General features: G+C 41.0%; 2 protein-coding genes across 6 annotated transcripts in view; one reads left to right on the forward strand and one right to left on the reverse strand.

Annotated features, from left to right (window-relative positions):
• Positions 1-530: 530 nt before the first annotated feature.
• ZNRF2 (zinc and ring finger 2) lies at positions 531-60,345 on the forward strand. The gene is made up of 5 exons (XM_039709879.1): positions 531-1,458; positions 31,881-31,976; positions 52,435-52,540; positions 53,258-53,335; positions 54,454-60,345. Exons 1-4 carry the CDS (start codon positions 1,032-1,034, stop codon positions 53,313-53,315), a joined length of 687 nt encoding a protein of 228 aa, XP_039565813.1. The 5' UTR covers positions 531-1,031; the 3' UTR covers positions 53,316-53,335; positions 54,454-60,345.
• An 8,109-nt stretch (positions 60,346-68,454) lies between these two features.
• The window catches only part of NOD1 (nucleotide binding oligomerization domain containing 1), a 25,506-nt gene continuing 22,310 nt past the window's right edge, over positions 68,455-71,650 (reverse strand). For all 5 annotated transcript variants that reach the window (XM_039710755.1, XM_039710746.1, XM_039710763.1 and 2 more), the window contains 2 exons: positions 70,329-70,412; positions 68,455-68,913 (listed from right to left, as the gene is read on the reverse strand). In XM_039710755.1, the coding sequence (XP_039566689.1) occupies positions 68,841-68,913; positions 70,329-70,412 (157 nt within the window). In that variant the 3' untranslated portion in view covers positions 68,455-68,840. The remainder of the gene's footprint in view (positions 68,914-70,328; positions 70,413-71,650) is intronic.

The raw sequence follows: 71,650 nt of genomic DNA on the forward strand, positions 1-71,650 counted from the left end.
TGAACTGAATTCCCAAGAAGCCGGGAGAGATCCCCAGGGGTGCAAGCGGCCCTTTCCCCCACTGTCCCGCCGAGCCGCGGCCCAGGCGCCGAGCTTGGGCATCCGGGCGTTTGCTGGAGCCGCAGTGGCGGAGAACCGAGCGGCGGCGCGGCGGGAGGGCACGGGAGGGCACCGCCGCTCCTCTCCTCCACCTGCCGGGGCTCGGACGGAGCGCGGACACGGGGGCACGGCCGCTCGCCTTCCGCCGGCGGCGGTCTGCCTCTCCTCTGCCGCCCGGGCGGGCGGGCAGCCCGCGGGACGCGGGCGAGGGGACAGCGAGCTGCCCTCGTGTGCTGTGCGTGCTCTGTCCCGCCGGCGGCCCCGTCGCGGGAGCTCTCCCTGCTGCCGGGCGAGCGCGGCCGGGGCCACGCGGGCCTCACCTGGCGCTGTCCCGCACCTTGCGGGAGGAGCGGCGCGGGAGGCGGGGCGAGCCTGGGCGCGGGGGGGCAGCCGAGGCGGCGGCCCCCGCCCGCCGTAACCGCTCCCCATCCCGCCCGCTGGTGCCGCCCCCAGCATGGCGACACGGTAGAGGAGCGGCTGCGCCGGGGCGACCGCCCCCTCCCGCCTCCTCGGCACGGGCACGGCGCGCCGCGGGTGAGCGAGCGGCCTCGGCGGCGCTGCTGCCGCCGGTGCCCCGCACAGGGCTCAGCGGCGGCGGACGAGCAGGAGGATGGCGCTGGCGGTCGCGGCCGAGCGGCCGCGCGGCGGGAGCCCGCACCGTCCCGAGCAGCTCATGGTGGCGCCCCAGACCCGCCGGCAGCGGCCGCGCCGGGGCCGCCAGCTGAGCCGGATCCCGGCGGGCGGCTCTCCCCTCTCCGCACCGACCCACCGAGCGACCCGTCCCCCTCCCCCGAAGCTCCCTCTCCCCACTCCCCGGCGCGACCCGCGCCTCGGATCGCCCCCGCCGGGGCCGGACTGCCACCACCCCCGGGCGCCGCGGGGAAGGCGGCGGCGGCGAAGGGCACCGGGCAGCGCCAGGCGGCGGCGGGACCATGGGCGCGAAGCAGAGCAGCCCCACCGCCGCCAATGGCCGCACCCGGGCGTACTCGGGCGGGGATCTGCCTTCCTCGAGCAGCAGCAGCAGCGGCGGCGGCGGCGCTAACGGGACCGGCGGGCGCTCGGCGGGCGGCGGCGGGCGCTACGCGCACCTGGCGGCGGCGGCGGGGAGCGCCGCGGGGTCGGCACCCCGGAGCAGGTCCTTAGGGGGAGCCACGGCCTCCGGGGCCCGGGCGGCGCAGTCCGCCTTCAACATCCCCCACAGCAGCGGCCCCTACGGCTCGCAGGACTCGGTCAGCAGCACCCCGGAGGAGGGCGGCCGGGAGCGGCCCGCGGGGGGCGGCGGCGGCGGCGGCTCCTCCGGCGGGCCCCGGCTGGTGATCGGCTCGCTGCCCGCGCACCTCTCGCCGCACCTGTTCGGAGGTAAGGGCACTGGCAGGGTGGGAGGCATTGTCCGCCTGTGCCGGTGCTGCGGGGCCGGGGTTGCGGGCGGTGGGATGGGGTGTGGAGGGTCTTTCCCCGGCTCCGAGGTGGGACGGGTAATGAATCATCACTCCGGCGAGAGCTGCGGCTCCTCCAGGCTGGCGTCCGGGTTTGTGTGAGCCCCCTCCAGGGGCTCTGGGGCCGGCGTCTCCTATTGTGCGTGAGGAGAGCTGTGAACGGGGAGGTTAAAAATGAAACGAGCCCGGCGGCGGGGAGGAAGCGGAGCCTCTTCGGCCGGCGACTTTAGACTCTAATAGCTGTAATCAGTGCCTGTGTAAATACTCTTGCCTACTACTTACATAATTAGAATTTAATTGGATCATGTGTCTCCGCCGTTTATTCTAAAATCGGACCAAACCCCTCTTTAGGCGCTGATCATTGTGTGGCTGATGGCTTGTTCCTCTTTCTAAGTTCTCGGGTTCTCTGTACAGAAAGTCGGTACGGAAAAACAGAAGTTCAAGTAAGTTTCTTTGTTGATGCACCCTCTAAGGGATGAGCAGAGCCGGATAGCTGTCCGTGCGCTGGAGTACGGGCTTGCAGCACCCTGTAGCCGTGAGGATGGGCACATTTGCTTTGAGGTAGGAGGAACACTCGGCTAGACTCTGAAATAACCAGGAAGCTGAGGCCCTTCCAGAAGCACATTAAACGGTGGAGCACGTTGTCTTTTTTTTTTTCTTTTTTTTTTTTTTGTCTGTCTTGCGCTACCGAGATTAATTGGGCTGTGACGAGCGTTTTACTGCCTGTGTTTTTTACCTTGAAGTTTACCTTGAAGGAAATCATCTTGTTAGTTGCCAGCTGCGTTCAGAGTTGCTGGCTCCTTTAAGTACTGTTCATTCTAAAGGCTGTACATATAGGTCAAACAATGCACAAATTTTATTGTTTAATGGTTATATTTTTCAACTGACATTTTTAATACACACACACACACACACACACATATATATATAAAAAAATATATATACCTACATAAACTTAATACCCCAAAGTTTGTTTGTTTGGTTTTTTTTTTTTAGGGGGGAAAACAAGAGGCTAATGTAAAATTTCTACGTTTCTTTATTCTTATTAATCCATTTGTGAATACCATTTGTAGTAGATTGGCTTTCTCGTTTTCTGTAATTCCCCGTTTTTTAGCCAAAGCAGAGTGTGTGCAGCCTGACCCTCGCAGGCTACACGAGGTTTCTGTCACATGGCCTGCTGCTTCTGCCGTGGTGACCTCAAGACAGCATAGCTGTTACTTCCTATTTCTAAAACTGTCTTGTCCCAGCGGTTGAACCTCAACAGAAAGCTGTCAAACCCTTTTATAATAAAATATTTTCCTCTAAGAAAGAAAACATAACTATTCTCATAGTACCCAGCTGGTGGACAGGAGTGCTTTGTTTCAAGGATGCTCATTACACCATGAGAGTACCTTGAGAGGGAAGAAGGTGCATGTGTTTCTTCTAGTGATGAAAGGATGTGCTCTCATGGAGTATTGCACAGCTTGTGCTAAGCACAGGGGAATCATTAGAATGTGTAGCCAATTGTTGCTCAAAAGTGAAACTTTTTTCCCCCCCTCTGTGCTTAAACACTGTACTGCAACTTGCCTTGGTGCCAGGAGGGAGTGGATTAAATGTAAATGAAGTGATGAGGATTAATAACCTAGGAAGCTGTATTCAGGTGCAGGGAGATCTCTTCAGAATAACTCTGAATTTGATCTTACTTTTCAATGGCATGTAATAATTTTTAAATTGCTGTACTACACTGTATTTTGTCCTTGGAGTGATGCAGAGCTTGTTGCATTTACCAGTGCAGGAGGAGTGCCAGCAGGGATACACTGTCTTCATCTACTCACTAATAAGTAAGGACTGCCATATGTTAGGAGTAAAACTGGCAAGTTTCAAGATACAGTAAGATTTTTAGTGAGGAAGCAAATAGATCCATGGCTATCTTGTGACCACATAAAGACAGTCTATCTTAGTGGGATGAATAACTGCTTAATCATAATACTGCAACACCTGTGAAGAAGGCCTCACTTGGAAGCATTATTCTTGCTTTCAATTTAAATATTTTGTGATGTTGATGATACATTACTGCACATCCCACTCTGTGTTGCCATCTTTTTCTAGTTGCATGCTTTGTGTTTTCTTGATTCCTTGTAATAACTACATGGTTGGAAAAAGTAGCCCAACTGGAGATCATACATTAATAGCATCAGCATTCTGAAAAATAACTTGAAGCATTGTTTTTGTCCTGATGGTAACTAGCTCAAGCATGTCTAGGTGTGGTATCTGGCATTTATCTTGTGTATCTTGAGCATGCTTGAAGTCCCCTCCCTTGTTTTGTAACTTGCAAATTAGCTGAATTATTTCATTTTATCCTGAAAACTGCCAAAATTAATAGTGAAAATTAGCATAGCAATTCTGTGAAAATTAAAATTAAAAAAAAGAAGAACAAGGATACTTTCTGTAAGTTGAACCAAATCTCCAGCTATTTATGTTTTAGGTATACTGCTTGGCTTCATCAGTCAGTGCCACGTGGGTGTTGCATTTGTTAAATTACTGTAATTAATTTGCCATCAGTGAATTACATTCTATTGTCACTTTTACTGAGCTGTTTTGCATGCTGAAGTAATGTATAAATATTAACCCTCAGATGTAACATGCTTAAATCTATACTAAGCTTGTTGAGGCACCATTTGAATGAGAATATAAAACTTATGTTAATATATTGGCAAGTTTGTTCAGTTACTGCCTGTGTTCCTTCAGTAGGAGCTGTAGTAGTGACAGCCTTTCCTGGCTGTGAAGGTCTCGTGTTCCCATCTGACCTCAGGCTAAGGCACTTTTATGAACAGCATGCAGTGCAGTAAATACTGCTGTGTAGCTTGGTCTCATCTCGGGGGGAGTTGAGTTCACTCAATAATCAGGGCCTTGATCTCACAGAAATACATATATATATATATGTATATGTGTGTTTAACTTTGTGCTGTGAGCACGCCTGCAGTAGGCTTAGGGCGTTAAGTAGAGTGAGACCCAAATTCCATAAGATCTTACGGCACTCCCAGAGAGGCCAAACCTGTGTGTGACATTCAAGAGCTTTCTTGCAACACAGTGCCAAGTTCCAGCTTCCTTTAAGGTGATAACACTTATCGGGAATTTTGACCAGTAGTTTCCCTGCTCTGTTCCTCAGTGAATGGGACTTCCCCCTCTCCTGCAGCCCCAAAGTAAATATTCTTACCTTCTGTTATGTGAAGAAGAGTTGGCCTTGAGTACCATGGGGCCAGATTGACATTAGTTTTTTCCACTGTGTTTTTAGAGATTACATACTCATCAGCCCTGCAGCAAAGCTACCACTGTAGTTACAATGTAGCTTGTTTTTGTCAGTGATGCAATTGGTTCGGCTAAAAATGGACTTTTGGGACGGCCTTTGCTTTGGATAACTGCTGATGTGTTACTTCCATCACTTAAAGTGTTGACAGCTCCTTAGAACCCTCTTCATGTTTATGTTCCTGTTTCTGGGTGGTCATAACTGGGAGAATTCTTGGCAAAAACACCTAGTGTAAGTGTCCTGGTGTTCAAATTTGGGAATTGTAAGACAACAATGTCTTTAAACTGTTTTTTCTTTTGTTCTATTTTGTTTTGTTTTGTCATTAAGATTCTATTAGTGAGTAATATATAAAAATTCAGCTGAAGGTAGCAGAAACTCAAACATACTGAGTTTTTAAAATTTTCGCATCAGTTCTTCTTTCAAGATGACTGAGCAGAGACTGTACAAATATTATACAGAATCTCAGTTTGTTGTATATGGCCATATACCATTTTATATGATGTTTTTACAGATAGCTGTATCTGACAACACTATATTTTTTTTAAATCTGTTAACAGCCTTCATACCTATGCCAAGATTGGGAGTAATGATTTGGAGATAAGGTTGCATCTGTTCAACTTTATTAGGAGAAGGAAGTTTGTTAGGTTCTTTTTAAGCCAAATAATGACCTGACTTCCTTTTTTAAATGCTTTACAGTGCAGGATTTGTCACCAGCTACTGAATGTACATAACACAGTATGGGTAGAACCTTGTAGGTATATTGTAGTAGCATCTGTTTGTGCTAATAGTACAAGTAATGAATGAATTCTTCATTCTATAAATGAAAGTTTATGACAGCCCCAGGTTATAACCTGAATTCCTAGTTGGATTGTGGGAAGCAGATAACAGTAGAACACTGATGTGAATTCTCAGAAGAGTTTTTTAGATGTCTCTCAAACTGCCTAGAAGGCCACATCTTGTTTTGTTTCCCATCAGATCTGTTTAGTTGTGTGATACATTTGGATATATTTTTGAGGTTCAACTGTCTTTTGGTCACTTCCTTGCCCTTCTCTTCCAGTATGACACAAGTACTATTGCTTTGAGAAATTATGAAACTCTGAAACACTTCAGACTTCATGCTGCTCCCATTTTGTAAGCTAAAGGGGCATTCTGAGGTCTTTGTCCCCTGAACTGGGAGAAAGGTTGGGAAGTGTGCCTTGTTACAGGGCTGGTGGGGGCTGGGAATAGATATGTTCAGCTAGATCATTGAGTTGACACCAAAGTGAGAGAGAGAACAGCCACATTTGCAGTCTCTGAAGATATGGGGGACTTGTAAATACATTAGCATCCCCTTCAATAAAACACAGGTTGAAAAATCCATTGTGCTAGGAGAGCAGTCCAAGGATAAGTCTATTGATAATGAGCTTTAGAAGGTCTGTTCTGACTGATGAGTTTGAGGAATCCAGTCCCTTTGCAGAATGTCACTGTTCCAGTGTTTAGTTGAGTTGCTCTGTTCCTGTGTACATTCAGTGGGCAATACACAGTTCCTGGTTTGGCAGCAAAGGTGTAAACCCTCCTGAGTCAGGGACAAGAAAAAGTAGCAAAAAGTCCAACACCACCAGCCGCCTGCTCCAGCTCAGTCAAGAGAGTGCTTGTAGTCTCAAATGTTAAGTGTTTTGACAAAATGAGCTAAAAGAAGAACTGTTTGAGTCTTCTGATGGCACTCACAAAGTCCCCTGGGAGTCATCTTTCATTTCCTTCAATTGGAAACAGGTCTCTCTGATGATGAGTAGCTTGGGGCAGTGAAGTAAAGGCTGAGGTGAGTGATAGGGGATCTTTGAAAGGCTCTTTTTTTTCCCCAAGTGTCGTCCCCCCTGCGTTGTTCCCCTCTTCCTGCTTGGTCAACAAAAGGGTTTAGGAGAAGCTAAATAATAAAAAATGGCAGCACTGCATTTGTGGGAGAAATGTAAATAGTTAACCATCTGAAGGAAAGGAAACAGCCTAATGTAATGGCATATATAAATATTTCTTTTGGCTATCAAGGTAGTGATAATGCCTGATTGAACCTTTGTAGTGCCAGTTCAAACAAAGGCCTTCCTCTTATTTAATGTCTTCTGAATACCTATGCAACCCTGATATTCTGACAGTGTCTCTCCTCATGGTCTGTCATATAATTGCAGGCTAGTCTCCAACAACCTCCCAAGTAATTTCTTTGTCTCATAAAGAAAGCCTTTTGTCACTGCTGGACATTCTAAACTATTTTTAAAACACATTGCCTATGCATCTGTTTGGGTAAGCTCTCCTCCCGTCCTTGCCAGCTGCTCATGGAAAACTTCATCATGCAAACATTCTTGAATTGCTCTCTTAGCCTTGCAGGAAACTTTTAAGTTTTGAATAAAGCTGTGAAATTTTTGGGGTAGGTTTTCCTTGCTATTTGCATGCAACCAATTTGAAATGACTTTCAAGATTTTTCTGCAGTGTGTCTACTGCTCATTAATGGCTTAATTAGTTTCAGGAGAGGTGTATGGTCATTCCAACAGATTGTGTTCATTTACTGTGGTAATGGAGCATGTTGTTCTTGCAGATGTTTAACCCGTGAAAAGAAAGTGAGAAATCCTTGGGTGCTCTGAGTTTCTATTTTGGAGCATCTTTAAAGACATGCATCTTTTCAATCAAAAGTATACTATTTGTATAAAACCACAACTACCTGAGTAAAACCAGAAGTGCTTATCTTAAGCATCTAGGAGAGTGGGTTTTGTTGTCTATCTAGATAGATATTTCCTAAACAAGTGCCTGTGTTCCCAAGACCATCTTTCCTTTGTAAATGATCCTTGTGACTTTCATGAGGAGGATATCTCATTGTGCATCCAGAGGCTTTTGACCTCTGTTGTTTGGTAGGCTTCAGATCCCTGGTGCTTTCAAAAACGGGAGGGTAAGCCATAGGACAAATGAGGCTGGTTCTCTCTTTCACTCAGGACACGCTTCTATTTTCTGCATGGAAATTGAATAGTATTGACCTGGAGAGATCAGGAAGCATGCAGGAAAATCTCATAGGGCTCGAGGTGTCTGTCTGCCTGCCAAACAGAACACACGAGAGTGTTGTGTGGGATTTGACTGTTACCACTCTGTTGTCTTCAGGAGCTGACCTAGCTGGCTGTTTTCTTGCTCGTCTGCTCTGTCTCAAAATCAGACCACCACAGCCTGTGCACAGTCCCCAAAGGGTGGGTGTGCTGCATACCATCGGGGATATTTTTAGTACATTCTGTTTGCTGACTGACTTAGTGTGCTATAAATACAGAGTTCTCATCTGGCATGCACTTTGCGTGTCTTCTAGTAACTTAGAATAAATTCACCTAAGAATAATGGCAAGGAGAAGCAAGCTGTTACAATTTGTTTGGCTTTCCATACAAAGTGTCATTTATATAAAACAATTTTTAGTAACATTTTAACTGTAAATGGCTTTTAAAACTAGTGGTATTCCCAAACACTTCCTAGTCAGGCTCCCATAATTAGTCTTTATGTCAGATTGTACTGCATTTTCATTATGGTTTTAAAAGTTGGAGTTTTTAGATATGGGAGGTTTCTTGAGCATCTGGAAGACTGTCAATACTAGTCAAGTACAGTATTTTTTATACCAATGAGAGCATATTCCATAAGGTTAATAATAAGGGCTGTTCTCTGGTAAAAAAATGAAGCTCAGTTATGACTCTCTTCAATTTTTTTTTCCTTGAAGTATAGGTATATATACAATTTCTAGAGTTGAAATATAGTTAAGACGCTTATAGGACTCAATGTAAAAACGGGAGGATCCCATGTCTTATTAAAATAGATGCATTTGTCTTTGAGTGTTGAATTTGACACAAAATTGAAGGATGTGTTCTTCCTGAGTTGTACCGAGTATAACCTAAATGCAGTTGTTCTATATTGCTAAAATAAAAACTGTCACAGCATGCACTAACAGATGTGCATTTTTCCATATGCAGCAAAAGAAAAGTCTGCTCAGAGGTGCTTTCTGCAGATTGCTTGAACACATAAGCAGTGCTTTGAGAATCTTTTTTTTTTTTTTAAATGAAATCTGGACCAATCTGGCAATAGTCTTTCAGAAAACTTACAAACTAGATTGTCATGCTGTCAAGAATCTTAGATAGTTCCCTGAAAATCATGTTACTTTGAGTCCCGATTTCCTGCAGCTCTCAGAAGTTTTACTTATTGTGAAATGAAGAGTATCACTCCTTTATTCTTCAGTGTGAATATGGATAAAAGTTCCAGTTTGGGAAAAAAGAATCTTGCTTTCCTTAAGAAAATGCTGTGGCTACTACCAAATAGATCAGAGCATCATCAATTAAGCAAATGTCAGAGAGATAATGGCGGACAATCTTCAGATCGTAAAGAACAATGACAGTAGTAAAATGTAGTACTCTGTGCTCATTTAACTGCTTTGCTCTCTCTATGAGGCAGTTCTCTTCCTTCTCGGTGTCTTTGCGACATAGCAAGGATGACTGAAGTAGCCTAAGAGGCCAGACTTGAGAATTTGCCGTCCATTTTCTTGTGTGTGTCCTTTGGGAAGAATGAGTTTAAAATCACACACCTGTGTTCTGAATATTGGAAGGCTTACTTTGCATGTGTATGAGTGGCTCAGGGCTCCTATAATATCTTAGATTGGATAATGATGGTTCATCTTCAGAGCTGATTGTGATGAAGTTTTCTAAAAGGTGGTATGGCTGAATTCAGGCATGAAGTGCCCAAATACAGGGTTAGCTACGCAACTTTCCTTCTGATTTTTTCAATGCTGTGATTTTTTTCAAACTCAGTTGTAGATTAGAGCTGGTTTAAGTGTTTGAGTTTTAGGGTTTTTTTCACTCTCTTAGCATGTGGGTGTAGTTGTTAGAGGCAGAGTTGTTAGAGGCGGTCAGATCAGTTTGGAAAGAAACCCGTTTTATTTTTATATTGGGAGTATTACTCAATGAATGGCAAGTAGATTGGTTGCCTGAGTACAAAGGAGAGTAAAGATGACCTGTTTTTTTTTATCAAACCTCTAGCAATCTGTTAACAAATTACAATTCCAAAATAATAAAGCAAAATTGTAAAACTATGTATATAATTTTAAAGCGCTGTGTAGAGAAATAAAATACCTGTTTTGCCCCTGCAGTAGTGCCATAAAGCTGTTGCTGGCTGAAGAGAAATGATCTACTAAAACAGCACATGAATGAAAACAGCATGAAATTTGCATATGGAAAAGGGCTGCATGCTATCAAAGAAACACCCTTTGAATATCTAATTCAGCTGTCCTAACATTTGCTTACTAGATATCTAATATTAAAATACCAGACGACAAGTGTAAAGGCATTGCCTTGCTTTTTAAAGACTGAAATACAGTTAAAATTAATTGAAGAGTAATGCATATTTGCTATAGCTTGGCTGGTGGATTAGTTTATATCCCAATGTGCCAGATCTGTGAATTTGTGTGTTTTGTAAGTGATAACGTTTTCAAAGACACAGGATACTGAGCTTCTTCATAATCATGGATGTAAAAAAATGAAGTGTTGAAAATATTATTGACATAAAATACAGTACTGAAATAGCTTCTGGTTTGGAGGAAATACAAATGCCATTGCTAGAATAATAAACCATGTACCAAAATAAACTGGTTTTCATGCACTTGATAAGATCAAGATCCAGTGACAGCACAGAACTAGGGAGTGGAGGAAATGTTCCTTGGAAATGTGGGACTAGTTTTGCTGCAAACAAAGGGATAAGAAAGCTAATGCAAATAATGTGTTTTACATTGTGCAAGGGCGGGAGTGGATGACGTGTTCAGCCCAGGTTATTCCCTTTGTGTCTCCGCTTGGCCTCTCCAGTCATAAAGCACACAATTGTGTTCAGCTGATGAAGTCAGAGCAAATTCATTTGATGAAGTTCTAATGATGAACACATTTGGAGCTGGAGGGCAAAAGTTCCTCCTAGTGGGTTGGGCTGGTACATGTGACTGCTCTAGAGGTGTGCAGGCAACCAACCTTTTACATATATTTAATGATTGTATGTTTTGCTTTAAAGCTTTGTTTAGAAGAAATGTTTGAAAGCATTGTAAGCTTAGATGATGTAATTTATTGACATTAAACCATTTAATGTGTTGGAGAAATCCATTGATTTGTGAAAAGTGAGCTGGAATTAGCCTCTCTGAAGAGAGTTTGGATGACAGCAATGTTGAGATTGTTCCTATCCACACAGATTTATGTGGTCATGGAATCTGAGGTCATGGAGGGTTGTCAAAAGCATTCTAATTTTTAATTTCTGTCCATTGTTGATTCGGTTTTAGGGATTGACTAGCCAAGGAACGAGTTGCAGGGAAAGGCTGCCATGTTACAACAAATACAAGGCAAGGCATACTTAGCATTGATAAAATTATTCAGAGTATAATTTTTGCCAGGAGTTGTAAGAAATAGCAGAAATTAATGTTAATTATTCTAAAAGCAAGGACCACAACAAAGATCCTTGAAATCTTTTGCTCTGGTGCTTAAACAAACAAGTTAAAAGGGCAAATATTTAACAAGTTTTTAAAAGAATTATTTAGCCAGTGGTCAAAACTACAGTTTGCCAATACCCTTGTATTTTCCAAAGTGCTGGAAAATACTGGTTATAAGATGCACCTCTAGGGACTCCTGTTTGTCATCATTGTTCTATCATGGATTTGCACTATCTCTGGGCTGTTAAATAGCTGTGTCCCATGGCAGCCTAAAAGTGTGTTAGCTGTAGCATGCAAGCATTCTTTGAAATATGTTTATAAACAAATGTTTGTATTCAACATGTTCCTGGCCCAGCACTATTCACAAATATGCAGAATTAAAACAAGTGAAAAATGTAAGCACCTCAGGAAATGTTAACCTCAAAAGAAATCATCTGGCAAGGATGCCAAACTTGTAAGCAAGAGAGAAGGAAAGGTCTGTATGGAATGGTGGTGTTTGTTGCATTCTTACTTAGAGGGAATTGGGATGCGGGGATATGGATACTGATACAGTTGTTTTCTATTCTCTTACACTATGGTCCTGTGACACTAAAGCTCTGGGTCATTATTGAGAGTCTCTCCTTTTTCCTTCCTTTTCCCTGCCCTTTTGCTGTTTTCTGTGTGTGTGGATGAGTCATCTTACTTGCAATACCTTTATTAATAACTGTAGTGCTATTGAAAACAAAAATAAATATGCAGAAATACTAACTTAGCTGGATCCTAAAAATTCTCACATTTAAAAAGATCAGTGTTTGAGTTTAGGACTTGTTTATTTGCTTTTCTTAAAAGACATAATTTAGGGTATTATGTATAATTTGGATTTTAACTATCATATCCTACGTTTATCTAGCAATTGTATCTCAGTATTATTAAGGGAGGAATAACCCTGAAGAGAAACCTTCTGAAATAGATAATTAGTTCTGTATCAAAGAGAAGAGGCCATTTTGATTATATTATTTGTTTTAGGGTATCTATTAATAGGTATTTTCTTGAATTCAAATTTTTCTAATTTGCGTTTCCCCAAACTTGAAAATTGTGATGTAAATTTTGCTTTTTGTTAGCAGTGTTTTGAACCACATATGAGTTAAAACTGATTAAACTTGCTCCCTCAAAGAGCTAACCATGTAAATAGGTTGTAGAGCTAGCACAAGGCACTATAGCCTGGAATTTAAATGTCAACATATTGAATTCTAATCCTATTGGTTTTCTGTTTATGCCTTAAGGATTTGTAAATTTATGAAATTACACACTTGTGATTTGATTTCAGACATGTGAAATTTCAGATAGAAACAGGAAAGGAAGAAAAGCCTCAAGACAGGACCTTATTTTTCTTTTATTTTCCCTCCTGTAGTTTCTCTCTGACACACTAAGCCTCATGCTCCTTCAGGCAATGATGATAAATGTACTAGGTACAATGTGTTTAAGCTATTGGTACAGCTAAAACACTTTGAGGACAGCTTTACTTCAGTCAGTGAGTCTTGCTGCTGCAGAACTTCTTGTTTGCTCACAAATCTACCTTGAAGGGCATAATCCCATTTGTCAGGAATTGTCGTCTATAACTGACAAGGATTTCTTCCTCTGCTGAAGGGGAAGGAGTTCTTTCTGCAGTCTCAGTATTCGTGTTCTTAAATTGTTAGATTTGTAGGCCTCTGCAGAAACTCATAAATTGTAAGTAAATTTTAATGGTGCTTTCCTAACCCTGGAAGTCAGTGAATACTATGGCAATTGACCCCTCTGACTGAGGATTACAAATATCACAAGTACTTGTACACAGAGAAGTAAGTATAGAGGAAAGATACTTTGCCAGCTGTTTCAGTCAGTTGTAGTTGTAAGCAATAATTAAACATTGCTTTTTCCTTTTTCACAGTGTGTTTTGGAAAATAATTCATCATTTAAAAAATCATTATTATATTTAGATTATTATACATACAATGACTTTTCTCCAAAAACTTTATGCAAAAGGGCTTGTAAGGACAGATTTAATTTTAATGTGTGATGTGTGGGCTAAAGTCTCTCTCATGTTCATAGCACATGAAGAGACCTTGGGGTTCCTACCAGCACTGGAATATGGGATCAGCTGGGTTTAGTCCATGCTGAGCAGATGATGTTTATTCTTTCTTAATTTCTTAGTGGAAAACCATCTCATTTCTTTGGTATTTTATTTTGACAACTAATTTTACCGTTGGAAAAATTCCTAATAAGAAAATTACTCTTACTGTTTTGCAACTGATTTCCCATTTTGAATGCAAAAATTTGCAATTGTTGCATTTTTTCTAACAGATAGTTCTTTTCTCATTACAGTCATGAAGAGATCTTTTTTTCCTTTCTAATTGTACTTGACTCTTGCTAGCTATTAGCTACAATTTCAATGATGCATATGGCCTTGAAATGTAACTGAAAGGACATTTATTGCACTAAGTACCTCTCGATTTTTATAGCCTCTTACATTGAATTTGGCTTGTAGAAAGCTCTAATTTGCTAGGTGTCTGACAAAAAAAGACCAGGGTGGTAATGAAGATAAAGTAACTGTCTTTAAAAATATACGTTGTTTGTTTCTGTCAGTGGCTGCCTGCCTAGTGAGATTCAGGAGGATAGACTGATAAGGGAATTCATTGAAAACAGGCTTGTGTATAGAGTTATCTGGTGTTACTGTTTGTGTTAGCTAGTAAACTTGAAGCTGCTGCTTCTTGTGTAAACAAGAAAGCCAGCAGCAATTATTCTTTAAAACTAAAAGCAGCTGTTTGGGCTGTAAAAGAGCTGTTTCCATAACACAGATGAAAGTTACCATTGTGACTGTTTATACAAATTGGCACTCGTGCTGTATAAATAGAGGAGGATTTCAGGGGTTTTTCTTACACTTGCATGTAAGTAAGTAACCTCATCATCCTGGTTAAAAAAAAAAAAAAAAAAAAAAAAAAAGAAGTTTTTATCTTTGTGCTTTAAGCCATGAATCTCGGCCTAAGGCTGAGAGTAAAAACTTAAAGGGCTTGACCGTGGCCTGGCTGCAGAAGGCAGACCTCATGTATGAATATGTTCGTGTCATTCTTGTGGTATTTGGCTAACTGCACTTAATAACAGGATTAACAAAAGACTGGTCATCGGGGATAAATCGTGTGGGGTTAATAGCCGCCGTGTGGAGGCCGAGGAGAGGAGGAGGAGGCGGCGGCCCAGGCGAGTCGCGGCCGGGCCGGGCCCGTTCAGCACCCGCGCCCTGGACAGCTCAGGGCGAGCCGGGGCCGTGTGCGGCCCGCAGGGGAGCCGGAGCTCACCGCAGGGACTGCTCCTGCCCCCCGGCACAGAGAGCCCGGGCTGGGACACTGAATCCTGCCGAAAAGAGCAGGAGTTGGTGACAGGCTCTCATTTGCCCCAGTTGCCCTGTGCTGCAGAAAGCAGCCTTGACAGCCTCGAGGGTAGAGCAGGAACCCTCGTGTACCCCGGGTACACTTCCCTGGAAGGCTCTTAGTCATTCTTTCCAAGTTTGGCTCACAGCCTGCAGTTATTTTCTTTCTTTTTTTTTTTTTCTTATTTTTTTTTTAATCAGAAGTTTATCTACTTGTTCACTTTTATTTTAGAAAATAGGTTTCTTGTCACAGCTTTCCAAAACATTGCTAAACCAGCAGCTTCCTTGTTCTTAGTTTCATCTCTGTTGCTTGTTTTTCACGTGGTTTAAGGGCTTTCTGGACCCAGTTCTCATTTTCTGCTGAAAGTTTTGTTAGGCTTGTGGTTTCAACTGGACTTCCCTGCTTGGTTCCTCACAGTATGTGGAAGTAAAAAAGAAAAAGCAAATTATGCAGATCCTTGCTGTTCTCACATTGTTTGACGCTCTGTGACAACAATGTTTTAAAAAGAGAGAATTAAAGTATTTGAACTTAAACATTTAAAAACCTGGAGAAACCTCTGATATGTTTTGAGTTAGTGCCTTGAGCAGTAGGAGGCTCACTGAAAGATTAACCTTTAGAAATAATATTAGTTCTTCTTGACAAGAAGATAAAATCTACAAGGTGGTATTATGAAATGTTTACTTTTGAAAAGGGATAGCTTTGTATTCAGTATTGCTGAGGTAACAAGACAAGATCTATCTTGTGTTTGGAAGAAAAAGAACAAAATGTGAATAATTAATTTCACTTAATGGCTTTCAAAGCCCAGATGGAAAACACAGTAATACTTTGATTCCTGTGTGAAAACAAGTTTTGTAAATACTTTAGTGACCTTTCTTCGTTCTTTTTACGACCCCTCTGAAGAGAGCTGTGTGGTTTGAATATTTTTAAAAATATTAAGTGCAGTTTATTTAAGACAGTATGTGCTTTTTTCTCCTACTTGCTGTCATCTTTTTAGCAGTGTCTTGCAGGATTTACCTTAGGGGTGGAAATCTTAAGTAAATATGAATTTCTTTTTATGCTGAAGACCTATTGGTATACTGCTATATCATTACACCAGGTTCTATAAGAACATTGGCAGCTTTATTCAGTTTGCTACTAAACAAATAAAAAAGGAACGCACATGCATTTCTTGTGCTCCCTACTGGAAGAGATAAGGTGAATTTCAGGAAGAAAAGAAAATCAACTGGTTTTGCTATTTCAGTTGTTGGAGTGTATTTTCTAACTGAAAAATGGAAATCCATCACTAAACAAAATGAATACTAGAGTTTTATTAGTGCCTTGGAAAAGATGTATTTCCAAATCACTTGTCCCTAAGTTATGGGTAACTTAGCTTTGTTTAGGTTGGGTCAGGGTTAGGTTGTTTAGGTTGGACCCCTGCCATATATCTGGGAACTGTGGCAAGTTTTTGCGTTATTTCCAGGGCTGCATTCTAACTTTCAATGTTATTTTTTCCCCCTCCTTTTAATCCTGCTTCATTTGAGACATGATATAGAACATGATTTTATTTATAAGTCCTGGGGTTTTATTGAAGTCGCACTCTGGAATTTATTTCCCTGGTATTCTAATTTCTTAGGTTTGGCATGAGAACAGGTTTTATTTTGTGTATAGTTACAGGAACATACAGAGATTGGACAATGAATGAAATGCTATTTGTATTTTCTTGGTTGGGGATGGAACCCACCATGTACATATACATTAAATAAATTTCAAACCTTTTTTAACAGATAGCCTGTGCAAGACAAAAACTAGTAGTTTTATAAGGGTTTTTCTTTCCTTGATTAAGTTTCAGTTTCTTTCTATAAAACTGTCCCTGAGGGAATAGGAGTTGATAATACAAGTTGTCATAACTGGCACTTTAGAAGATGTTCCTGTATCTTGTAAATTGCTTGTGTACAAGCCATTTGCCTATGAAAAATCAGGCAGCTTTGTAGCTGTCCATATTAATACATCTGAGATCAGGATTTTTGTCTAAATTGGTTTTTAAAGACTCTGATTTGTGTATGTGTGTTCTTGCCAGAATGCTAATAGATTACAATACTGTATTATTCTTTTAATATTTGGAACTGATTCCAGAAGGCTTGCTGTGTTATTTTGTGGATAGCACTGCCCTCAACTTGATGACAAACCAGACCAGGCCAAGAAAAACAATGAGGTACTGCAGGAGTTGCAATCCCACTTGTGTTGTAGGTTAGTAACATGGTGAATTGACACACGTTTGATTTTGTTTTTCTGAGCCTAGATCATCTGTTTCCCCTTGAAGCTGTCACTGAAGCTCTAGAGTAACTAGGTGACAGTGTAACAAGATCAGTCTGTCTCAAGATTTAGTGCAACCCATATGAATTTTATTGCAGGTAGACACCTGGTAAATGAGTTTTTATTTTTCTTCTGGAAGTTATTGTGTAGATGTTAAGTGCTGTGAACATCCTTCCTTAATTAAGATTTTAATTTGCAATGTTGTTTTGAATATCTCTGATATCAAAAAATAGTCCTATTTACACAATACTGAAGTAGGGCAATTTTCTTGGTTTTGACTTCTACTCAAAAATGTATTCTCATGTATAAAAGAATTCTATTCCCATATATATGACATAACCCTGCCAGCTGCATCTATTTTTTCCTCTAAGGCCAGTTTCTGGACAATTCTGATGCAGTTTTAACTAAGCACCAGTTTTATACCAGGAGCAGAATTTCAGTCCGTCCTACCGTGTTCTCGCAAAGTACCTGACAGAGAGTGTACCAGGCTGAGGTCTTCTGTTCACAGAACAAGTTCAGCATTCACTCATTTTGTAACCTGGAGCTGGAGAAACTCCCCGAAGGATTAGAGAGATGTTAGTTTTCTGTGGCATGCCCACTGCCCTGCAGAGATCTCTTCCAGACCAGAAACTGCTGTTGTAGGCTGCAGGATTAATAGAATAAATGGTATAGTGTCTGCACAGTTCTGGAAAGAAGAATCATAATTTCAGTGGTTTAAGTGGCATTTGCACTGCCCAAAGCCAGGAATCATATTGAGTATTGCTTCATTTCAAGGGACAAATCCAATAAAAATAGGTTTCTCTTAGTGGCACATCTCTTGGTTTACTGATCTCTGATTTGATACAAATGCTGTAAAAGACAGGTATGGCAAGACCTTCTCTAGAGAGAAGAGTATGTTTTTATGGTGACTGGCAGGAATGCCAAGCTTCCCTTAGGAGCTTTTAGTAAGTGTTCCCAAAAATGGCAGTTAAAGTGACATTTTAAACAAAGTTACTTGATAACCCACAAAGCCTGGAGGCAGAGACTGTCCTTTACGTGCCTATGACTTATTTCTCAGAACTCTTAAATACAGATAGAATTTGCTATGGAAGAACTGGAACAAGTCTGTCTTTTCACCAGAGCTCATGACTTACACCTAGCTTAATCTCACTATTCTGTGTGTGGCTGTACTGTGAAATTTATCACAGCTGCTCTTACACTCACCTGTGTGCAGTGGACTTCCTTGCCTTCTGAGGGCTTCTTCCATAATGAAAGGAGTGGATTTAAACTTGCATCCATGTGGGAAACAGCTCTTTTGACCTCTCCTAAAATCCAGAATAAGAAAGCCTTTTATAAAACTGTGGTAATAGTTTCAGAAATTCATACTTCAAGATTATCATGGGGATTTTATTTCATAAGACATCTCCTGTCTACTGAAACAGAAGTATTTTTGAGGTACTAATGCTCCTCTTAGATAAAGGAGAAGATTTAATTTGAAAGAGAAAAGTGCCTATAAATTATGTTAAGTGTTAGAATTAACAATGTGACAAATCAGTGCCTGAACACTTAACAGTGTGAAATCTTTCTTGCTTGGGCAATGGTTTGATTAGGTAAAAGTGCCTTTTGAGAACTATTGTTTCTTTCACAGACTATTTTGGAAAGTTGCAAATTTCAACCTAGAATGAAAGGCTACTATGGGAAAACAGATGTAAATCTGTGTCTCTAATTGTTTTGACATTGGGGTAGTAGTTGTCCTAAATAGTCTACCTCAGGACTTTAGATGTCTATTGTGTGAGAGGCACTAAAAAATAATTTATGAGTGCCTCTCTGAAGAGAATTACATCCCAGGTGTTAGGTTATTTGGTGTGTATTATGGAAGGTTTTTATTCTGTAAGTAAGTTGTTTGCTGGTAAAGTATGTGTACAGTACACATTTTGGGCACTTCTTTCATTAGCTTGTCTCTTGTAGCATGGGGTTTTTTTTTAACTGTTTCTTTGGAGTTATGTCATGCAAGGGTTTCTTTGGAGGCCCCTTATTGGTCTTTGCCCTCTAGCTTCTCTTTTGATCTTCTCAGTCTTGGCTAATACAGAGAAGGAAGGTGAAGGGATGAACGTGTAAATAAGTTGGGAGGAGTGCAGGCTCAAGCTCAGGCATAAAAAACTCAGCATTTTTTATGCTGCCATCAACAACTGTTCTAAAGGGTTTTTTAATTCTTTCAAAGCATGAAATGTTTTTCAATGAACACTTTATTATTTATGTTTAAACTACGCAGTCACTACGCAGATTTAGGGATCTGTGGTAAAGGCTTGCTAACTCATTAGGTAAGATGCTGGTTAAGAAGGCATTGCTATATAGAAAGGCAGAGCAAATTTATGTCACTGATTTACTTTTTTTGTGACCCTTGTCTCAATGTCATTGTGGGCAAATAGGCATTTTTATATAAGGTGACAACTAGAGACTTAGGGGATTTGTTTGACTTTCTGTGTAAGGTAGGGCTAGTTCCTTACTGCCTTTCTCAAGTGTAAAATGGAGACATTGCTCCCACTGTAACCACTGCTTGTTCTTGTCTATTTTGGAGTGTAAGCTCTTTAGAGGAGGGACTAATACATATATGTGAACAAATATATTTTTAACACTTGGCGTGCTGTGATTCTGATCTAATACAGACACTCCTGAAACAGGAATACTAGCTACGATTGCTCCTTAACCTCTTGTAAGAAAAAACAAAACCAACAAAACAAAGAACACAAACCTCAACAACCTTTCTTATTAAAGTATAATTCATTAGCATGTTGCAGTTGAGTTTTCAAACTCAAGACAGTGTCTCTTTTTTTTTAATGAGTATTTCTGATATATCTGAGTATATCAGAGGACAAGTCATGATTTGCTTTGAACAGTGAAGAAAAAAAACTTGTATCTCTTAAGTAGGTGTAGGTTCTTTTACCTTCAGCAGCCTTATGGATGAGTAAAGCAATGAAAACATGTAACACCCCATGTGAAAGGCGTAATTAGATAAGTAAAAACATTTGAGTTATTGTGTCATTTTTTCAAACTGCTGAGAAGTCAAACTATCATTCAATCTATTTTTATCCAACTGCAGATCCCTGTTAAAATTTATTTAGAGTCTGTGCTCTGTGTGTGTGTATGCATGCATATGTGCATCTTATTAGCATGATCTGGTTAATGTAAACAAGATGTTTCTCTTCCACTCGCAGATGTTTAAAATGTGTAACTAATCAACTTTCTCAACAGTTTGACTGACAGACCAATGCAGCAGTTGTAAACAGCAAAAAAAAAAAAAAATAGGAAATGCTCAGTAGCATTCCTTACTAGGGATATTTAAAATATGAGTGATACAAAAAATATGAACAGTTTGTTCAAATGGTGTTGTCTTAGCCGTGAAGAAGCAAGAATTACATTTTCTGTCTTAGTTACTGTGATAGCAGTGGTATAACATGATTTGGAAGCTTTGTTGGTTTGGGATTTATGGATGTTCTTACAGATTTTGTAGAATATGCTATGGGTGCTGTGTACTCTCATAATAGAGGTGCAAGACTAAATATAGACAAATCTCTCATTGAGATATTTAAAGCATGGAACTCAATAGCTTTTCTTTACTTTTTACTGACAATAAATACTTGGGGGGTTATATCTTTTTGACTTCAGCTCTGTCTTTTTCTGAACTAATAATGCATCTTCTTTACTGTTCCTCTTACTAGGCATTTTGGATGCTTTCTTCACAATGGTACATCCTCAAATGCTCTTAAAATGTTCTGTCTTAGACATAGGAACTTTTGCAAAACTAGGTGTAATGCAACACATTTTCCCAAAATTTGTATGCTGCTCATGTTAAACACTTAAATTATGTTAGTACTGAGGAATTTAATGGTCTCATTCCAGTGTACACTTTTGAAATTAACGTGTTTTGTAACCAACCCTTGGACATCTCTGTCTTTTGTAATATTCTCTTTAATTATTTTAAATGCATGGCTTCTTATGATCCAACACCCCAGTCTGGTCAATAGTCCATACATTAAGGTAAATATTCTCCAAGTTGGAAGAATAGATGGGTCAAGGTAGAGTGAATTTCTCTTAGCTGAATTTTCCATTTAAAAATAAAAGGCTGTTTTATGATAAGCAGTGAATGTCCATACTTTTAAATAAAAAGTCAATCCTTAAAGAAAATTCCTTTGTTCTGACAATTAATAGCATTTTTAAGCCAGACTTTCCTAATAAGTTCTGTTCTTATTCATAAGCCATGCTTCTACTCTGGAAAAAAATCAAGCCAAACAAACAAAAGACCATCCTCAAAACCCAAAACAACCTCCCCCTAACAAATTCAAATAACCAACCAACCAGCCCTTCTTACTCAACTCTCACCAGTTTCAAGTGAATGAAAGTAAATGAGCACAATGGTTAGATATTTCCCTGCTGAATTGATAAATTATGTCATCTATGGAGGAGTGCTATTGTGGAGAGATAAGGGGGGAAAATACAGACTATAATAATACAGGAAAATCTGCTGTTGTGCTTAAGTAATAAAAATTATTGTTGTGTGATGAAAAAATAGATGAAAAGCACAAGAATACAAGTATGCTTTGAAACCTTGGTTCCTGACTTTCTTGAAACTGTAATGGGTAAAATTTTCCTGTTATACTGAGTAATAAATGTAATAATAAGTACTTTGCGTATATAATTTAATGTTGCTGTCAAAAAATGAATCATTATTCTGTTTAGAATTAATATATAAACTCCTGGGAACATCCCACATAATAATGTAACATTTTACTTACGTATATTCTTCCCAGATGTAATCTTTTTATTTTGTACTCTGACTTTTTTGTCATTGATTGGTTTTCCCCTTTTTTTTTGTTTTTGTCACTGCTACCTCTATTTCTGCAGGAACAAGTAGGTTATTGGTAAGTATTTCGACTAAATCAGACTTTACAAAGTTTTGCCTTAGTGAGGACCTCTTTTTTTTTTTTTTACCCTCACTTACTTTGGTAAAAACTTTGTAGACAACAGACTAATTGTCTGTAAATGCTGTGCTTTCTCAGGTCTCCATTATCGCCTTGTTTGTGTAGTAGAATAATAGTTCTCAGATTCTCCGAGAGACTTTGTCTTCTGCATGCTTTCAAGCAGCATCATTATCTGTGCTGTCTTCCAAGATGCTGCCTTCTCCTGGGGCTTGCTCCTTTGTTCCTGTCTGCTGCGTTTCAAGTGCAGTGTTTACTTTGTCTCTCCCATTTCTTTTTTCGTAAGACCTCGTATGCATTTTGGCCAGTTTGCTCAGAAGACTTCTCTGCATCCAACAAGATGCTCTGTTTCACGTGTTCGGTTTAGTCATCCTTGTCAACCATTATTCAGCCATTTTCACATCATACCTCTTCCCTTTTAGCTATCATTAAATATATTCTCAGCATGGTGTAGCCACCCTCTCCTCTCTTGTTATCGTGCTTCATGTAGTTTGATCAGATTTGTTGTGCTGTACAGTACAAGTTTGGAAGATATTTACATCTGTGCATTTTGGAAAACTAGGGCTTGATTCTTCTGATCTTGGAGCAGCTCTTCCTACACTCTCTTTCCAATGATGTGATTTCTAATGGAAAATTTTCTTTAATCCTGGTATGTTTTTGAATGTAGTGACTTTATTGACAGTGTGAAGTAGGGCAGGGGAGTGTAGAAAAACTGGTTCCCTGCACTTAAAAATTTGCAGTTGTCCTGCCAAATTACTCAGTTGTCGAAGAAATGCCTTCTGATAGCACAACACAGTTGTCCTGTCTGTCTTCCTCCACTTGTATTGCGAAATTATGAGTGGAAAGAACTTTTTTTGGGTGTTTGAGAAAAATGTTGCTCCAGGCAGTAAGAGAAAATTGAGAGTAGCAAAATTCAAGAAGAAAGAAAAAACCAAATGTATAGGTTCAGGAGAGACTGGGAATGAGAGAGAATTCTTCCTCTTTGAACTGATGTTGACGAGTTAAGAAGAAAAAAGCAATGGGAATATGGGGTATCTCTGAAGTAAGAGTTTTCAGGCATTTCATTTGCTTAAAAGTTTTCAGACTTCCAAGCTGGCCTGCAGTGAGTTTTTTGTCATCATAACTGAGCTAGATGAACATCGCCAGGATGATCTTTCCTGCTGAGTGTCAAAAAAATACATTTGTGCTCTGAACCATTGACTGTGCTTTCTGGCTACTTGCTTTCTGAAGAAGGTAGTCAGCTGGGCTCAAAAATGTGTCCACCCTGGCTGAACTTCATACTCAGACAACAGCTCAGCTCCACAAGGTTTCACCTGACTAGCAAGTGGCCCCACTTGTGTACAGAAGCCTCTGAAATGGTGATAAGGTTAGTTTCTTCCCATACTCCTTATGCTACCCTGCTGTTGAGGCTAGAGTGGGACCTTGCTCTTGTCTCTGTTGCTAAAGATCTGATGATGGAGAGACAAAAGAGAGAAGAGTCTTTCCTGTCTGGTTCTTCAGTCAGATTTTGGAAGGGAGTCATCACACCTACATGAAAAAGAGAAGTGTGCTTCCTTGGGTTCTCTCCCCTTCCCCTTCCCTTGGGGAAATACAATGGAAGTGAAAGACATTCTTCTGGGCAAAGTCTCATTATTAAGGAGAGTTTTTGGTTGCTAGATGAAAATGCTTCTCAAGCACTGTAAGCCAAAAGCTAAAGTCTTCTGGGTTTAGCGTGTTGGTGGAGCCTTTTTTATATGAAAACCAAGGCTTGCTCCCAACCAAAGTTTACATTCACACTTGTCAGTCTTCAGCTACTTCAGCTCCATTGAGAGACTTGTGGTGTGGATCTGTGATGGGAAGGGTGTGATGTGTTTCAAATGCAGGGTAATGAAGTAGTAAGTTAAAGACTGAATTAATGGCTTACAAGTCACTTGAAGAACTGTTCCTGTTTATGTGCTTGTCAGTTTGAAAGTGCAGGTACTGTGGGACTTTGGATAACAGAGACTTGAGCAATCTCTCATTTAGCTTGACCACAGATCCCTATCGATGATGGGACTGGGGGGATAACATTCACCCTGCAAAACAGGTGGAGCCAAAAAGGTCTTTCCTTCTCCCTTTGTTGGGTGCTCGCATCAATCTGAAATGTCACTCTTAAAAGGCTGTTCCTCTAATAGCAGCTGTTCTTATGTCTATTTAAAGTTAATATCAATCTTTCCACAGGTCTTTCCTGCCTGTAAATTCATCTTCTGGTTTGCAAGATAGATTAAAATTGGACTTTTTTCCTCTCTCTTAATGGTTGTGTTCATTCAGTTTCTAAAACTGTACAGCTGTCAATTATAATAATCATCACATGATACTTTTACACTGATATTAGACACCTGAAATTGTGTAGTTGATAAAGGCTTTGTTTATGAGCCAGAAAGTGTCTTATTCTATTTATCTTCTTCATTCTGTACTGCATTATTTTTCAGTGATTGCTACTGAAGATCTAACTATCCCACTTACCAAGATGAAGGGAGCTGAAGAAGTTATGTAATAAGATTCTGTCTTTCATAACTTTTTGCTTAGGAGATGGAGTATTATCCAAACATATATTTTCTTATTATTCTGTGGACTCCTAAACTAAAATAGTTCAGATTTGTTTTTATTCCTCACTTTATATATCACCTTTCCCACTGAGTTCTGTGGGACATTTAAATCAGAAAACACAAGAGAAAATCCCTTGTTTCCCTTAAGGAATTCACAGATTTGTTTACTTCAGTGTTATGGCACTAAAGTGGGGAAGAAAACCCCCCTAGATTATGCACCTGAAATCAGCAAGTGCTTATTTGTTCTTACTGTGGCTCAGTTTTCTGGAAAAGACAGAGCTTAGAATGTTTGTACGGTATTCCTTATTTCTGTTTGATTTCATATTCTCTCCCAAAGTGGGGGGAGTATTTATTTATTTATTTTCATCTCTAGAAGTCTTTCCAGATGGTGCTGTGTTCTTCTGGCTTAGACAATTGACAACAGAAGGAAGGATGAAAGGTAGAGAACTAGATGTCATTTTTCACTGAGACATTTTCTTCCTTAAAAAACTTATGTCCATAAAATGGCAAACTATCTCTGAGTAGCCATTTCTATTGCCAGCTACAGCACCTAGAAATTTTCCTGTAGAAGGCACCCTGGGAATTGGTAATGCTCTTTTTTCTTTCGCTTTCTAAATTAAAGACTTTAAAAATGTTCATTCTTTGTTCTTGAATTTAGTGTGAAATAATTTTCATATTCTCTTTGATGGCTAGGCTAAACTTGCCAGGCAAGATCTTAGCTGTGTTAAAGCAATATGCTTTAGTGTACAAAGCTTTGTGATTTTGAGCTTACAGAATTACTCATTCTCTTTTTCCATTTCAGCTGTCTGAGGAGAAGAGAGAATTGTGACCATATAGTTCTGATAGACCTTGTGGCCTTTATGCCTTTACTGGACAGCTTCTTTTTTTTTTTTTTTTAAACTTCTTCAAGTTTTACAAATTAGTTTACAGAGGAAGGGAGTAATAGAATTTTATCCTGACCAGGACTGTTACTTCACTGAGAAGCTGAATTATTTCCATTTATTTTTCTGCTGTCCTTAAAATTTTATGTCATCATTTTCTCCACAATTGAACTGAAAAGGAAGAAGTGGAATAAGCAGAGGCATTATGCTTTAAAATACTTACGCTGTTTTGATGTATATTCTTATAAGCCAACTTCGAGAATTTGGTCTAGGTGAAAAACTAGGTGGATGCTGAAGTAGTTGGGGAAAAAAGATGCTACATCTGTTTTAGGAAAGCAATTCAAATCAAATACCACAGTCGTCTGCTTTGGGTTTGTTTTCAGTCAGCTTCTTTTTTGGAGGCTGGGCATTTGAAAAAACTAAATAAAATGCTAAACTTAAAAGCACTATGCAAAATTTGCATTCATAATTTTTTAACAAGTTTAAAAAGTGCCAATAATGGATTAAAAAAAGACAGATAAGAGTTAATGAATGTGAGCAGAAATATAACACTAAAAATGGACCTGGCTAGCTACAGTTCTGCTGAAGATTTAGGGGTTGTTGTGAGATATGAGAGGAATGAGCCAATCATATCTTGATTTGTTTAAAATATAGCTACCTATATATACACCCATAAAAGAGATCTCACTGTGCTTAGATAGATCTATATATACTAACACCTAGCGTAATGGAACAATGTAATAGGTAAGTATTAATTTCTGCTTAGAACTTATGAAGTCTTAGCCTGAAATCTCTGCCCAGTTCTTGGCAGTGCACCATGGTAAGATTGGAGAGAGGCCAGAGGACAAGAAGAGCAATAAAAGGTTTAGGCATCAGGGCCTGTGAGGAAACATTAGAGTAACCTGTTTGTTTTCAGACTAGGGGAAAAAGATAAAGTGTGCACACTTGCCAGTGTCTACATGCGTTTTATACTGAGCAGAGTTACTGACTGTTCTCCATGTCTACTGAACACATAAGAAGTAACCAACTCTTTTTTTGTGTTGTATTGTTTCCTTTTTAGCATAATGATGCATTATTAGGCTTTCTTTGTGTGATAGTGATTTTGCATACCACCCTCCTACCATCACATTTACTGTATGCTGTGTTTCCAGATTGTCTGTACTTCTTTTTTGAAGTACCAAAGGACTTATGTGTGAATATGTAAGTAACATTTGTCCGGTTTCTTATTCTCAAATACACCTTAGAAAAAGTGTGTGGGTGCAAGGATTTCTTTTACGACTTCTTTAGCTGCAAAATAAGGTAGATTTATCCATCTTATTTGAAAACAAAAGCATACAAAGACTTAAAATAGTAATATGCTGCATACTTTAAAAGAGCAGCTGCTCCCATTCTACTTTTAGTTTGTCTTTGGCAGTGTTCCAGTTGATGTTTTCTGCTGAGAAGTTACTCTGATCAGGCTGATTTGGTCTTTTGTGTTGGTGCAGGTTTTATTTGTGCTTACTTCTTTCTACAACTGTTTAATATTGACTGAAAGGATCACCCAGCCTTCTGTGCAAGTCTAACATGTTTCTTGACGTGCAATTCTGTGACACTCTTCACTGTGTTGTCTGGAAGCTCTTAGCAGTTTTTTTTCCTTTTGTACCACAAAGTAGATATTCCAGAATAAATGACGGCTAAGATTTTGTAAAAAATCTTAGCAATCCAGGAGTTTGTTTTTCGTTGGATGTTTATGTTTGCTCTGCTGTGCACTGAAATGCAAGCATAAGCAGTCTGATGTTTGCAAAGCAAGGCAAACACAAGTAGGCATCACTTAGAGGTTGAAATTGGTGCCAATAGAATGAGTGGCCGCCCATCAACCTGTCCCTGTGGGTAGTTCCCAAGTCTGCCAGAGAGAAAAAGTGTGAGTTTGGTAGATGGATGTGAGAGAAGATGGGATTTCTTGGCTAACTGGAGTTCACTTGCAAAAGATGGCAGAGCTTGAAGAAAGTGATACATTCAAGAGAGAATGAGACAGAATTCACCTCTGATATAAGTCCTGATACTTAAACAGGTTTAGTTATTTCAGATTTTCTCTGTCACCTTGGGATTTTCTAGTAGCTGTACTGCAACTTTCTGTTCTGTCTCCGTTTCTTGTAATTGTGTTTTTTTTCCCAGGATTTTGGTTTTGTTTTAAGTAATGTGTTACTTTCAGTATTGTAGTCAGGGTTGTGAAACTAGATGGTGGGAGCTTGTAAGAATTTGGCTCCCTGCCCTCCTAAGGATGCAGTTGCAAAAGTCAGCTAGAGGTGTGTGCTTGCTTGGTTTTGGTGCTCAGTTCTTTAGTGCTGTGCTTCTGTATGTAGGAAATGGGGTGAGAGGTGGTCCTTCAGTTGATTTAGGGTGTGTCACAGCCTGAGTTCTCTGCTATGGGAGAAGGAAGGACTTTGCAGTCATGTGCTGACAGTGACAACGCTAATACAAAGCTGATAGTTGTTATCTGGGACAAAAATAAGGGATACTGTGAAATCAACGCCTTCCTAAGAGCTGGGTTTTTACCTAGAACCATATGTTATCTGTTGTGCTCCCCTTGTAAAGAGAGTGAGAAAGTAGTTGATTGAGTTTCATAGGTTTTTGGAAGACACTTCATGTGATGTTACCTCATCTGATAACTGCTTCCACCTTTTTGTCCAAATGTCTGTGAATTATCTACAAAACCTAGTAAAACAAGTCATGTAGAGAGGAAGTTATTTATGACCTGTTGCTGATTGTTAAAGCCATGTGAAATTTTCTTTAAGTTATTGGAGTTGTTCCTTGAGAAGATGGTAAAAACAAACATAGGCTATAAATGTTGTTAGCCTGCTGGGCAAGGGTACAATAGAGTCTTTGTACTTTCCCAGTACTTAATTGTAAATTGGGTCATGAAACTATTGCCTTCTGATTTGAGGAAAGATAGGAAAATATGAGCTTTTTTAAGGACCTTCAACTGGCTTGTGGACAGTGTAGATTGTTTGCTTATTTATATTTTTCAAATACAGTTAGAATAAAGTAAATATTTTGTCTGTAGTCAATTGTTCTTTGCGGTTGCTAAAAGAATTTAGAAATGGTAATTTCCTTCACACAAAATTTACACTTTGCATCTCTTGGGGAAGATGGCTAAATCCAGGAGCTGGATTGCAGCAGAACATTGTGAAGGAATGAGAAATCTGATTTCACTTGTATTTAAAGAATGTTTCAGCAAGTGTTGTGAGCCCAAGGCTCTTTTTCTGCTGTTATGCTAGTCTGGCATACAGCTGACTGTGGTCACTGGAAAACCTTATTTTCCACAAACACACCTTTTACTCCAGTCAGCTGAGTTGTTTCTTAGATCTTAGTTAAGTGTGTTGTCCTCTCTTCTTTGGGTTCTTCAGTTCTGCACACGGAGCAGAGCTACAGCAGTCAGGTATCGCAGACTTGCTGTGTCAGGAGGATGTTTGTAGTTGTTTAACCATTACCTTCACATCCCCTCTGACACAGGACAAGCCACAATAAAATGTATTGCTAAAGTACTTAGTATATTGCTAGAACACAGATTATTTACTAGTTTTAAGGGCAGGTGCATGGTGTTAAAAGCATATTCATCTGAATACTCTAGGTGGGTAACCCGAAAGATTTTTCACAGCTGTCTGTCTTCAAGCATGGTTTTAAGTAAAAATAGTATTATTATTAAATTATCATTATTGTTCACTCAGGTTCTCCCCAATATTTTATTTGGATTGAAATATTTCTTTCAAGAATTCCTGGGATACATACCTTCTTAACACTGTTAACTTTAACAATAGTTCTAAGGGCCTGTTGGTGGTTGTCTCTGCTCCCTGTCACTCCCAATTCTTGTGCTCATGACTCTAGGGAATAAGCTAGAAGAGTTCTGTCCAGAAAGCAGAGAGAACTTGTTAATGACTGTCTCAGTGCTTAACTAGCCATGAATATAAAAGTTAACTTGCTGTCATGCAAACACCCCCTTCTGTCACAGTAGGACTCAGTCTGAAGCACATAAGGAAGTTAGAGGCTTTTTCACATCAAACTGTGTTGTCAATTATGCCTTATAGAAGCATATAAATGAGAATAATGCGTGGGTCCTAAGTCTAGTCAAAACCTAGTAATCAGCAGCAGTAGGGTGATAAAGATTGAGAGAAAATTTACCCTCAGTTTTTGAAGAAACTTGTAACAGAACAGTAATGGGTGGTGGGTTTGGGTGTTGGGAAGACTGAGATACTAATTTGGTTTTAGTCATGTTGAGGTGTAGCCTACTGTCCTGGTTTAGGGCACATTTGGGAGAAAACCTCTAAGGGGGTTCCTGTAGAAAGCAGATTCAAGCGGCCTCTCTCCCAGCTGGTTTGGGAGAATATTTACTTGGAGAAAAGTGGAAAAAAACCTGTTTATTTAACAGGCAAAGCATTCACCAACACAAAAAATTGAACAATACTAAACAACTAAACGTCTTGCTGCTCTGAAGAGATGATAAATTCAGAATGTCCTCTTTGTGGGCTATAGCTCAGCTCACTCAGTCTGTTATCAGTCCTTCTGGTGCTGGAATGTAGCACCCTGGGCCTTGTGGGACACAGGTGTGAGTGAGTTCCTGGTGTTTTTCTGGTTCTTCAGTCCAGAGGAGATTTGAACAGTTCCAAGAAAAAACACAGTCCGGGGAACTTCACTGCTTCAGCTAGCCAAAAACTAAATAAAAGCAAAGGAGAGCTCTCTCTTGCTGTCTGTTGTGTAGACAGCACAGTCCAGGAGCAGGAATGTGGAGGAGTGAATGAAGTTTCTGAAAACAAGCTCTGCGCTTCTTCTCTCACCACCTTTGCTCTCAGAACCAGTCTTAAATATGCAAAACTTATTTCTGGGCTAAACAGACAAATGGGTATACAATTCAGCATCATAAAGTCAGCCCAGGACAACTGTGTGAAGGAGGGTACACGCAGTGGCTGAAAGGTCACTGATAAAGCTTTCAACAAGTAAATTAATGCTTTCAGCTAGTTTTTTGCAAAAGACATGTTTGGCTTTGCTGTGCTTAGTGAGCTGTTGTTTGTAAAAATGTGGGTTGGGGGAGGAGGAATAAAATCAAGGAGAGAAGAGCAATGTTTAAACTGAAGTGTAAGATTGACGCAAAGAAGAAATAGATATGACTAAAATTGAAAATTGGAAGAAGCAGAACTGTACTTTATCTCAGGAAGTGGTTTCTAGCACATGTTCAGCTGCTGCCCTGAGTTCCTTATGGCTGTTACTTGCTGTCCTCTTTGACTTGCTTCCTATGAGCATTCCATAAGAAATACATTATTTTCTTGATAAGAAAAGTGCAGTACTTGTATCAAGTGCTAATGCTTCAGGTTAGTTGCTTGATCTACATCTGGATAATAATTAACAGTAAAGATGAAAATTGTCAGGCATCAGTTATTTGAAAGTGCAGCATCAAGTTGCTTGTCATCCTTGACTGACTCGGTTTATTGTGGACTCCCAAGGTTAGAAGTACAAAAGCAAGAGGCAATAACTTAAAACATGTGGGAGCAGGCCCAGATGGGAATGCTGGTGGAAGGTGCAGTGACCTTTTATACAGGCCTGCATCATTACTCTTCACAGCATCAGAGAAAAAGTTGTGCCTTTGTGCTGAGAGTGGATGTAGATTAGGTATTTTTGCTGGATGTTGTCCTGTTGGACAATCTGCCTGCAGGTGTACCCTTTAACAGCTACTATGCATCAGGATCCATGTCGGTGGTTTTTTTTTGTCTCTCACTTGTGTGTTAATTATTTAGCAGACCAAAATCAATCAGGCTCTTCTGTGGATTGTTATAGTTGTCCAGCTGATCTTGTCCTTTAACTGGAAGATTGCTGTCTTTGGCAGTGATATAAATTAAGGTATTAAGCACTTTTGTCATAGGCTGTGATGCAGTTGCATCACAATCCAGACTGTCTTAATTATTCTTTACCCCATGTTGCCTGAGGCAGTGACCTCAAAAGCTAAACAAGGTCGTGTTTGGCTGGGATGAGAGCAGTCAAACAAATTCAGTGCTACAGGAAGTATTAGTGATTCAGTAGGTGAGGCAACACCCCTGAGTTAATATTTTCCCAGGGCCCCAGACTGGTAGAAGATGCTGCAGTTTGTATGACGAGATGTAAAATCAAGATCCTTGGTTAAAGTTTCAGTACAATTCCCAGTAAAAATGAACATGTTAATTCAGGATTTCTGCTCAAGTTCAAATTTTAACGGCTCTCTCATCTACACATTTGTAATTTCTGTTTTAGTAGAGTCATATGATCCTCTTGCTCCTGCCCTAAACTGTTCTTAAGTTGTTGAGAAGCTTGTGTTCCAGAGGTGCTGACAATGTTTGCAATTGTTAATAGAATGATTTCCAGAAACAATGGTCCATTTTGAAATCAAGGGAATCTTATTTAAGAAATGTCAGGTCAAGACTGAAAAGCCTCCAGGATTTCTTTTTTCTTTATATGTGCAGAATAGCTTTTTGGCTTGAGTATCTATATTTGCTGCATAGTTAAGTATGCTCACACTTACATATTTTTATTTTCCATAGGATTCAAGTGCCCTGTATGTTCAAAATTTGTATCTTCTGACGAAATGGATTTACATCTTGTGATGTGCTTGACAAAACCAAGGATAACCTACAATGGTAAGAAAGAAGTAAGCTGATAATTATTTATTCATTTTCAACATTGATGTGATAATAGTCCTTTACTTAATAGGATGTTCTGGTGACTAGTTTGGCGGACTCATAAATTATGTTTTTGTTTTTTGTTTTTTTTTCTTGCGGTTTGTTTTCTAACTAATTCCTAAGAACTTGGTCTTTTTATATCTTTAGTGATAATTATTTATTCATTTTAAACATTGGTGTGATAATAGTTCTTTACTTAATAGGATATTCTGGTGACTAGTTTGGCAGACTCATAAACTGTTTGGTTTTTTTTCTTTGCTTACAGTTTGTTTTCTAACTAATTCCTAAGAACTTGATCTTTTTATATCTTTATATACTGCATGCCAATATAATTTTCCCTGTGTCCTGCAAACATAAAATTATTCTTATTTGAATGTCTTTATTCAATTTTTTGGCCACTGGTCAGTGTGTGTTCATTGTCCAGTTGAGATATGTGTAGCTTACACATCCTTTCATCTAATGATATCAAGTAGTGAGGTGGGTTGATCGAGTCTCCTGAGGACTTTAATAAAGACTGTTACTTGATATGCTGTGCATTTGCACGTTATTCAAGAAAATTACATTTTCTGGTAGGAACTAAAGCGTAGGAACTTTTTCACTTGATTCCATATGTGATACTTCATAAAGGCTGGTTATGTTTTTGTTACTTTAATCAAACTGGCTAATATTAAATGAATCACCTGTAGTAGCACTCGTTTTTTCCCCCTACTACTGACCTCTCCTTCTAGGCAAGCTTTAATGCAAGGCAAACAGGACTTTTGCCTCTGAGATCAAACCTTTCTATCACTGTGACTTAGGCTGACAGATCTATGGTGAGCACACAAAAAGGCTTGAGGAAACAAGGAATTAGAAAGTCTTACTGAAATTTTAGTGCCTGCTTTGGCAGAAATTCTTACAATGCATCTTCAATGAGATTATTGTTCACCAGTCAACACATGTCAGAATAGAATGCAGTTAGAAAGAAATTGTAGAGAGGAGAGGGAGCTGGACATTTTTTGCAGGTGAACAGCAGGCTGAAAGCTGGTGCTCACAAGTTACATCGGGGAAAAATCTGATTCAGTGTTAAGTAGAAGTGTAACATAATGGGGGGGAGTCAAAGCACTTGAAGAGGTTGTGCAACCTCCATCCTTGAACAATTTAGTCTAACTTGGTCATGCTTTGAATGAGGGGCTGGACCAGAAGACCGCCAAAGGTCCTTTCCAACATAGGTTATTTACTACATGAATAACCTGCAATGTCATGGGCCCTTTGACCCTCCAGGTACCTTGCTGTTAGGGTATTCTACAGGACCATTTTATTGAAACAAGTATTGAAGAATGGTTGGGCCCATCTTATTTTTTGGGTAGCATAATGCTATCCAATATTACTGGCCCTTAATTGCAAAAATAATTTGAAATCATATGCTTAGAGTTGTGAAATCCATTGGAAAGCACAGTACTTAGGAAAAGTAAATATTTCTTTTTTCTTCCTGGTGTTACCACACATATATTTGAGAAGGTTGACTTCATCTAACAAAAAGGGCTTTTTTTCTCTTTATTTTTCCTTCTTAAATTCAGGTCTGAGCATTTTCCAAGATCAGGTGTGTACTGAGGGATGTTGGGCATTGGAGAGAAGAGAAGCACGCTAGTCACCCCAGTCAGGGCAGGAAAATGCACTTGGGATCAGTTAGGGTGGAGCAGGGGAGGCAGACTGACAAGAGAACAAGCTCTGGCACTAATCCATCTGATGGGGTGTGCACAAATTTGACTGACATCCTTTTCCCCAGCTGCTTCCTACATGTACATATGAGTGCACTCAGCTGACCAACTTTTGTTTGAAGATATGGCAATTACATACTGTAACATCTCAGTATCATTTATGACGTTTGAATCACAGTGGTGACATATTCAGACTCCTTTTTCCTTCTTGCATTGTTTCAGCTTACACACTGCTGGCTGGAGCTCCTTTGGGCCATCTTGTTACCTTTGTACAGTTTTTTAAGTCAGCAAATGAGCAGAAGTAAAACCTGTGAGTGGCACCTGAAGCCCCTCTGGATAATCTGCAGTATGACAAAAACGGTTGTGGGCAATGCAACATGAGTTAACAGCAGCATGTCACCTCTTGGCTTTGGAGTGTGTCTGCTGTACAGTGAGCCTCAGAAACTGATTCTAGGAAATGGTTATGCAAGTGTGAAATAAGGAAACTATCAAATTAGGTAGGCTGGTTTGGGAGAGATACTTAGAAGTATGGTCTCATTTTCATAAACCGTTCAGAGAAGCGTGCATTGATCCTTGTGGCTCCAGTTGGTTAGCTCCTGGAGTCACAGACTAAGTCTGAAATTATAGCCTGTAGCTGGTTATTTAAATTACTGCAGCATGAAGAAATTGAGGATATGGCTTCTGAGTTGTGCAGTGCTCAGTTGTTACTTTGTGTTATAATTGTGGTCCCTTTAATGAGGCTAATGAAAAAAATTAACTAACAGATTGATAACTTAATGCTGCCGCCATGATTTCAGGCCCAGACTTGCATATAAATGTCTATATGTATGCATTTTTTTCTTGTCTGTTTTGCTATTTGTCATCATGAGATCAGTGATGAATTGGTCTTTTTGCCGCTAACAGTTTGGTAACTTAATGCTGCCATGATTTCAGGCCCAGACTTGCATATGAATGTCTATATGCATGCATTTTTTTCTTGTCTGTTTTGCTATTTGTCATCATGAGATCAGTGATGAATTGGTCTTTTTGCCACATGCCAAGGGCATCTCAAGTTTTGTTTGAGAGAAGAAAAGATGCTGTCAACTTTTGATACCTGCTTCCAAAATGGAAGGCATCTCTTTATGCTTTACTTTCTCATGCTATATATACTAGTATAGAGCCAACCAGGCATCATTTGCTTGCTGGTCACTGATATTTCCCAGTCTTAAAATCAATAGAAGGGAAAATATCTTTTTTTGTTTCTTCCTTTTTTTCTACTCACATTCTTTTGTCTCTGAGTTTTGTGTTGCAAGTAGTTGAAAGGGAGCCTTAGACTTTGCAGGTGCAGAAATATTTAGAGGCTGAGCAGTTGGATTGAACTGTCTAGTTCTGTTCTAGATGTCTTTCCTCGTGGTACTGTAAATGTATTAGCTGTTCTTTCTAAGAAACACCAGGGAGCAAATTGTATGTATTGTATTTTGTCATTCTGAGAAGACAAACCTTTCTTTTTAAATATGAATCTGAGGCATAGAGTCTCCCCCAGAAAAATGTTACAAGACTGCTTAGCTGTGATTTGAAGTTTAAATAAATTAATGAGTCCTCCCAGCCAATCTCTAATTGCTCTCTGAGCTACCTTTGTGCATTGCATTTGGCAGTTGAAAGGGTCAGTGAACTGCAAACTTGGGCAGCTGTCTGATTTACATGTGTTTTCTGAAAGAGTGGTCACAAAATTGTCTCAGTTCTATGCTGGAAGTTGTGCTGATTTTCATATAAATATATCAGTACATTTTATTAGCCTTATTCTTTCAAAATCATGTGACTTGCCTGCAACAGAGATCTCATTGCTGACTGAATTAGGCATTTTAAAAGAGCTCTTTCTTTTTTTCTGTGGAACTTTGTTCCACATTCCTTCAACTACTTGTGGTGTTCACACATGAACCAATATCTAGGCATTTTTATACAAAAGCTGGTTAAATGAATGGTATTGTGCAGAAAACATCGTGGTGTTTGGTGATGTTGTCTTTAAAAACCTTTCCTAGCAATTAGCAAATGCTGTTTCTTGCTGAGTTGCTGAGGAGGCAGAGTAGGTCCCATGCACTGGTTAACCACAGGTTGCCAAAAGCCAGTTTTTGAAGAAAGTGGGTTACTTGTTAGTTGACAGGGTCTTTTTATTTTTATTTTTTTTTAAAGACTGCTAAAATGTTGTGTAGCCCTACTGATTCCTTTGAGCTTCTCCAGAGTGTTAAATGAGGCCCCTTGCACCATCTTGTTCAAATTTGTCATAGTGACAAGCAGGGAGCCCACTTAGGAACTGCTCTGTGAAAGGTGTTGCTTAAATTGTAGCCCTGTGTTTTGGTCAGGTACAGGCATTTATGTCAATTTCCTCAGTGCTTTGGAAGCAACTTACCTTAAACTCCTTGCTGATGATTACAGGTGCCTGGTAAAGTTTAGATCTTGAATACAATTATTGCTTCTGTTTTTGCATTATTGACACAGCTTTTTTCACTGGAAGATATTTTATAAAAAATTGAGGAGACTCAAGAGAGACTCGTGACTTTAGATCCTTTGCAATAAACATACCCAATATCCTCTGATGAAACCCTGCAGTTGGTTCTGAAATAATTCTGGTTCTCATTTTTAAATTCTTTTGTTTGTTTCTCAGCACACTTTGTAAGACTCCATTAGTTTTATTATCATTAGAGGGCCCCTCAGAGGGCAGGGAGAGCAGGCTGGCACATGGCCAGCTGGGGCAGCCAGTGACCCTGGAGGGCTGGGGAGAGCCAGTCAGCTCACTAGACTGGTTGGCTGGCCTGGCGAGCCGGCCTGTCCTCTTTCAAAAGTTTTGATTGAATTAGCACATTCCTGTGGAATATTTTGGGTTTCATCAAGTCAGCACTTTCTGTTGGAATGGTGTTCTACTGGAAACTTTCTAAGCCCATCTCCTCAAAGCCGCTCGCTCAGGGGTGGTTCTGCTTTGACATCAGTGCTGCTCTTGCTCTGACTACTCTGCATTTAATTCACATGTGGCAGCGGGTCTGACTGTTGGCCAACGTATTTACTCAGGTTCATTTTAAGGGGAAAAGTTTGCACTAGTGTAATTCAGACAGGAACAATGTTGAGACATCCCGTGCATGAACTGCTGAAGTTTTTTTCCTTATTTGAAATAAGGACTTAGTAATTTTTCTATTAAGTTACAATAAGTGAATTTTTTAGACTTATTATATTAAAAAACAGCAGGAGATCCGATATCACAGATAGCAGGGATTACAGATATGGTTTTATATTAAGAGTTTATCCAATTTCTTTGAAATGGAGAATTACTATGTGGAAAACTGTTATAGACAGAATATTAAAAATGAAGGTATGTGTACCAGAAGGAAAAACAGGAGTGGAACTCAATGTGCTCGTCCTCTCTGGCAATGTACTTTGTTTTCTGGGGTGTTTGCATCACCAGGCACAAATAGTGGAATGTTCCCATGCCGTCTAACCAAATTCACAGAATCACAGGATATTCTGAGTTGGAAGGCACACACAAGGATCATTGAGTCCAGCTCCTAAGTGCATGAATCACACAGGGATAGAAGCCACAACCTTGGTGCTATTAGCACCATGCTCTGACCAGCTGAGCTGATCTCAAACTGACTTGGGCCACAACACTGCAATTGATTCAGATGGGCAAGGATGCAAAGCAGGGTTTTGTTGTGATTTAAACACACTGATTTTTGTTCTAAATTGGTTTGAGGTGTTGTGTTAAGTTTTGTCTTGAGAGGAAAGCATTTCTTGCTGGGACTGTCGTATGCTGAGGTCTGCAGGCGAGCAGAATCTTGAGCTGGAATCTGTGTAAGCAATAATCCTTCTAGAGGAGTTGTCAGCATTGAAATGATGGCCATAACATGCATTTTGATCAAGAGCAGAGACTTTAATACTGGCATGAGTCACCTAAAGGATTAAATAAAAATATTTTGGAAACGTTCTTTGTAAATGGGTTTGACTTAATTTTTAGGTCAATTAAATTATTAAATTAGTTACTAACTTTGTTGATTGCTGCCTGTTTCAGTGTCTTTGGAGCAAGATACTTATGCCAGAACTTGTTGAGTTCATATTGCTCAGTAGAAGAAAAGAAAAGCAGTGCACCTTAACCTAATGTTTGAAGCACCAAAATGCATGATTCTGGTAGTCCTGCCCGTTGCAGTGACTTGATTTGTGCACCAAGGGAGAGGATTCAGCAGGGCTGATGCTCTCAACTATTTTGACACTGCAGTGACTTGATTTGCGTGGTCACTTCTGTGCACCAAGGGAGAGGATTCAGCAGGGCTGATGCTCTCAACTATTTTGACTGATGCACTCAAAACTTCAGGAATGAAAAGGATTATTAACTTCAAGTTAATTTCTCTGCCAGAGTTCCTGAGATCATACCTTGAAAGACCTTGCAAAAGGGCATCTTGCCAGTCTGCCTGGAAAAGCTTAAGCCTTCCTCCTTGTCCTCATCCTTTAATAGGACTAGACTTCTAGCAGAGCAGTACAAAATAATGCTAAGGCAGATCAGTTATTTCATTCCACTTTATCCAAGGTGTAAAATTCTCCATAGAATTTCTTGATTCTGTAATTTTTAAAGTTTAACAAGATTCCTGGCTAAAGGTTTCTAGTTTCTTACTCTGCCCTAGGTGGTTCTGTGCTCTGTCCTCAGGGATGCTGGGGAGGCAGAAGAGCATACTTTAAAAGGTAATTTAACAGAACGTGTAAAAAGACACTTATCCCCTGCTTGCAGTTAAAATAGTGGTATTTACTCTTCCTTTTGATCTTGTGTTCTCATGAACATCCTCCAGAGTATGTAGGAGGTTCATTCAGTTTCCCCAATGCTTTAAAACTGTTTTCTTCAGCAGTTCTTGAAAATATAAAGAACTGTTTAACGTCAAGATTTTTTTAATGTGGTGACAGTAGAACATTATTATAGTAAATAAAATTTTCATCTCAGACATTTGCACAGATGTTCTTCTGAGAATTAATATAATGCTGGCCCAGACTTCTCATAACTTGTCTTTCAAATCATTGTTAAATTTGAGGAGGGCAGAGAAATTGTGTATTAAGTAGTGTTTGATTAAAATATATTGACTGGTTTGTACTTTCTGCCTTTAAGAATTGCTGATAATGTTTGAACAAGAGCAGACTTTTACTGATGTTCACCAGTGTAGGCCAAAGATAGCTACTTGTTCAAACCAGAGTGCCAAGAGGAACACAACAAACTTAATTTCTTCCTCCCTTTGTTCAATAAAGCTGTATTTCCTTCCCACTGTCCCAAACCTCTCCTTCAACAGTTTTTGGTACCTCACGGAAGAGCATCACTGCAAAAGAGCCTGTTACATTTCGAGTTTGTTGGGAAGGGAGGTTGTTCATCTTGAAGAGTAATGCTGATAAATATCACTAAATAAGACCACACTCTAGTTCAACTTGTGCAACCTGTGCCTGCCTCTAAAGGGAGGAGGTGGGACCTGCTTCAGTGACTCCATTCCAGACTCAGTCACTGGATGAACTGGGTCAGTCTCTTACAGTGTGGAGTTGCAGCACTTTTAGAAGCTGCAGTCTCTTATCTTTCCTCCACACCCACAAACTGTCAACCCTTTGCCATGGAGCCAGAAAAGTAAGCTGTGTGTTTGTATTGGTGTGGCTGTGAAGAAAGCTCATCAAATGGGAACACAGTGTAACTGACAGGGAAGTACTTTGAATGTCTGGAGCAACAATTCCCAGAACTGCACATTGCCCCATTTATCTCTGCAAGATATACTCATGGAGAGGTAGTGGCGGTGGTTGAAGTATCAATATTGCTTACTGTTTTACTTTTCATGCAAGAGAAATGTGGGATATAGATTTGTAAAGCTCACTTTCGTGGTTCAGGTTGGAGATGCTCAATAGATGATGCTGGATTTTCTTTCTACTGTAATGAACTAAAGTGGACATGCTTGGATCCTGCTGAGAAGGACATACTGCAGAGATCACGCCTATTAATATCTTAATTTGTTGTGCATGTGACTTACTCTTTTAACATACCTTTGGGGAGAAGTATTTTCTGCATACTTTCCCTTCAGCCAGACCTACATTTGCTAGACTGAACTTCCTGTGACAAAGCCATGGCAAAATAGCTTCAATGTCACCTCATACTTAATTCAGTTCTTGAGAGCAGGACAACATTTTTTTCTCGATACAGTGGAATTGCCTTTCTTTAAATGCATACCTGTGCCATGGGAATATTTTATATGCGGCAGTGGATAAATACAGTAAAGCTTTTGACAGCTATAGAACAAGCCTGCTTGTTTCTGGAAGAAACAGAGAAAATGGGATCATTCATGTGCTGAATAGCTCGAGTGATTTCTTTTGCTTACATGCCACTCCTTAACCTCAGACACCTCTGTTGCCTCGCTGTTGCACTGGCAGCGCTGCTGAAATCAAATGACAGTTCTTGTCCTAGAAAAGGACAGACACACCTGCGAGCCGGTGCCGCAGGGAGCACCGGCGGGTGCCGCGGGAGGGGCCCCGCGGGCTGCGCTGCCGTGTGTCGCGGTGCCCCGCTTACATAAGGGCAGCGCGGGGCTGCGGGCAGCAGCGCCCGGGACAGCTCTGCCCGCTGCTGCCGCGCTGTGGGACACACCTGCGAGCCGGTGCCGCAAGGAGCAGCGGCGGGTGCCGCGGGAGGGGACCCGCGGGCTGCGCTGCCGTGTGTCGCCGTGCCCCGCTTACATAATGGGGCTGCGGGCAGCAGCGCCCGGGACAGCTCTGCCCGCTGCTGCCGCGCTGTGACTCCGCGCCATGTGATGCCGGCAGACAGGAGCTACCTTCCCTGCCTTGCACTTAATCAGTCTTTAGCTCCCAGAGGTCATTCAGAGGATGTCATAAATCGCGTCTGCAACTGCTGCAGTCTTGTGACTGCTGGGAACTTCGCTCCAGGGGGAAATAATGTTCCTAGTTTTGCTAGTTTTCTGTGGTAATTCCGCAGTCTTTAAAGCTGATACCTCTAAAACCTTAAGATTTCACTCATTTGCTAGCAGCAGTCTGCCTTTTTTTTTTTTTTTTTTTTTTCTCTCCTTAGTTGCCTGCCCTGTGGAGACAAAACCTTGCAAATATCCCTTTTCTAATCATAGAAAATGGATTTCATTTGCTGGATTTTGAAATAATACTACTTGAAATTATTCAGTCTTAAAAAATAAATACCGGAGTACGTCTTGCTGAGATTGAGTGATCTGTGTAGGAATTTCATGGTATTTCCCTCCCTGAATTTCTCACTGTTTTGATCTAATACAGATTATTTGCAGATCAGGACTTTCTCCCTTTTTTTTCTTTTTCTTTTTCTTTTCTCTCTAAAGAAGTATGAAAGAATAAGAGCTACTCCTTCTGGCTCAGAAACTGACCCAAGGACAGATCAATTTGAAACTATTGCCTGAAATGTCATTTGTAATTTTTTTTTTTTTTCTTTTCTCTCTAAAGCAGTATGAAATAAGAGCTACTCCTTCTGACTCAGAAACTGACCCAAGGGCAGATCAATTTGAAACTATTGCCTGAAATGTCATTTGTAATTTATTTTTTTTCTTCAGATTAAAATCTTACTTTAAAATCTGCTGCCCTTTGATTACTTAGTCTGTTGCTTCTGAGCTGCAGACTCAGCCCTTCAATGCACAAAAGAAGTCAGTCCAGCTTTTGTAGGGGATTCCAGTGGTAAAACAAGCCAAACTCTTCAGAAACAAGCTGGGTGAAAACACTGCTAGTGTGATAAGAGTACTCTCACTTCTAAACTGGAGATTCTTATCACTGCTTACACAGGGGAAAGATTACCGTCTTCAGAAACAAGCTGGGTGAGAACACTGCTAGTGTGATAGAGTACTTTCACTTCTAAACTGGGGATTCTTATCACTGCTTACACAGGGGAAAGATTACCAGTTTCTAGTATTTTTAACAAAATCCAGTGATTCTAGAACAGGATGTAAAACACCTACTGACATAAGGACAAAATACTAGACTTGCCTCTTCTATCCTCCCTGGGGAACCTCTTTGCTCCCCAAAGTTTGTGTAACTTTGCTCAGCTTCAGAAATAAGGTCAAGTTCTAACACACAACTCAAACATGAGAAACTTCACTGGTGTTTAGTGATTAATTCTATTAACACTCATGAAACCTTGTTAAAACTTCCTCATAAAAACCTCAACTTCCATTTTAACCCTGCACTACCAGCTATCTGTAATTTGAAGCCTTACCAGATTTCCATAATTTTGACCATGTTCCTCATGCCCTCCTTCCATGTGTGAAGTTTAATTAGGTACTATTAATGTGTATTGTTAGGTATTTGATAGCCCCTGTGTAGCTAAGCAAGAGTGTAGTATTCACTGTTAATTTTTAGCCCATAAATAATGTTTATTTGTTTGGAATGAAGACGTAGAGGAAGGAATTGTTTGGTTAACACTTACCTTTTTCTTCTCCCAGTTCCAAGGAAGTCTCTTTTAATATATGGCTTTATTAGCTGAAATTATGTCATAATTGTGTTCAGTAGTTTTGGTAGCCTCTAAATTGAAAAAAACAAGGAGAAAAATAAAACTTTAAATGACTGAAGAAATATACTGCCAGATTATGGGCATATAACTTGGAACAAATACTGGAGAAGTGTCTTTGGGGACATTTGGTTTTTTAAACACATCTTCCACGTTAATCTTTTTGTGTTATTGTTCATGAATGATCATGGTTGCTGAGTACTGTTGGAATTTTGCTTGGTTTTTATTTCACTTACTTTAAAATTTAAAGGAAGGTTTATTGATGGTTTGTTTTTTTGTTGTTTCGGTTTTTGTTTTGTTTTGGTTTTTTAATCCTCTTGCAATTCAATACATACTCAGTATCTCTCTGGGATAGTAAAAACCTGTAGGTACCTGTTAGCACCAGAAATACTGTATCTCTATGCTTGCTGCAATAAATTATAATACTGGTTAATGGGTTAGTGTAGAGTAGAAAAACTGAGATAACTTTGAAAACTCTGACTCAATATCTGATGTTATCAGAACGTTTGCATTCAGACATGTTTTGCATTCCATCTATATCACAAAGATAATTGCATTTAAAATAGGAATAGCTTGTAAAAAGCAGTCTGCTGCAAACAGAAAAGACAGACAAGTAAAAATTATGCAGTGATTTATATCCTTATCCTGTGTATGCATATTAACACCAGACATTGTGTTCATCTGGAGAAGGCTGATCTGGAGCCTGCTGTGAAAAGTACCTTCTAGGCCTAGCACCTGGCACTGGGGTTAATAAGCCAGACTTCATGCACCCTGGGTTTTGGCACCAGTGCCTTCATTGTGTGTTGCTTGGTAATGCATCCTATCTTCCCTAAGAATAGTGTCTTAGTCACACACACCTGCTTTTTCTCCCCCCATCCTGTTTTACCTTAGGCTCATAATTTCATCTTTCATGCCATCTCCCTGTGCGCTCATTTTGCATCAGATCAAACCAAACTCCTCTGCTTGCAATGAGTCAGTTACTTGGCCAATGTTAAAAGACTGGAAAAAAGATTTGGCAAAACTCATTGTGCTTCGGGCACCTATAGGAAGCCTGGAATAGGAACCTGAAAAAGCACAAAGTGAACAAAACATGGAATCAAATCCTTCATCCAACTTCAAAACAAGTCACCATGAAAGTAACCCATATTGCCCAGACTAATAGGATAGATAACTTCATCTAAGCTGCTTCTCTTCATTCCCTCTCTCTGCTTCTGTTGTTCAGGGACACTTACTGCCCTACCCTTTCCTTCTGTGAAGTGTTCTAATGTGCTTGTTTTGTCTGCCTTCTGTCATGTGAGAGTTCTCTCACACATTTCATTAGGTCAGTGTGTCCCCGTCACACTCCTAGTTCATTGCAGACCACAAAGAATGAAACATCTTGTTTGAAAATCTTTGCAAAGCCATTTCTCTGGCTTCTGGCTGTAGTTTCAGTGGTGGTGAACGGTTGAAGACTCGCCATTTGGAAAACTCTTCTCTGCAATCTTTTAGGTCTTCTGTTGCATTGGGGAGAAAAGAAATTTAGTCACTTAAAAAAGCTGACAAAGCAAAAGGGATTTCCTAAACTCAGTGGGGATCTTTTTGAATGGCCACATCAACATCCTGCACTTGTGAGATCTTATCCAACTTAGATCTTTCCTTCAGCTCGATCAGACAGACATCTTCTGTTGTTTCCTCTGCCACATCCGTGCTCTGCCTTACCTGCTAAGTTTTTAAGAACATTGTTGGTGATAGCATCCAGTCTCAATTTGCAAAAGTTGCTCATTTTAACAGACTTACTGCATCTGAGTGAAATCTTCCTTCTGACTGTGAAGTTATGGGAAGAGACTGTTTCTACACAGTATTTTGAAGGAGTTCTTCACTCTTCCCCTGACCACAGTGGTAGCTTTTCTTCATGAAATCATTAACTCAGATACCCAAGTGATTTACTACGAGAAGAAGCTTTTATAGATAAATATTCTTGGGGTTATATGCCTTGGTGGGGTTGGGGTTTTTTTGTTGTTTGGGTTAGTTGGTAGAGTGGTTGGGGTTTTTTTGTGTGTTTGGGTTTACATACGTTTGGTTTTGGGTTTTGGTGGTTTTTTATCTTTGGTAAAGAAGTTATCTGCTATGCAAAGCAAGCTGGAATTCAGGTCTCTCATTTTTCTTGAGTGTACCTTGCATGGTAACCCTGTCTGTTTCTTAAGCAGAAACTGTATGGTTCACCCACCTTTGAACTGGGTTTCTGGACTGCAGTCCCAAGTTTTCAATAGACCTAAGCTGATTTTTTTGTCTGTCATAGCAGTTTCTTAGTACTGGTATAAATTGGTGGATATGCATAAGCAGCACTTAATATTTTGCTTTGTTTTACTCCTGAACAAACAAAAATGATAAAATATCTGCATATGTGGATCCCACACTTCAGTTCTTTCTTGCCTGCTTCTTTCAAGTTACTTTCATCCCAGCTCTATTCTATCTCCAGCTCCCCGTAAAAAAGGATCCTCTCTAAATGCAGCAGACTCTGTCAGCAATACAATCTGGTTGCCTCTGGCCATTTAATCAACCACTCCTCCTTTTGTAGCATACTTGTGGTGTAAGATCCTTTTTGATGGTAAACTCAGCCTTGAGAAGTGTAAATCATTCTTCCCTGATGGAGCCGAGGAGGATGTGTTCCCCAAGTGATCCTTTCTTTATGCTGTTTCCTAAGGTATCTTGTTTTGCTGCAGTTTTGTTTCTTGTGGGTTTGCCCCTTTACATGCTGCTTTTAACTCCTGACATTCAAGATTAACACTCGATAACCTGAGAGGTCATGTAATGCTGGTGAAAACCCAAGAAAACAGCCTGAAGGCAGCTTCCTTATTTCATGTGCTGCAAGGAGCAGCTTTGTTTCAGCCAGCATGTGCTAGGGTACACCATTCGTGGTGGGATTTCACACGGGGCACAAGTTTGCTATGGCTGCATTCAAGACTTTTTTACCCAATCACCTTCTGAGAAGACAATATTTAGAAGTATTGTCTCCCAGAAGCAAATGTTTCTGACAGGAGCGGGTAAGCCTCAGGATAAAATACATCATGCTACAGAAGACTCTTCAAAAACAAGGTACCCCTTGGGTCATTCAAAAAACAAATATATGTCAGTTTACTTGAAGTGGAGACTTAGTACAAGATGGGTGAGGCTGGCAAAAAGTCTTTCTACATTATGTTCTGGAGGACACAACTGTTTATTTGTGGTTCATTTGTGAACAGGTGCAGCTCTTTGGCCCAAACCTAGACTAAAATTTCATGGTACTTACAAATGTGATGAATGGAACTTATCTTTGTAGTCAGTGCAACAGGAGAATTTAACTATCTTGAGATTACTTAATGTCCAAAGGCATCTTAAACTGCAAGCAGACTGATTAAACAGTGGACAGACATTGGAAAGACTTAAGCATAAATTTTAGAGTCAAAATCAGATAATTGTATTGAGAGCAAATCTTGAATTACTGTGGAAAGGCATAGTCACTAGCAATTAATCTTATGATGGGAGGACAAGACATTTCATGGCCAGTTGGGCTAATGGAATTGGTCTAGTATGAATACCTATTTCACCCCAACACTTTCTGTCAGCAATGTAAATATAGACTGAGAAAGCTGGTACACTGATATAGCACAGGAATGGCCGTGGATGTGGATGCTTGGAAGTGAGGAGCTTTATTTCTCTGACTACTTGGCCTTTTTTGCAATGCGTAGCTTTTCACTGAGAGCCCTGAGGTGCAAACTTGACTTTGTCTGCAAGCAAGATACCTTAATTGCACATTGTATCAAACCTGTGTTATTTATACTTGGGATTTAATTTTTGGGTTTTTTTCAGAACCATAACTTGTATTGGCACCCTGTGTCATATAGCTCCAGCTAGGTTTCCCCTGTGGTCACTGAAGCTAAATCTCTCTACAAAAGAGCTCAGTTTTCTTCTGTGTGCAAATCCTTCTGCCTTCTCTATTAATTAGCTACCTGGATACAATTCTATTTAGGTAAACTTATGACTACACAACACAGACTTTTTTACTCCTGCTCACTTAAATGTATTTCTATCACTACTGTTTCAGTTTTTGTCTTTATCTCACCAGAAGTATTTTTTCTCTACCATAGACCCGATGATTATCTGTCTGAACAGGAAGCATCTAGCTATTTCTCAGAATTTACTAAGCTCAGAACGTCCCACAAAAATTTAAATCCAGTTCTTCAAATGTGGGTTAACTAAGAACCAATGAAACTTCTGCAGCCATCTCCTTCCATCTCAGCCTGTGTTGCTACACAAGTATTGCCACTTAGGCTGATTCTGCAAATATTTTTCTTGATTGACTTTCCCTTTGTTTTGCAAGCTCTCTCCCCTTTACTTTTGTGTTTTAAGAAGAGGGAGCACCAAAGATCGTAGACAATGTGTATACAGGAAGTCTTTCATGATGGATATCTGTTTGTACATAACTATCTCAGTCCTGGACCAACACTGAGCAATGTGAGAGGGATGGGGAAAGCAAAGATAACACCTGGACTTTGAGTAGGAAATTGTAATGGGCTGCCATATTGCAAGGGCTGAAGAGTGAGATGCTGAAAAATATCACCACACCACCCAACCCAGCAATTCATCAAGCACTTTGTCAGTATCTGATGAAGTGTCACATTTGTTGTAGCTTGCTAGCTTGCTTTGGAGAGGTTTAGTTTTTGTATATTGTGGCTGGGAAGGTATTTGTGGCTTGCTTAAGTTCTAGGTATTACCACATGCACAAAGGGTTACCACCTGTGCTTGTTTGATTAGCACAAGGGTATTGGGTTTTTTCAGCAGCATAGAAGGGAATTTGGATTTAAGTTATTCACATGCTCAACTTTGTGGTGTTGTGAATCCTGAAAACTGCTTAGCTGTGGTACAAGTTAAAATATTCTATGTTAAGTATCTTCCATTTTAAATTTGATCCAGAGGAGGTGGCTTATACTAGCACAAAAAGAAATCTTTCTAGTTAGGATCTCACTGCTTCTCCACTACACTGTTGAGGGTAGTGAAGTTCCACTTCTGGCTGTGAAGGCACAATCTTCATAGGTGAACTAAGCTAATGGCTCCAGCTCTGCCTTGCTCAGTCTGCTGACTGACCCTGTAGCTGTGAAAGCTGAGTGGCAAAATAAGCATCTGCAGTGATGACTGATGATGTTCCTCCTTCTGTTGGGAGCTCTGAGCACTTAAGAATCATCTTTCCCTCAGAGTGTCTTTCTGCCTCAACTTTTGAGCAGCAGTGGATGGCTGACCTGGTCATCCAAGAATGATCCCTAGAGAATCAAGTGTATTTCTCTTGTGGCAGCCAGAATACTGAAAACCAGCTGTAATGTCAAAGGATCTGCTGGCTCTCCTAGTGCTTAGGATGGACTGGGAAAGACAGGTTTTGCTTGCAGCCAATACCAGTTTGCAAAGCTCAGTCACTGAGCTACATGAGAGAACCACTTCCTGTGCATGATGGTTTTATTTCCATTCTAGTGTCCACTTCACCCAAGGACATTAACCCCATATAAAAAGGCTGTCCATATTATTTTTATCAGATAGTTAAAAATATTTCTCTCTTCCTCCTTCATCCAGTGCCTGCTGTGCAGGAGAAAATGAAATGAGATGATGGAGGGCAGAAGGAGTGGTAGAAAATCCAGGTCTAGAAAGAACACATTTTAGGGAAAAGGAGTGTGAAGAGGAGGAAAGCATAGTAAGAAATGGCCAGAAAGAAACAGAGAGGGAGAAAACCAGATGTGACAGAAGCCATAAAGATTTAGTAAATGAAGTCAGTAACATTAAATAAGTGTGTAATCACATACATGCATGCTTCCTGGCTGCTGAATAGTAAGGTACGTGTGGAAACATGTAGGCCCTCCTTGACTCTTTGTGGTATCAGCGAAGGTGATAGCAGTAAAAATGTAAATTCTGCAATATGGATGAATTTATGCTCTACATGTGAATAAATATATTGGTTTCTAGATGTATAGAGCTCTGCATACTCCATTTAAAAACAAGCAGCGACAGTCTCTAGTACTTTACTAAGACAATTTTTAGTCATCAGCTTCAAAACAAATACATGGTAATATGTACTATTTAATAAAGTTTCATCAGTATTTTTTAATGGCTGTTGTTTTACCAATTTTAGTTCAAATACTGTCCAAAAGATGTGTTTCAATTAAGTTTCAGCTGTGTTCCTGAAAGGGTTGACCTTTGTGGTGTCCTACACTAGTAAGCTATCTGTGATGGCAGCTTCCATGGACATTTAAGGTTTTAAATTTTAGAAAAAATACAGACATTTTGAAATGTTGTCAATCTGAATTGGGTCAAGGTGTTTCTAACTTAGTGTTCTGTTTCAAGTGAATGCCCAGAGAGAAGTAAAATAATGCAGCTATAAATTGATAGCTCCCAAAATATATTGACATCTCCATGATTTGTGACTTCAAGTTTCTTGAGCCTGGGGCTATATCTGCCTGTGTTTTAAAAGGCAAAGCCAAACGCATCAGCACAGATTTTAATTACCTTATCCAGAAGGTATGCATGCATACGGTTTTGCAGTCCTCAGTTTAAAGACACTTTAATCACAGATATTGCCTATAATCCTAATCATGGCTGAGTTAGTGGCTTTCATAATTATTAGATGTCTTTTCAAAAGTTCTAAGAAAAGTTATTAATTAGTAAAGTATGTGCAAAATTGCCAGAATGCCTGTTTTTTAATCCTCTACTACTTATTTTGCTATAAATGCAGAAATGCTATAGAATTTATTATCCAGTAAAGATAAAAGCAGAAGTTTAGGAGGAAAAATTTCTGACAATCCAGAGTTAAAATAGTAGTAACCAGGGATACAGGAGAAGAGGAAGAAGCATTAAAGCAGACTCAGGAGGGAAATACTAAGCTCTTTTGCAGGATTTCATCTTTGACACCAGTCTTTGGCTAGTGAGTACTTGTTCAAGTAGCTGGGAAGGTGGAGGACTGTTTACCTCCTGTTGGGGGCAGTGCACTTGGATGTGGGGGTGAGGTATTTGTGTATGTGCCCACATGTGGGTGAAATGGAAAAATGTGGCTTATTTCCTCTTCCCACTTCCGTTTAGGTAATACACTGATATAAATGTTTTAATCATAACATTGATGAAGTTTTAAGCTGCTTTGCTCCTTCTTTTAGTTTGTGTGTTTTGTTGTTGGTTTAGGTTTTTTAAGGGAAAAATTTGAAAATAAAATGTATCTGCTGAATCACTCTGCTGCAAGAAAAGATCAAAACAAAAAACCTCTTCAGACTGCAGTGGTTCTGTGCAAAATGATATACAGATTTTCTGTAACAGATATGTTTAAAAGTCATTGTTAAATGGCCCTTAAACTGACTTCTATCTGATACAAGCCAGTGTTGGTGTAGGAGAATGCTGTGTAAAACAAGCACAGAACAAATTCTGACCAGATGCAGGTCTAACCAGATTATTCCCTCCTTTTTCTTTGATTGATGACCTGAATCACCTAAAATGGTCTAAAGGCCCAGATTATTCCCTCCTTTTTCTTTGTCTGAGATTGATGACCTGAATCACCTAAAATGGTCTAAAGGTAGTCATATCTAAGGTGTCATAATTCTGTGAAGGATTGGTTTTGCTGTCATCACTCTATGTGTGCAATTAGTAATAAGGTAATTATATGGGTTTGGAGTATGGTAACGTGCAAGTTACACATGCGCATTTACAGCAGTTGGTTTTTTGCACTCATACCTTCAGTATTTATGCACAAGAGCATTAGGTAGGATTCATGAGGTTTAGACAAGCAGGGAATGCTGATTCCTCATTATTCCAGAGGAAGAGGAGCATTGAGACTTGTTAACATAACCTCTCCTGCAGGGATGGCAGAGCTGTTCCATGTTTCTGAGGTCCAGTCTGTGCCAGCTGTCATTCACACCAGCTCCCTCTGGCATGACTGGGCAAAGCCCAGTGTGTGCCTGGTGCCTCATCCCAGCTGGAAAGCCTGGGGTGAAGCCAGGCAGGGCAGCAATCTGTTTGCCAGGGACTTGTGCAGTAGGGCCAGTACTGGCAAGAGGGAGAGTACAGGAATACTAGAGGGAAAATAAAAGGAGTGTCAGACACTTACGCCAGGGCTAGTGGGAGGTACAAATGTTTGAATTGGCATCATGCCCTAACGTTAGCCAAAAGGTGCAGAACCTTGTTAAATTGCTCAGTGGGAGTTCAGACCCAAGCATTGAGCAGTCTGGGGAGCGCAGGATAAGCCAGACATGTACAATAGAGAACGATGGAAAAGCTGTTCACAGGAATGCTTTCTTTTATGAACTGTGTTTTTATCGGACAGCTTTTCAATTTCTCTTATCAAAGCTTGACTAAATGCTTCCCTCTTGAGAGTGCTTGAGGGAGTGAGGCTGGGATTTAATTCACTAGAGGTATCTTAGTCCCATTTTGGTTTGGGTAGCAGCTGCTGATCTGATAAAGGGACTCTGTGAAAAAAGTTACTTTTTAAAATATGCTCTCTATGTATGATACATGCTTGAATTATTAATGGTGCTGCTTCCTACCACCTAACTGTGAGAAGAGAACTGCTCACAGGAGTTCTTGTGAAGTTGTGCAAAGAGGTGGTCTAGGAGGATGAAGTCTGACAGCATCAGAAAAAGATTGATATCTTTCTATCCAGACAGTGTCTGGAGAGTCTTTGCCTCCTGGTCAGATATTAGAATACCTTTGTATTAAAAAAACCCCAAACAACCAAATACCAAAATCCAACCTCAAGGAAGTATTTATCCTTAGCACCCTCTTCTGGGCAAGTTGACAGGTAAGAGTTCTTAAAATATTTTCTATTGTTTTAAATTACCTTGTCTCCCTAGTATCTCTAATGTTCTGAGAAGTTTACAGTTTCTGATTGAACAACAGAAGTTTTTCTGTGCATAAAATGTTTTAAAACATTTTAAAATTTTCTTTGTTGTTGTGGATGTATATTTTTATATTTTTGTTTTTAATATTTTTCTTTATAATAGTTCACTGCATGCTAGATATTTTGCACATCTCCATGAAGGTGCTACACACGTGGCATTATACAGGATTTTTAGCATATCCAGTGAATGTAGTGGAGACTGAAATAACCACTGCTTTAGAAACCCAAGCCCTTGCAAGACAGCTGACTGTCATTTAATGGAAACAATGTAGACCTAATTTCCTTTTACTTTCTTGCTGCCATGATAGCTTTCTAGTAGTCTGTCATTCTTTGTGTTCGGAACGCCAGTGGTGATGGAGCCACAGGAGAGAACAGTATAGAGCTGCTGGTTTCTCAGTCATAGCTGCAAAAAGTACTCTCCATAAGCAATCACTTGAGGTGCTTTTTGGCAATGAAAAGGAAGCTTTTCCCATGAAACCATGGAAACTTGAACATGTGGACTTACTTTGCCAAGAGTGCACCTTTCTGATCTGCCGGTTGGTTTGCTGCGTGGTCTCTAGCTGGGAGTGCCCTGTGGAGTGTGAGGTTGTGTCTAACAGGGACTTCTAATCTGCAAAGAAGGCCTTGTGTGATCTTCTGTTTGTGCTGACTGAATTCTGCATTCCACATTCTGGCTAATAGAAGTGTCCAAGAGAGAAGGTTTTTATTAAAAATAATATGTTTTCCCAGAAACTTCTTAGTGAAACCCAACTCTTTTGCATTCCTAGTAATTTACTTTTTCCTGCTTTGTTCTCGGACTTGGTAATGCTGCAAAAAATTTAGTGTCTCCAGGACTCATTGGAGCTATACAGCAATGACCTTTCCTTCATGGAAATCTCACATTCCTACAGTTGGCAGTTTCATACTTTACACTGAGAAAAAGGTGGATGGGATGTAGAACATGCTAGTGTGGTGAGAAGTTGAAGGTGTGAAATATGAGTTACTAGCAAGGCTGGTGGAAGAAAGCCAGATGTATAGAAGAGAGATGAGTAGGAGAGTAGACAAATCAAATGACAGGCTAAGTGTTTAGAAGCTAGGAAGAACTTCACCTAGTTTTTTACCTACAGTGCCTTGTCAGAGAAATGTTACATTCAGGCTTGAACTTGACTTCCACGTTGAAAACTGAGCATGGGTTTTCATCGTGAATCTTCAGTCAGCTGGTGTATCACTGATCCTTACCTTTCTGCAGGACAAAATACCTTCTTCCAGAGCTGTCCTTGATGTTCTGAATAAAGAACATTTTGCTTGTAGTATTCTGGTTCTTAACCATTTCACTTTGTGCTCTTTCCTCAGAGGATGTGCTGAGTAAAGACGCTGGGGAGTGTGCAATATGCCTGGAAGAGCTGCAGCAAGGAGATACTATAGCACGGCTGCCTTGCCTCTGCATATATCATAAAGGGCAAGTATTCCTTAGGATGGATGTAGAATTCCACAAGGTTGCATTTATGGGGTAACTCTTCTTAAAGGGTGCTTAAAGAAGTGCTTAAACTTAGTTGCTTTTTTTGCATTTAAAAGTAACAAAGAAACAGCAGTAGCAGTCTTAAAGATATTTTTCAAATGACATCTTTCTCCATCTCTACCAAGTGTATTTGAAGTTAATTTTCCCTGCTACAGGCTTCTCATTCTTGTAAAATCATCTGGATGGGGAAGGAATGTGTATGATGGCTGAGGATCTTAGGTCATGTGGGCTTAAGTTTTGTCAAATGCTAATAGGGTTGGGCAGGGAGAGGAGGGAATGGTTTTTTAACCTGTTTCATTTTTTTTCATAAGTGTCTGTACTTTACAGAAAGTAAAATGTCAGTGAATGACATAAGCAAGATGATAATGTTAGTAGCTAATTAACCTGCATATAAAATCTGTAATTTGTAAAATGCTTCCTTAGAAAATTGTAACACTTAAGAAATTTAGGTTTTCAACAGTGCTTAATGCCCAAATATTACTGTGGTTTGGGGTTACTAATTTTTCCAGTGATGTGTGTATATGCATATACTTCTTTGTATAATATAAAATTCTACTAGTCATTGAAATGGAGAAACCAATTTATATTCATATCCTACTGCTAAATATTACTGGTATTCATGTCAATTGTTCCCATTTTTTGTCTTGCATCCAACAGCTGCATAGATGAATGGTTTGAAGTAAATAGATCTTGCCCTGAACATCCATCAGATTAAGACAAGATTCATATTTTTAGGTAATGTTTATTTATGTTCCAACAATAAATATCTTGATTACCTGAAATAACTGTACTATTTCTTTTTAATTGTGAATTTACTACTGTGTCTCAGAACTACAATATTAATCAGTAAGGATTGATGTATATTGCAGTATAAAAGCTTAAGGATTCTACATCCTTGCATGGCGTGCTCTTTCCAGGTTTAGTACTGCAAAGTGACAAGTCAGTGTCAAGAAACCTTTAGCATTACCTTTCTAAGAGTATTTTTCTATAGAAATGAAACAAAATAATACAATTGTGTCATTTTGGATTGTTCCATGAGTACTGGCATGTATTTCTGACAGAAGGCTTCTGGAATCATATGAAAAGATTGAAGCTAGGTATTTTCAAAACTATCTTAATGTTAATGCATTCCAGAATGTTTAAAGCATACAAATAAATAAAAAATGTGGACATGTTTCTATCCCATCTCACAGAAGTTCACATTTTTCCAGATTATGTTTTGTGTTAATGGTTGCAGATCTGCAATCTGTGTTAAAAGTTTAAAGGATAGTTTTATTCTTTAGTTGACTGACTCGGAAATTTTATCTTACATTAAATAATTGCCCCTATGCATTGCGAAGCACACCAACAATCATAATTCTTAGAGAAACAGAGATATCTGAAATTCTGTCTGGTAGCTGAGAGTTTGGTTTTGTTGTTCTGATGGAAGTTTAAAAAAACAACTGAAATATTCATGACTAGCATTTATTTGTGCATTTGTTTCATGTTGCTTCATGTGTCTGTGTTGTAGGGGTAGCAAAGAAAACCTCAAGGAAGAGCTCCTCCTACTGAGATAATTGTTTTAATCTCAGGGCAGTGTTAGCCAAAATTAATAACCAAACACATTTCCTATATTGCCCCCAGTCTCTGGTTGTGGCAGAAGGCTGCATGCTGTTTGTGAAGACCTCTGTCTTTGTACATGATGCTCATGGCTGTCCAGCCTCATGTTAAATTCTATTTGCTTTTTCCACAGCAGGGATGGTGATAACTGGGGACTTAGGAAAAAAAGAGGAAGGAAAACTCAGTTGTGCTGATGCTGTTTGAATGGTTTCTGTACTGAAATAATGGTATTTTGTGCTCTGCTTTTCCAACAGCTGCTTCCACTGATCAGAAAACATAGGAGATGTGAGGTTCTCTTGCTGAACACAGCGTGCCTGGCTTGAGACTTAGTTCTTTGTGGCTGAAAAAGGCAAAGATGGACAGTGACATGGAGAAAGCATTGCAGACACCGTTACTTGACAGTAGTGCTCAGTATACCAAACACTCATGCAAAGGACACACAGGGATTTTGAAAATGCTGCACATCCTGTAACAATCGACTCCCCAGAGACATTACTGACACTGTTTTGTATCGAAGGCCAAAGTTCCAAACTTCAGCCTAACTTCTGGTTCTGTGAAGAAGCGAGTTATTGGACATGTTTCCTACTGCCTCCAGTGGAAGCGGAGACGGTTCGATACGTGCTATCTGAGACCCTTGCAGGGGGACGGCCCCAGATTGAAGTGGGAACGTTGTCACCTTCTCATTGGCTGAAGGACAGTGAATGGCAAACTAAATAAAATCTAACAGTGTGACCTTAATTTACTGAATTCACACCCTGTTTTACGTTCTTCACTTTTTTCAAGAACAGAAAACATAACCCGCTCTGTGTAGGAATACTGTATTTCAACGTTTTGTAACTAAACCTTTGTCACAATGCAGTCCAAAGAGTAAAACCAAGACAGGTAACTAATTTATATTGATCAAGCTATAGAGATTGTTGAAATCTGCACATTGTATTGCTATTTAAGTAACTAAAACGTCTCTTTTATTGCTCATGAGTCAAAACTACAGAAAGAAATGCAGCAAAGCAAAATCTTACAGCTATGCAACTTTTTTTAAAATAGGAAAAAGAAAAGAATTACCAATTTTAAGTGCTGCCAGTTAAGGTAATTTGTTTAACGGGTATTTTTTTAAAGATGTTTCAGGTAATTATTTTATTGTACTACTCTCATCTCCAGGCTGCCTCCTGAGGTGTAAATGAATAACTGCAAGTGTGGGCATAGGGAGAGGTTTTTATAGGCATGGGCGAGATTACATCGAGGTGGGATTTGTGTTTATTTTTCGAACATGCGCAAGTTCACGTTTCCTTGTTTGAATGTGTTTTTTGGTCGCAGGATCTGTAGTACATTGCATCTAAACCCTTGGTGTCTTCATGTGGAGACCAGCATTTGACAGTGTGGTTTTTTATTTAGTTTGGGTTTTTTCTTTCTTTCTTTCTTTCTTTTTTTTTAAATTCATCTGCATTTGTTTAATTTATTATTATTTTACTGTATTATATTGGTATTTCAGAGCTCCACATAATATAGGATGTCTCTGGGTGGGTACACTGAGTAAAACTGTGGATATGTATTAGTTCCCACAAAGTATCACAGTTAAAATAAATGATTTTTTTTTTAAAGACAATGAACTGGAACAGATATCAGGGTTTAGAAGCATACTTTTTATATCGAGAATTAATTGTAGTAGTTTCTGAATTTCACAACACAGGGAAGAGTTTATGAATATTTATTAGCAACAGTATTCTTAGTGAGTTTCGATAGTTAAAATAAGTTGCACAACACGTCAGACTTTTTTTCTTGTACATAAATAATTCTGGTTGGGTTTTTGGGTTTTTTCTTTGTTCTGTTTGTTTCTTCTGTTTAAGTACACATTTCTCTCTGTTGCTGCTGTGATTTATATCAAAAAGGGCAAAGAATAGGAGCAACTACTGCTATCTGGAGAAGAAGTGCACTTCATGTTCCTAAACTCTCCCATCATGCTTGAAGAGCAGTTCTTCCCTGGATAACATTTTCTCCTGAATGTTGCTCTGTAAAATGCCTTTATTACGCTGCAAATCTAAAGGAGTCCAAATGAGATAATTGTCACAACTGACAGTGCAGTTTCTATACTTTTGGGCTTGCATCACTGGTTTCAGCTGAACCTGTAAGCTATGGGGCCCTGTTGAGTTCTCTTTTTCAGTGGGAGCAGAATCATTTTGTCACACGCTCAATTCTGTAGTCACATCAAATGTACAGTCATTTCCTGTACAGAGTCCTTTTTCAATGAGAATATTTGTGTTGCCTTGTATTATCTTGGGGGAGGGAGGGAGGGGATGAGGAGTTACAGCACCTGTGATACTCAAATAGTGGTGTTGCCTGCAGGCCCATTTTCCCAATGTTTTAAACTCCTGATATCTCCTGAAAGTAAAACTTTTCCATTTGCGTTGATTTAATGTTTACTGTCGGCTTCATGCCTGCAGAAACTCACCTGTAGTCATGTAAAGGGGGTAGGTCAGTGTTTTGATGTCCTGTGCTCTGAGGTCATAGATAGTCTTTGGCTTGAGGGTTAAGTACAAAAATACAAGAAACATAAATCTGTGTACAACTTGAGTTTGTAGTTCATACTTGTAGTTCACTTACTGTTTCCTCAAAACCTTTCATCTTCTGTATTCAGATGGAAGTAGCTGATTTAAAGACCCAGCAGTTAGGGCTATTGTCCCATGTTTAGGAACAGTGTTGGAAAATGAGGTCACCAGCCATCGCACTGGCGATGCTTTTGCAGGCAAGATCCATTGCTGCTTCTATCAGCACAGTAGAGGAGCAATTCCTTGGATTATTTGAGGAACTGATACAAGCTTTAGTTTGATGTTCTTGGCATCCACAAATCTCTTCTGAAAGACAATGGGAGGTTTTCTTGAATCAAAGCCTGTAACATAGACCAAGCCTGGAATGACCCTGGAAGCATGAGAGTGATGCTTGGGTTTGAAAACACCAGTGGAAACTCACCTAGATAAGCTTTCTGTCACCATCAGCTGGTGATGACCATGCAGTATGCACAGCTTTAGTCACAGACAACACCTTCATTTTGAAAATGTCCTCACAGGGGTGTCAACTCATTGTGCTTCAGAAGGGAAAAATAAACACCAAACAAGTCCTGTGTCTCAAACAAGGAACACCACACTTGTCCACAAGAAGCAATAACTTCAATTTCGGTGCGATATGCTTCTTTGCCTATTTGTAAATATCTTGAGATTGCCAATTCTGTGCTGTTTCAGAGTATTTTCTGTCATCTGGCCTGTATCTTCCCTAAATATGTAAGGGTGTGAAATAATTCCCATACTCAGGTCTGCCATAAACATGCTGCTTGCCAGCAGGGGAAGAGTAGATTTGACACTGTCTTGAAATGTGCGATTTTTCTGAACTTGTAACATACCCATGTCTCTTCAGTAGCAGCTCGTGTTTTGGAGTTCATAGTGGAGGTGGCTGTGAGTTGGTTTGTGTTTAACCACACCCCGTACTATAACAAGGGAGTCAAGATTGCTGTCAGCACAGGACACCCTTTGTTCTGGCTCTTACAAGTCAGTATATCTATAATAATGCTTCCCTTTGGAAGGAGGTAGCTCATTTTCTTTCAGTGTGTACATTCAGCAATTAATTGAGTGGGATGTAAAAGCAAAAATACCAAGCACACCACAAATTATTGGTATTTTATTTTTGGGAGGGATAAAGCCAAAACCAGATGGTCTTATTTGTAGTCAGGTTAGCTATCATAATCAAGGGTAAATGTACTGGGGTATTTTGGAATGGAAAATGTGTAGGCAATGTACAAAAATGTAGGTGGATACTTGTGACCTTGGTTTTTTTCCTGCATCTCCACTAGGGGATTTACGACTGAATCTCAAGATTTATACATTTATCCTACTTCTTAATTTTAGGAGCACTGGGTTTTTAATTAAGCCTTGCTGAAAGACTAGAGAGCTGGTAGAAGAGACTCCCAGGACACTAAAATCTCAGTAAATATGGGAAAGATAATTTCTATTCAGAAATGTGGATCCTTGGTGTTTCTGGAGGGATATGTCTAATATGCGAGATGTGCTTAAGAACGCCTTTAGTGCGCTGCCTTTTCTGCGTGAGGGCTTTAGAAACTTGCTCCATTTCTTCTGTGTTCCACCAAAAGCAAGGAACTTGGCACTTGAATGTTACTATTCTCTCTTTGTAAATGGTGGCAAAACATGTTGGTTTTGATACAGGCAGTGATCCCTCTGAGTTTCTTGTGGCTTTTAGCCGCTTTCCTGTATTGAAGGAGTATTTGTGTGCAAATTTGGTACTAATTCTGCTGTGCAGTTGGGATTTTCCTGCTGAGAGACTACCACACGCCTGGGAGTGCAGAAGTGCTACTATGGGATCTTCCAGCTCACCTTTACTAGTGGAGGATTATCTCTTTTTTTGATGAGTGCTATATTTGATGATTCACTTTCCACCCTTCCAAGCTTACAAGTCCTTTTAGTATCAATTTCTTCTCTGCCTAGCTGAAGACGAGATATGTTAGGCCATATTCCCATATCAATAGGCTTTCTATTGGCATCAGCAGAAGTGATGTAAGAGGTTGTAACTGTAAGAGAAGGCTTCTTATGGATTTCCTACAATCCAGCCAAATGTGGGGTTTTTTCATGCAGCTCCTTCCACTTAAATTTTTGTCATTCAAAATGCTCTGTGTGAGAAATTCATAACAGAACTATGTCCAGGATTTGTTTCCTGAAGGAAAAATCTATCATGTTTCTGTTTCTCCACATAAGTAACCTGCTTGTAAAAATCAGGTTGGAGATGGTTTAACCTGATGGGGGTCAGAAAAACCAACCCAGTCCATACTCTCAAATTACATTTGGTTATCTTACTCCACAACTACAGGCTGGCTTTCCAAGCTGCTTGTGTTCTGTAAAGTCATGTTTCAATTTTTACATCAGAGCTGATGATGGAATAAGCTGTAAAATGACCTCACTGTGGGGCATTATTAGTTGTTGAAGACTTGCTCAGGTAAACCATCATAGGAATATCCTGCACCTGAAAAAGGAATATCCTGCACCATAGGAATATCCTGCACCTGAAAAAGGGTGGACTTGGTTTTGTCTTGGATCTAATAAGTTGCCAGTGTACAAGAATTAGAAGGCAGCCAGCCCACTCACGGATCTTTCTGGCAGCTTTTAATCTATGCGTGTTTGTTTGAGAGACTTTTGCCCTTGGGTGTGCTTTGGCAAAGATTTTGCAATGATAAATAGGATTTGCTCGATTTTGGCAGAGTTTCAAGTGTAACCCGACGTTGCAAGAACATAATCTGTTGCTGAATCCTGTTCCTCTTGTTTTCCCTCAAATCTGTCCCTTTTAATGGTGATATGTTATATTTCATAGTAAACACTTCTCAGCACGACTGGTCACAAGCTCTCAAGGTGTGAAATTCTAAGAGGAAGAGACATCAAAGCTTGATTCTATGCTCTTGTATATATTAAGATGGAGCTGGAATATTCGTTACCATACAGTGAAGAATTCTCCCCTAGCTGATATTGCCAAAGCACTATAACTTTCAAGGAAGAAGGGAGGTGGCTTAGCTGTAGAGGGGATGCTTTAGTGAATTACTTAAAAACTACTTGTAACAAATTTTAAGAGCTGCAGTGTGGCACTGAATGAGTGGTGATCCAGCGTTAACCTTTATCCCTTGATTACAAATCTCATTCTGGCTCTTCCCATCCTTTGGCAGATACCTGCTGGTAGGGAGCAGAGTGTGTGCTCTCTTTTTTTTATATGCCTCTTCCTACAGAGCCAACCTTGCCCACAGTGAGTTAGAGGGAGGTCCATGCTAGCTTCTGAAATGCCACCTGTATGTGCAGTGGTAATGGACACAATACCTTCCTTCATTACCCGGAGCAGAAATCGGAATGTAATTTGCAATGTCTAATGTAAATGTAAAATATATTTGTTTGGTTTGTTGTTTTGTTTGTTTTTTTTTAATTGAGCAGTATGATTGCAAGTTGACTTAAGTTGTTCTAAGGTACTCTTTTCAGTGGTTTGCCAGTACATAATCACGAATGAAAATATTTTTTTATTGATTTTTAGGTTGTATGTTTAACATTCCATTCATGTAAAATATGTACAAATATATGTAATAAATCTTTTGAAGCACAGTTTTCCTCACATTTCCAGGTGCTTTTTTTTTTTCTTTAAGTATTGGTGAAAGAGGCATTACTGTGGGACAGAACTTCTGTGTGTCTGTGCTGCAGTCTGAGCTGGAGCAGAGGAAGGAAAAGCAGTGCATGGTTTAGTCACAGCCAGAAAAGCAGCTTGGCATCTCACCTGTCTGCAGTCCGCAGGTGGGAGTGCAACCCTCCGGGCCAGCCTCTGGCCCCTCTGAGTCCCTCTCACTCCTCACCTGTCCCACAAGCAGTGATGTGACAAGCTTGTATCCCTCTGGCCAGGGAAGGTCTCGGCAGACAAGAGCTGATGCAGCTGCTCTTTTGTGGGGGTGGCTGGAAGCTGGAGGTAAGATGTCTCTGGTTAATGCATCCTCTGTAGAACTTCAGCAGACATGATGGTCTTCAAGGTTAGCATAAATTAGAGCTGCCAGGTCAGCAGGTAGGGAAACCCATAGGGGGTTTCCAAAGGAAAAAAAAAGGAATATGGGGCCAAGATGGTAGCAAACAGTCCTTTCTCATCACTTGGAGTCTGGAAACCCCCATCAGATGATCAAGGTAACTTAATAGCTGTTCTTTCCTTCAGTCTCCTCAAACGCAAATACCACTTTAGCTTCCTTCCAAAACACTTCATGGTTGCCTCTTTAAAACTGATTCCCTGACAGCATACCTGTGGCTGGGCAGTGCATGGATTTCTTTGTCCCGGATTGTTCCCAGCCCCTCTGGTCTGTCCCTAAACAGCTGGAAGGAGGCTACTGTAACAGGCTCCTGCAGAGACATGTTGCTGGAGGAGGGAATTTCTGCCCAGAGCCACTAAATTGTTCTCCAGTGGAGCATCCTGACAAGGACAGAGCACTGTGATGCTGGCTGCCTGGAAACTTTCTCCTGGGGCAGTGGCTGCAGCTCTGCAAGGCAGGTCACCTGCAGCAGGTAGCTGTGCATGTGAGAGACCTGGCTGGCTGTGTTACCTCTCCAAAACTTCCTGCCTGGCCTGGCAGCAGCTGGGGAGCTGTAGCCCTTGTGTTGAATGTAAAGTGAGATGAGGACAGGAGCGCAGATGAGCCGTGTGGTTTTGGATAGTGTACAGGGTAAGTCTGCTGCGGGGAAGGTGTGATTTTACACCTCTCCCCCTACACCAGTTGGGAGTGGAGCTGTGGGTGCTCTGAGTAAAACCAAGTGCATTTCACCAAGGTTATGTGGAGGATGTAGGGGAAAACGAAAGGCGTTCACTCTCCAGGCAGGAGATGCTTCTTGGGTGCTGCTCCCAGCCAGGGTGTTTTGTGCAGGCTGATGGAATGCGATCCACAGATTTATGGCACAGATTCGCCCATGGCTGTGCTCACATCCTTGCTCCACTTTTGCAATAAGCCTTTTGGTGTGGCTGGGAGCAGCTGAACCCATTGCTGAAGCACAGTGACAATTGGACTATCACAATTCTCTCTGTGGGAGATGATAGTTCTAATGCATGAATTATTCAAGTCTGTACCCAAAAACAGTTGGATGCAATAAGTGAGGAACATGTTCCCATCATTTGTTAGAGTAACTCTCTTTCCACCACCCCTCCCCACTTCCCCAGCGACTCCTCCCAGTCGCCTTCTGGAAAGCCTGAATTCCTTAACTGCCAGTCATTGCTGTGTTTTCCTCCTCAGTCCTGAGCTGTGTTATGGAAGCAATTGATAACTAGTTAGAGCAGAGTTTGGCTTTGCATCAGAAAAATCTGCTGAAAACCATTCCAGTTCAGTAGGTACAGGATTTAATGTGTGAAATATAAATTAGTGGCATCTGTTGGTATCACATCCTACTTTCCTTCCTATGGCTGGGACATGGGATGTGCCACCTCTGCCCCAAGTTGCTTGTCCTGTAGGGTGAACTGGGATGCTGTGCTGGCCCCAGGGTGTTCCTGGGAACTGCCAGCAATAGATGGTGATGCTGTACATGTGTGTGTGTCTGGCGCTGCTACCGCACACTGTTGTTTGGTACAGCCAGTGGTCCATGTCCACTTCTGGATGCTGTGTTGTTTTTAGCAGAAAGGAGGGAACAACACACACCTGGCAGCAAAGAGAGCAGAAAGGAGGGAAGAGTCCCCTGCAGCAGCAGGAGCTAGGCAGGGAAATTCCTCCCCTGGCTTTTGAGTGCCTTGTTCTGGAAGGCCTCATTCTCCTTCTGAGGCTATGACACCTGAGCAATGTCTGTGCCTGGGGGCGTGCAGGCTGGAGCCTGCTGGTGTCTGCAAACATCCCCCGGCATGTTTGTTCACTAGAGGAGGCCCCCAGCTCCATCCCACCCTGCAGGGAGAGGAGTGCTGCTGTCCAAAAAGCAAAACAAGCAGAGCATGCTGCCTGTGAGGTGCGGTGCAGCTCATTCCTGCTGTCTCCTTGCCAGCCAGCCACTGGGAAACAAGGAGCCTCAGCAAAAGCCAAGTGAGATGGAGTTTTCCAGCCCTCATGTAATAAAGCATCTGTTTTCTGAGGGGGATGAGATCAGGGATGCATGGTGGCAGGGAGGAGGGTTGGACATAAATAAATAATTGCATAAAGCCCATCCTCAGCTGACACAAGATGACTCACTCCTCGGAAAGGAGGAGGCCGATCAGAGGCCGCTGGAAATGGCAGGTGCTGCGCGCCTCCGCATTCGGCCCGCTGGCTTCGGAGTCATGCTTTGTGTCGAGCTTCTGCCCTGCTTTCCTTTCTTCCTGTTTACGGATTGCTTTGTTTGAACACGCGTTTACATTTTAACAAAACCTCCCCCCTCCCTTCCCTCCTAGTTGCTTCTTTAAGCCGGCTTCAAACAGAAGGAAGAGGAAGCTGCCAGGCCTCTCCCCGAGCGCCACCGGGCTCTGGCGCTGAGGGGAATGGGCACCGTGCGGCTGCTCCCACCCTGCTCCCTTCCCCTGCGGACCCGGCTGCCTTCCCAAGGGAGCAGCTTTCCTCCTCACAAGTCACCCGGGCCGGGATTAACATCTGCTAAACTCAGGATTAAAGTGTCTGGCAAGTAAGTGAATTCCCAAGGGAGCAGCTTTTTCCTCCTCACAAGTCACCCGGGCCGGGATTAACATCTGCTAAACTCAGGATTAAAGTGTCTGGCAGGTAATGGGAGCATGAAAGCGTGACAGCTTCATTCGCTCCAGTCCGTGAGGTCCAAGTCTCCCAGCTTGCGAGGCTTCAGCAGCTGATGAAGCTGCTGCCTTCAGTGTACAAGGGGAATCCCCAGACAGGAGAGGCTGGGCATAATCCAGTTGTTTGCAAGGGCTTGGCTGCAGCTGGAGCCCTGGCTCCCTGCCCCGCGGGAGCAAGGGGGACACTTCTGCACCCGGGCTGCAGCCATGGCAGTGGCCCTTCAGCCGTGCCACCAGCAGCCACCTCCTGGGCCAGCTGCCTGCGTGGGGCTGGGATGGGCTAGCATGGCACCTTTCTCACACCAGCATGGCACAATGGGCAGCCTCCTGGGGCTCTTGGGAGCCCCCCTGCCAGCAGCAGCTGCAGGCCCTGCGTGTGGCAGGAATTTATATACTGCCACTCTAAAGGGTTGCTTGAGCCCTGCAGGTGCTGGCCTCGAGTGGGTGAGGTGGCATCAGCACTGCCTGAAACCTGCTGTTTTCCAGTGCATCACCCAGAGACTCCCTGTCTGCAAAAGGCACAGGACATTTCCTGCTTTCCCAGTATAAAGCAATGACTGTAGTTTTTGCCCCTGGCTGAGTAAGGCCAGTTTTTATTCCTTAACCCATCTGCTGTGACCTCTCATGCCTTGATGCTCCTGAAGATGAAGCTGCTGTTTTCTCTGAAGCATCATCCCTGTTTTCACGTCCCCCTGTGGTACCTGAAGGCAGCTATTTCAAACTCTGCAGCTTGTGTCATCAGCTCTCATTTACCTCTGGAACTAAGAATGAATACTGGCTGACCTCAGCCCTGTCGAGATTCACAGGGGATTCCATCAGCAATTTCCCAGGATGGAAGAGGAACTCCCCCAGCACCTGTGGCATTTCCTGCATCCTCTCACTTTTTGTTCCCACTCCGGCAAGTGAGGAAGGACTTGCCCCAGTAGCTCCGTTATGTTTTAGAAGGCTGACCTATCCCACAGAGCAGCTGAGAGCCTCCAGCAAGCAAGGAGAAACCTCCTCCTGTGAGTAAATCTGGAGTCCAAGTGCAGCTGGCAGCTCCCAGCCTGGCCTCCATTTCCATCTTGCACAATCCTGCTGGTTTGTTTCTATCTACCAAAGCAGCAGTTGAGGTCTTTGTACAGCTGCAGCTTTTTCCTGCTGAGATTACTCATTCCATCAGTTGAAAACCAAATGGTTTCTGCAGGGACCTCTCCTTCCTCACAGCAAACCCATCCCTTGCTGTTGTTCACCTGGCTCTGATGCAGCCTGACCCTACCAAAGCAGCAGTTGAGGCCTTTGTACAGCTGCAGCTTTTTCGTGCTGAGATTACTGTTCCATCAGTTGAAAACCGAGTGGTTTCTGCAGGGACCTCTCCTTCCTCACAGCAAACCCATCCCTTGCTGTTGTTCACCTGGCTCTGATGCAGCCTGACTGTGGCCATTTGTACAGCTCTGCTGTGGGCTCCTGTTTTTGTCTGCTGACACAAGGTAAGGGAGTAGAATGAAGCTCCAGAAAAGCAGGCATGGGTGTCTGTGGTGACAAACAGCAGGCCTCGCAGACTGCATCCTGACTTGGCCCGACACAGCCTTGAGAAAGCGAACATCTCTTCATGAAAACAGAAGCCCGCAGCAGTGAAAAACTTCTTTCCCTGCAAAAGAATTCTAGTCTGTTTTCCTGCTCCTGTTTCAACAATCCCAACCATCTCAGCTTTAATAATGAAAACAGTATCTCACAAACAACACTTTCTTGCACGTAGACACCTTGTCCAAGACTGACCAATTGCCATGGGGTAACAGCTTGTTACTGACCAACAGGAGATAGACACAAGAGGGTTTGTAAAACTTTACATAAAGGGATGTGAAAAATAAAGCTTTTTTCACTCCTGAAAAGAGTGTGTCTCATCTCTCTGAAATGCGGTCAACAGTGACAGGTGTCTTGCTGTATTTTCTGCATCAGTACCACTCCCTCAACATGGAACGGTGGGATTGGGATCCTGCCCTGGCTGTGGCTGAAGAGCATGCATGGCCTGGCACCACCCTGCAAGTCATAAACTGCAGTCTGGCACCTGGAACACGTGTGACATCGAGTGAGCCACACCAGGCTCAGACAAACACCCTTTCCTGAGGACCTGGCAGTGTTCAACTGGAGCAGGACTGCGCTGTGTCACAGCAGGGCTTCCTTGAGGGCTGCAGTGTCATCTGGCACAGGAAACACACACAGCTTGCACCAGCCTAATACAAGTGGTGACACCTCAAGCCAGAAAGTCTCTGCCCCCAGCAGCAGGAGGTGGAAGAGCAGAAGAGCTCCTTGCAGTCAGTGTGGCAGGAGGACTCCAGGGGTGCAGCACGGCTGCAGCACATCCCTGAGGCACCACTGTGCTTTCCCTCGCTGCCCCTCACCGGGTTGGCACCTGCTGCTGGAAGGGCCCCTCATGAGCAGTGGCAGCTGGGAAAGGCCTTCTCCAGCTGTGGCAGCTCCTCTCTCTTGTCTGCAGCCAGAATTAGTTGGGGTCTCACTGTCCCATCTTGATGCAGCCAAGCATCTGCTTGATGGGGCTTCAGCAAAGCCCGAGCACTTGCAGCAGCTTGTTCTTTAAAAAGCTGTTTATTATCACAGTGGACGAGTGGAAAAACATGACGCAGTGTGCAGAGAAGGCTTCAGCAAATTACAAACAAGTCTGAAAAAAGTTACACTTGTCTCTGAGTAAACAAGGCTCTCCCTGCAAGCTGCAGGAGTGTTGCTCCAATGGCCCTGACAAACAAGCTGGTAAGACCAGGAAGAGCCTTAGCCAGAAATGCTGTGCAGATAAACAAGGGATGTCTGGCTGCTCCCAGAGCAGCAACCAGTTTGCCCAGTATGACTCTCAGAGCTGGGATGTGCTCTGGGAAGCAGATCCCCTGCTCTGGGAGCGGGATGCTGTGAAACCCCTTGGTTTTGTTAGACCCAGAGTGAGCTGTGCTCAGACCTTCAGCCCAGTCCAAACAAGCATTTGCTGCCCAAAATCATCTCTGGAAGGAGTGGCTGTGACTGGCTCTGTCTCTGGCACTGTAATCTTGTTCAGTGCCAAACTCTGTCCTACATGGAGCAGGGCTTGATCCAGCCACCACTTAGCCTGAGGCTGCATTTAGCTGCTGCAGACTCATAAATGCTGCTGTCCCTGAAAACACCCCCAGGATGCCCAGCTTGTAACAGCCAGGTATGGAACAAGATTTGCAAGAGGGGCTGACTGTCGCTACAAATAATGCCAAAGGCTGCTCTAGCCCAAAAAAGGGCAGATGTGATTGTACTGGAAAGTTTGGGGGAAGCTATTTTAGTTAGTGAAACAATGACAGGAATTGTAGTTTTAAATGTATTTTCTACCTGGTAAATGAGCAAATAATTCTGTGATTAGAGCAAAGTAGGAGCACGCTTCCTGAAACACAGGCAAATTACACCTCTGCTGAAGGCCCTGCCTTGCACCAGTATCTTCTCTGTTCCACCAGAGTAGGCTGGCAAAACACACTTTGACAAGGTGCATGAGTCTCTGATTTGTTAAAGTCACTGAGAAGTCTTTAAAGGCTTTGCTTTGGCAGATGTTTTGGCAATTGAAATCCAGCTCATCTGTAACTGTGTGCCCTTTTGCTTCAGTAAACAAATGGCTCAGGTGCAGAAATCATTCAAGTTAGCTGAGTTCCCTCTGGCATGGCTGAAAAACCTCATCTGTCTCCCTGTGAAAAATCAGTGTTGATACCACAGGCATGGAGGAAAATCCACCAAAAAATAACTAAGTTGGTTTTCTTCCCTTTTTTCCTTTATAACTGTAGGTTTTGTGAGAAGCCCAGTGAGTATTTTAAAATGTGTTAGGGAGCTGAAGGGAGTAGACAGAATTAAGGGCTGGGGAAGGTTTGGTACCACATTGGAAATGGAGAAGCTCTGACTTACAAAGCAAGCATTTTCTTTGCTTCGTGGGGCAGATCTGGGAGATGGGGATGTGAGGGTTCATTGGTCTGGCATTTTAACTGGAGATTCTTTTCCAGCCTACCAAGGTTTTGTGGGTTAGTCAGCAACTGGAGAACTGTTTCTCAAAGTCTGGGGGGGGGGGTGGGTAACATGGGAGAAGGAAGGAAAATGGCTCACACTTTCCCATTTTAGGTTTATAAACTCAAACTCTACCCCTTACACTGTGGGGTAGAGTTTGAGTTTATAAAGCTCCCACAAAAAAAAAATCAAATACCCCACTCCTTTGCTAACTGATTTCTTTTAAAGCCTCTACAGTTACAATCCCTAAATAATAATCATTTGTGGGAGGAGAATGTTTTCTTGCTGGTCCTCATTATTACTGCATCCCCTTGCCTTGCTCTGTCCACTGATTCAAGCACAGACTAAAAGCTTTCCAGGCCAATCTCAACCCTCCTGTGTGCTTGCCTGTTGCTGGGAGAAGGGATTTCTCCTTGACGCAGTTGATTTTCAGTCGTCCTTTCTCCCCACCGATGCTGGGCAACGTGATATTGGTGTAGTGCCACCAGCACGGAGCCCAGGCCAGGAGCCAAGGCAATGAACAGCCTGCTAATTAATTGTTCACATTTCTCTCCAGACCCCCTCCCCAGAACAAACACTGTGGAAACAGGAGGCAGCTGTTTCTGTGCAGCCCTCTGGAAATTTGGAGCAGAAGTGGTTTACTGCCCGTGTTATGGTTTTACAGTGATGGCACTAAGGGCTTCTGGTTGCATGAAAGGAAATGGATTGGCTTCGATATGGGAAAAAAAGATTACTGAAAGTAATCTGAGCCTGATGCATCTCTTCCTACCTATCCAGAAAAACCCAACAACAAAAAAAAGCACTGTCTATAATGCTGCCTGTAGTCAGTGGAGAAAGAGGGACCTAATTTCTAGGCAGGAAGAAGGAATTCATGTTCAAAACATGCACACCAAGCAACTACTAGAGATACCGTTTCTGGTAAAGCTGTGTATGTTTTCATTTTCAGTTCTGAGGCAGGTAATACTCAGAACTGGTGGAGTTTGTGCATCTTGCACCTTTTCTTGAATATGTGTGTGTCTTTATTTATGTATATAAATAAGTTAAGAGATTATTTACATCACTGTACAGAATAGATCTAAATTCAGTTATCAAAATGCATACACCTGCCAGTGGATTTAGTCTGTTAACACTTTGCATTTCATCTTCAAAGCACCAAACAAACATTAATTATTTACCCAGGCAACTTCCCACTCACCAAAAGGATTAAAAATAACAGGCAGGGTAAGGGATGGAACTGAGGGAGTGCAGTGTGTTCATAAAAAGGCAGCTTATTGTGTATCTCTCTCCTGCCACGAGCACTGTAGATTGATGCCTTTATAAACTCTGCAGTCCAAGTGTAGGAGTAGCCTTTGTTAACACCAACTTGGCAAAATGGAAAAGTCCTCATTCAAAAGCAAATGATCCGCTGTTCATTTTCAAAAGCTTTGGCCTCTTCTTGGCTTATCAGGTTCCCATTCAAGCTGGAAGAGTACAACAAAAGGGATGTGAGTGAAAGTGAGGTAGTGACCGTTTCCCATCATCTGTGTGCACCATTTTTGGTGCAGAGGTTTGCAGTGTCACGTGGGCTGCATGCTTCTCAGCTGGGAATGGGTGTCAGGCTGGATACAGCACTGCTGTTCCCACTGCACATCCAAGGAACACGGCTTCTCCCTCAGAAACAAAACCTGAACACACACCTAAGCTCCAGTAACTGAACTCGGCACTAGAAACCCAGCTGTCTGCATTTCAGCAAGCAGCACAGAGTTGAAAAAAGTGCTTACTGTGCAGTGGGCTGGTTTAAAGATATTTTAAGTCTCTAGAGTATTTTGTGTCTTCCATGACAACATGGAATGAAAATTCTGTGAAGTACTCAGGGATTATTAACATGAAATGACCAATAGCAAAATTTTCAATTCTGGCTACATAAAGATAATCTACATTGATATCGACACCCCTGAAAATGAGCAGCCTGGTTAAGTGCTGCTCTCAGATATGTTAAAATCCATTAAACCATGCAGATTTATGAAATTACTTGGGTTAATGAATGCCTCTGAACATTCAGGCCAGAATCAAAAGACAGATTTCAGTCTGAAGATTCAGAATGATCTGAGGGGGAATTGATGCCTCTTCTGTAGACGAAAGCTGACAATGGCTTTTGGAAAAAGTACCACTTCCACATCTCCAGGGAACACACCAGTCAGACAGTGAGTCATTGTCTTTCTAAGCAAGAATTCAGTGTCCTTTCACTAAAACAAATACATATATTTAAAAATAAATTTCATGTTCAATAATAAAGCAGCAGTGCTAAAACCAGCTCAGTTCTATTGACTCCTGAGCTCCCTGAGGTGAGGGAAGGAATGTGGTATTTGGCTTTCTGCCTTAAATGTACACGTGTGACTGTGTGATGCCCACCTAATCTAAAACAAACAAATCCTACAAAAAGTTAATCTCCTTGTAGCTTAGCACTTTCAGTATGTTTGGTGCACCACCCAAAAAAGTCCAAGCACAAATTCAGCAAACCAGACTAGCAATGCTGATTAAAGGTGACTATCTCCTGCTTGCTTAGCATTTAGGTCGTGAAAAGCATGAACATGTTCAGAAGTTTAAAAATAAAAACAACAAGCAAAGCTGGGTCTATAAATTCAGGCCCTGATTCTGCAAATCAGTGGTACAGACATATGTGAACCAAGAAAACCATCTGACATTCATAACACACACACATGGAAATGTTTCAATGACAGTGGCTTTTTACCTGTCTGAAATCCACAGCTGGAACTACAACCCCTGCCTCACATAAACTTGCTCTTAATTTTTTAGGCTGGAAAGTAGTAAGGCCAGTAGGGTTTTAAAGGGAAAGGAAGTTTACAAAGTGACCCTTAGAGAAAGGGACCTTTACCAGATTTCTTGAATAGTCGTGTTCTCCTTGAGAGCTTCGCTGAGGCACTTCACCCCTTTGGCTGTAATTTGATTCTGGATAAGCCTAAAAAAAAGCATTTCATGTCAATCTAACATGCAAACTAATTTGCAGCACATACACAACCTATGCTCAGCCTGACATCAAGGAGCAAAGCTGTCTGCCACAAGAAAATGACTGTGATTTTATCTGTGAGAATGGTACACAGTATTGGTCAAATGCCCCTTGTGCACTTTCAGAAACAGAGCTCAGAGTATTAATATTTTCCTTTTAATCTTGCATGTGGTTGCATTCTGGAGATACTGAGCAATTTTAATTACACAGCTGACAAATTTCTGCTATGAACTGTTCTCTAGTGGTATGGGACTGTGGTATTTAGATTGAGACAGACAAACCTCTCAGCTCTGTTTTCTTACTAAGAAGACTGTGAGACATTTTTAAGTGATGTACAGAAAATTCTGAATACAGACCCTGTGTGTAGGCCTAGTGTTTTAGCAGTTATGATCTAGAAGCTGCCAAATGCTCCAGTCTTGCTTATCAGACCAACAAGATCTTTGAAGATAAAGCAATGATTTTGACTCTGGTATGAGCAGGTGCAAGTTCCAGTGAAGTCAATTTACCAGCTAAAACTTATGTCTCATCTGAGATTAGGGAAGGAAAAAAACCATACATAAGATCCTCAAGTGGTGAAACTGATGAAGCAGTAGGTAACTTTTAACTAGACCATCTCACTCACTAAAGATGAACAAAGGCCACTCATCTGCATGAGTATAAAAATACTCATCAGCCTAGCTTAATTCAATACTCACCTTTCAGTCTATCATGGTGAGCCCCACAGCTACACCATTCCATGTGACTGGTTGCATGAATCCTTCAGGATTCAGTATGAGGCTGAAAACTGGAGTGTATTGAACAATCTCTGAGGGAGGGAGGGAGGGAGGGAGGCATTCCCATTAAAGGAGTTTCTGCACTTGGAATCAAAATGCAAAGGGATCCACTAGAATCTTTCAGCTACTGGAAAAAAAATTTAACTCGGCCTCAAGTTCAACTATCTATACAGGTCACCACCTTTTGGAGGTATCCACTGGGCAATCAACAAAGCAGGATATGAATTTGTCCACTGGAAGACATCCTTGGACAACACTGAGCCATGACAAAGACATTTATCTCGATTACTACGTCTGCTTTGGCTGGGTTAAGTTTTATTATGAATTCAACACAAACTGATGAGTGAATTATATCTGCAGCTGTGCACAAAGAAATCAAGCACTTCCCCCACTGTCTTTTCATTTTCAGGGTGATGG

The sequence above is a fragment of the Passer montanus genome, unplaced genomic scaffold, assembly GCF_014805655.1.
Source record: "Passer montanus isolate IOZ18808 unplaced genomic scaffold, ASM1480565v1 scaffold10, whole genome shotgun sequence".
In the NCBI taxonomy this organism is placed as follows: Eukaryota; Metazoa; Chordata; class Aves; order Passeriformes; family Passeridae; genus Passer; species Passer montanus.

What these genes read in the sequence shown, in the direction of transcription:
- ZNRF2 (XM_039709879.1), top strand. Translation starts at nt 1,032, where the DNA reads ATGGGCGCGAAGCAGAGCAGCCCCACCGCCGCCAATGGCCGCACCCGG. An exon ending in ACCAAGGATAACCTACAATG is followed by an intron (nt 31,977 to 52,434) that starts GTAAGAAAGAAG and finishes CTCTTTCCTCAG; the next exon opens with AGGATGTGCTGAGTAAAGAC. An exon ending in CTCTGCATATATCATAAAGG is followed by an intron (nt 52,541 to 53,257) that starts GCAAGTATTCCT and finishes TGCATCCAACAG; the next exon opens with CTGCATAGATGAATGGTTTG.